Genomic DNA, 72,089 nt, shown 5'->3' with positions numbered 1-72,089 from the left:
TTTTATTGTGGTGCCCAGTGCCCACTCCTCTACGCAGTCCAGGTACATTTATTGGTGCGATTCATAAAAGTTCAGGGTTTTTAAGATATTGTGGTGACCCACTCCTCTACGCAGTCCAGGTACATTTATTGGTGCAATTCATAAAAGTTCAGGGTTTTTAATATATTGTGGTGACCCACTCCTCTACGCAGTCCAGGTACATTTATTGGTGCGATTCATAAAAGTTCAGGGTTTTTAATATATATTGTGGTGACCCACTCCTCTACGCAGTCCAGGTACATTTATTGGTGCGATTCATAAAAGTTCTGGGTTTTTAAGATATTGTGGTGACCCACTCCTCTACGCAGTCCAGGTACATTTATTGGTGCGAATCATAAAAGTTCAGGGTTTTTAATATATATTGTGGTGACCCACTCCTCTACGCAGTCCAGGTACATTTATTGGTGCGATTCATAAAAGTTCTGGGTTTTTAAGATATTGTGGTGACCCACTCCTCTACGCAGTCCAGGTACATTTATTGGTGCGAATCATAAAAGTTCAGGGTTTTTAATATATATTGTGGTGACCCACTCCTCTACGCAGTCCAGGTACATTTATTGGTGCGATTCATAAAAGTTCAGGGTTTTTAAGATATTGTGGTGACCCACTCCTCTACGCAGTCCAGGTACATTTATTGGTGCGATTCATAAAAGTTCTGGGTTTTTAAGATATTGTGGTGACCCACTCCTCTACGCAGTCCAGGTACATTTATTGGTGCGAATCATAAAAGTTCAGGGTTTTTAATATATATTGTGGTGACCCACTCCTCTACGCAGTCCAGGTACATTTATTGGTGCGATTCATAAAAGTTCTGGGTTTTTAAGATATTGTGGTGACCCACTCCTCTACGCAGTCCAGGTACATTTATTGGTGCGAATCATAAAAGTTCAGGGTTTTTAATATATATTGTGGTGACCCACTCCTCTACGCAGTCCAGGTACATTTATTGGTGCGATTCATAAAAGTTCAGGGTTTTTAAGATATTGTGGTGACCCACTCCTCTACGCAGTCCAGGTACATTTATTGGTGCGATTCATAAAAGTTCAGGGTTTTTAATATATTGTGGTGACCCACTCCTCTACGCAGTCCAGGTACATTTATTGGTGCGATTCATAAAAGTTCAGGGTTTTTAATATATATTGTGGTGACCCACTCCTCTACGCAGTCCAGGTACATTTATTGGTGCGATTCATAAAAGTTCTGGGTTTTTAAGATATTGTGGTGACCCACTCCTCTACGCAGTCCAGGTACATTTATTGGTGCGATTCATAAAAGTTCAGGGTTTTTAATATATTGTGGTGACCCACTCCTCTACGCAGTCCAGGTACATTTATTGGTGCGAATCAAACAAGTTGATGGTTTTCTTATTATATATATTGTGGTGACCCACTCCTCTACGCAGTCCAGGTACATTTATTGGTGCGATTCATAAAAGTTCAGGGTTTTTAATATATATTGTGGTGACCCACTCCTCTACGCAGTCCAGGTACATTTATTGGTGCGATTCATAAAAGTTCAGCATTTTTAATATATATTGTGGTGACCCACTCCTCTACGCAGTCCAGAAAGATACCTTGTTGCAACGTTTTGGACTAATAACTATATTGTGAGGTGTTCAGAATACACTGTAAATTAGTGGAAATGCTTGTTATTGAATGTTATTGAGGTTAATAATAGCCTAGGAGTGAAAATAAGCCCAAAAACTTGATTTTTAAACTTTTTATGTTTTTTTGCAAAAAAATCCGAATCCAAAACCTTAAATCCGAACCGAGACCTTTCGTCAAGTGTTTTGCGAGACAAATCCGAACCTCAAAAATAACAAAAATCCGGATCCAAAACACAAAACACGAGACCTCAAAAGTCGCCGGTGCACATCCCTACATTACACTACACATACGGCTGCTCCTCCATCCTCTCCATCATATACATGTTGGAGTTTTAGCGTGTGACAACCTCTTGTTTTTGATAATGTCAGTGCATTTTGAATATTTTTCAATTTGCCCCACACCACTGAATGTACTTTATCTATGATACGCATCTATCTATCTTGACTGCGTAGTGTGGTGGCCCCGGTACACAATTTGGTACCGAGGCCACAATATAATTAAAAAACCCTCCACGTGTCAGAATTCCACCAAACAAGTATCTGGACTGCATAGTGGGGTGGCCCCGGTACCCAATTTGATACCGGGGCCACAATACCTCCTCCAAACATGGTACAGACAATTCGTCATTGAGATCCCAGACAGACAGGGTCAAAGTGTTATTGTTTGACTTTGTAAACCCAAAAAACTGTCCCTGTTGCACATAGTCGTGCAATGAAGACTGACTTTTTCATTTAAAGGCACGATCTTTCAAGTGTAGTGTTTGTAAGTCTAAGTCATATTATACTTTTGGTAAAATTGGTTTATTTTGTTCCTCTTTATGGTAATTAGTAATAGAATTAAAGTATGAAATAGAATTAAAGTATGAAATAGAATTAAAGTATTAAATAGAATTAAAGTATGAAATAGAATTAAAGTATGAAATAGAGTGGTATATAGAGTTGTAGTGTGGTATAGATAGAGTGGTCCACACAATATAATAATAATAAAACCCTCAACTGGTCTGAATTCCACCAAACAAGTATCTGGACTGCGTAGTGTGGTGGCCCCGGTACACAATTTGGTACCGAGGCCACAATATAATTAAAAAATTGGGCATCAACTGTCACCGTTGTTTAATATCTGATACACCTAAATATGGACTGCACAGTGGAGTGGCCCCGGTAGTAAATTTGGTGCCGGGGCCACAATACCTCCTCCAACTTCCAAGTGTAGTGTTTATAAAGACAGACAGCGTCGAAGTGTTATTAGTTGACTTTCTTAACCCTAAAATTGTCCCTGTTGCAAATATTCGTGCAATGGACAGTTACTTTTTTATTGAAAGACTCAAGCTTTCAAGTGTAGTGTTTATAAAATATAAACAACAATACAGTAGTTTTAGAGCACGTCAATACCTCTTGTTTTAAATTATGACACGGCATTTTACTTTTGGTTTAATTTCTTGTATTTTTTTAAATTTGGTTTTACTTTTTGAACATGGCAAACGACTGTTGATTGGTCATATAATGCAAAAAAAAAAGGTCCAAGATGGAATTGTCCTTGGGCCCTCACACCCACCCTTATGTTGTTGAAATAGGACATGCACACTTTAACAAACCAATCATTTCAGCGACAGGGCCTACCAAACAACTTTGGCTGAAATGATTGGTTTGTTTGGGCCCCCACACCAAAAAAGCTATTCATCTCTCCCTGTACAGACTAAACAGGCTCTACTGAGGCAAGATGTCGTCCTCATCCTCAACCTCTGATTCCTCTCCCCCTACAGTGTGTACTTCCTCCTCATCACACATTATCAATTCGTCCCCGCTGGACTCCACAACCACAGGTCCCTCTGTACTGTCTGGAGGGCAGTGCTGTACTTCATTGAGGAATTGATTATTCATTTTTATAAACATCATTTTTTCAACGTTCTGAGGAAGCAACCTCCTTCGCCGCTCACTGACCAGGTTCCCCGCTGCACTAAAAACTCTTTCCGAGTACACACTGGAGGGGGGACAACTCAGGTAAAATAGAGCCAGTTTGTACAGGGGCTTCCAAACTGCCTTTTTTTCCTGCCAGTAACAATATGGACTGTCTGACATGTCTACTTGGATGGTGTCAGCAAAGTAATCATCCACAATTTTTTCTATTGTGACAGCATCCAATGCAGCGAGAGTAGACATGTCTGCAATGGTTGGCAGGTCCTTCAGTCCGGACCAGATGTTATCAGCATCCCCGCCAGTGCCTCTTTTGGGAAAACTGAGCTTTTTCCTCGCAGCCATAGATGTGGAAGAAAATGAGGGTGGAGCTGTTGGCATGTCACGGTCCTCTTCAGAGGACAATCTCCTGACCAGCAGGTCTTTGCACCGCTGTAGACTTGTGTCCGCCGGAAACAGAGACACAACATACGCTTTAAACCGAGGATCGAGCACGGTGGCCAGAATGTATTCCTCTGACTTTAAAAGAGTGACCACCCTCGGATCCTGGCAAAGCGTACGAAGGGCTACATCCACAAGAGCTACATGCTTGGTGTAATCGCAATGGCTTACCAGCTCCTCCCTCACTTTCTCCAGCTGCTTCTGCAACAGCCTGATCAGGGGAATGACCTGACTCAAGCTGGCAGTGTCGGAACTGACTTCTCGTGTGGCAAGTTCAAATGGCTGCAGAACCTTGCACAACACGGAAATCAGTCTCCACTGCGCTTGACTGAGGCGCATCCCCACTCCTTTGCCTATGTCGTAGGTGGCTGTGTAGGCCTGAATGGCCTTTTGCTGCTCCTCCATCCTCTGCAGCATATAGAGGGTGGAGTTCCAGCGCGTCACAACCTCTTGTTTGAGGTGATGGCAGGGCAGGTTCATGCTTTTTTGATGTGCCTCTAGTCTGCGGTAGGCACTGGCTGAATGCCGAAAGTGTCCAGCAATTTTGCGCGCCACCGCAAGCATCTCCTGCACACCCCTGTCACTCTTGAGGTAATGCTGCACCACCAAATTAATGGTGTGGGCAAAACATGGGACGTGCTGGAAATTGCCCATATTTAATGCCCGCACAATGTTACTGGCATTGTCTGACACCACAAATCCCCATGAGAGTCTAAGTGGGGTAAGCCACTGGGAGATAATTTCCCTCATTTTCTCTAATATGTTGTCAGCATTGTGCCTCTTATTAAAGCCTGTAATGCACAATGTTGCCTGCCTTTGCACGAGCCGCCATTTTGTAGTTGCTGCTACTGATGCAGCTGTTGCTGTTGCTGCGGAAGGGGATGCATCTACCCAGTGGGCTGTCACAGTCATATAGTCCTTCGTTTGCCCAGAACCACTTGTCCACATGTCCGTGGTTAAGTGGACAGTGGGTACAACCGCATTTTTTAGAGCACTGAGGACACTTGATCGTACTTCTCTGTACATTTTTGGTATCGCCTGCCTAGTGAAGTGGAATCTCGACGGGATTTGGTACCGGGGACACAATACCTCCATCAACCCTCTAAATCCCACTCCACTGATGGCGGACACCGGGCGCACGTCTAACACCAACATTGCAGTTACAGCCGCAGTTATACGCTTTGCAATAGGGTGACTACTATCGTATTTTGTGGTCATGGCAAACGACTGTTGGACGGTCAATTGTTTTGTGAAAGACTTAGCGGTCTTACGACTTCCCCTCTGGGAAGATGACCGACTAACAGCAGCAACAGCAGCAGTGGCAGTAGTAGGCGTACCGCTGCAGGATTCCTCGGATGAATCCCGTATTGAGGAGGACTCAGTCTGGCTGCTGACTTGGGCTGCAGGACTGAATCTGATGGAGATTGTGGAGGAAGTTGACGAGGAGGGTGTTGCTGGTGTGTATCCAACTGGACCACGGGATTTAGGTGTCCCTGTACCGATGAGGGTCCTAGCCCCAGTTCCTGAACTAACCACTGAACTATGAAGGTTATTCAGGTGACGTATAAGGGAGGATGTTCCTAGGTGGGCAAGATCCTTACCCCTGCTTATTTGAGCTTTACATAAGCTACATATGGCCATACATTGGTTGTCTGGATTTGGATAAAAATAACTCCAGACCGAAGAGGTGCATTTTTTGGTCTTCTGACCAGTCATGACGATGGGCTTTTTCATCCCATGGACATCAGCTGTTTCCCCCCCTGGTGCCTCATTTACAATAACCACATCACCATCCTCATCATCAAGTTCCTCCACAGCGCCAGCTACATCATCAATAGGCTCCTCCCGAGCCACCTCTTCCCGTACAGTGATGGGAAGGTCAGGCTTGACAACCACCAACACCCTTGGACTCGTCTTGAGGATTTGTGATAATTTCTCTTTAGAAGGCAGAGTTGTTTGCTGTTTTGTTGCTGACAGCATAACTCTCTTCAATTTTTTGTAGGGGGGGGGAGGAGGAGGAGGGCTAAGATCCGTGGGTGAAGCTGAACCACTAGTCATGAACACGGGCCAGGGCCTAAGCCGTTCCTTGCCACTCCGTGTCGTAAATGGCATATTGGCAACTTTACGTTTCTCCTCAGATGATTTTAAGTTTCTCTTTTTGCTACTTTTTCTTAACTTGGGCTTTTTGGATTTTACATGCCCGGTACTACGAGATTGGGCATCGGGCTTGGAAGACGACGTTGATGGCATTTCATCGTCTATGTCATGACTAGTGGCAGCAGCTTCAGCATTAGGAGGAAGTGGGTCTTGATCTTTCCCTACTTTATCCTCCAAATTTTTGGTCTCCATTATATGTAGCACAAGATACTGCAGAATGTGTGAACTTGGTAATATTGCAGTACCAATGGACTTATACTGCTGTATTGGTTTTGCAAATTTGGTTATAATAATTATTATATATTTATTTTTTTTTAAATTTTTTATTTTTTTTAACTTTTTTTTTATTTTTTAAAAACTTGGGAATAATTGGGAAATAACTATGCCCTTAGAAGCACAGAGCACAGGACACAGCACCACTGGACTGAACAGGACACGGCACAGGACCCAGCAGCACTACGGAACTCAGCAGGACAGAGCACAGGACACAGCACCACTGGACTGATACTGCAGAATGTGTGAACCTTGTAATATTGCAGTACCAATGGACTTATACTGCTGGATTGGTTTTGCAAATTTGGTTATAATTATATATTTTTTTTTTTTAATTTTTAATTGTAATTTTTTTTTTACTTTTTTTTTAATTTTTTAAAAACTTGGGAATAATGGGGAAATAACTATGCCCTTAGAAGCACAGAGCACAGGACACAGCACCACTGGACTGAACAGGACACGGCACAGGACCCAGCAGCACCACTGACCTCAGAAGGACAGAGCACAGCACACAGCACCACTGGACTGATACTGCAGAATGTGTAAACTTTGTAATATTGCAGTACCACTGGACTTTTACTGCTGAATGTGTGAACTTGGTAATATTGCAGTACCAATGGGCTTATACTGCAGGATTGGTTGTGCAAATTTTGTGGTAATTAAAAAAAATTAAATTAGTTTTTGGTATTTTTTTAAATAACTTTTTTTTAATTTTTTAAACACAGGGGAATATTGGGGAAATAACTATGCCCTTAGAAGCACAGAGCACGGGACACAGCACCACTGGACTGAACAGGACACAGCACTGGACCCAGCAGCACCACTGACCTCAGAAGGACAGAGCACAGCACACAGCACCACTGGACTGATACTGCAGAGCACAGCACAGCACAGCACAGCACAGCACAGCACAGAACTAAACAGCACAGCACAGAACTAAACAGCACAGCACGAGATCTACCAGGACAGAGGACCACCTAACACACCCTCCCTCTACCCTGATCAATGCCCGAGTGAAGATGGCGGCGGCTAGCGGGGAATTTATAGGATCCGAGTATCGCGAGATCCGACAACGGGATTATGAGTCAGAGCCTCAGTTTCAGATTTGAATTTGGCGCCAATACCCGCATCTGTCTCGGATCCGACTCGGATCGGCAATGTTCGGGTGGGCTCGGATTTCAGATATCCGAGCCCGCTCATCTCTAGTGTAATGCAGACCTGTTGAAGGTTTTTTATATATTTTATTGTGGTGCCCAGTGCCCACTCCTCTACGCAGTCCAGGTACATTTATTGGTGCGATTCATAAAAGTTCAGGGTTTTTAAGATATTGTGGTGACCCACTCCTCTACGCAGTCCAGGTACATTTATTGGTGCAATTCATAAAAGTTCAGGGTTTTTAATATATTGTGGTGACCCACTCCTCTACGCAGTCCAGGTACATTTATTGGTGCGATTCATAAAAGTTCAGGGTTTTTAATATATATTGTGGTGACCCACTCCTCTACGCAGTCCAGGTACATTTATTGGTGCGATTCATAAAAGTTCTGGGTTTTTAAGATATTGTGGTGACCCACTCCTCTACGCAGTCCAGGTACATTTATTGGTGCGAATCATAAAAGTTCAGGGTTTTTAATATATATTGTGGTGACCCACTCCTCTACGCAGTCCAGGTACATTTATTGGTGCGATTCATAAAAGTTCTGGGTTTTTAAGATATTGTGGTGACCCACTCCTCTACGCAGTCCAGGTACATTTATTGGTGCGAATCATAAAAGTTCAGGGTTTTTAATATATATTGTGGTGACCCACTCCTCTACGCAGTCCAGGTACATTTATTGGTGCGATTCATAAAAGTTCAGGGTTTTTAAGATATTGTGGTGACCCACTCCTCTACGCAGTCCAGGTACATTTATTGGTGCGATTCATAAAAGTTCTGGGTTTTTAAGATATTGTGGTGACCCACTCCTCTACGCAGTCCAGGTACATTTATTGGTGCGAATCATAAAAGTTCAGGGTTTTTAATATATATTGTGGTGACCCACTCCTCTACGCAGTCCAGGTACATTTATTGGTGCGATTCATAAAAGTTCTGGGTTTTTAAGATATTGTGGTGACCCACTCCTCTACGCAGTCCAGGTACATTTATTAGTGCGAATCATAAAAGTTCAGGGTTTTTAATATATATTGTGGTGACCCACTCCTCTACGCAGTCCAGGTACATTTATTGGTGCGATTCATAAAAGTTCAGGGTTTTTAAGATATTGTGGTGACCCACTCCTCTACGCAGTCCAGGTACATTTATTGGTGCGATTCATAAAAGTTCAGGGTTTTTAATATATTGTGGTGACCCACTCCTCTACGCAGTCCAGGTACATTTATTGGTGCGATTCATAAAAGTTCAGGGTTTTTAATATATATTGTGGTGACCCACTCCTCTACGCAGTCCAGGTACATTTATTGGTGCGATTCATAAAAGTTCTGGGTTTTTAAGATATTGTGGTGACCCACTCCTCTACGCAGTCCAGGTACATTTATTGGTGCGATTCATAAAAGTTCAGGGTTTTTAATATATTGTGGTGACCCACTCCTCTACGCAGTCCAGGTACATTTATTGGTGCGAATCAAACAAGTTGATGGTTTTCTTATTATATATATTGTGGTGACCCACTCCTCTACGCAGTCCAGGTACATTTATTGGTGCGATTCATAAAAGTTCAGGGTTTTTAATATATATTGTGGTGACCCACTCCTCTACGCAGTCCAGGTACATTTATTGGTGCGATTCATAAAAGTTCAGCATTTTTAATATATATTGTGGTGACCCACTCCTCTACGCAGTCCAGAAAGATACCTTGTTGCAACGTTTTGGACTAATAACTATATTGTGAGGTGTTCAGAATACACTGTAAATTAGTGGAAATGCTTGTTATTGAATGTTATTGAGGTTAATAATAGCCTAGGAGTGAAAATAAGCCCAAAAACTTGATTTTTAAACTTTTTATGTTTTTTTGCAAAAAAATCCGAATCCAAAACCTTAAATCCGAACCGAGACCTTTCGTCAAGTGTTTTGCGAGACAAATCCGAACCTCAAAAATAACGAAAATCCGGATCCAAAACACAAAACACGAGACCTCAAAAGTCGCCGGTGCACATCCCTACATTACACTACACATACGGCTGCTCCTCCATCCTCTCCATCATATACATGTTGGAGTTTTAGCGTGTGACAACCTCTTGTTTTTGATAATGTCAGTGCATTTTGAATATTTTTCAATTTGCCCCACACCACTGAATGTACTTTATCTATGATACGCATCTATCTATCTTGACTGCGTAGTGTGGTGGCCCCGGTACACAATTTGGTACCGAGGCCACAATATAATTAAAAAACCCTCCACGTGTCAGAATTCCACCAAACAAGTATCTGGACTGCATAGTGGGGTGGCCCCGGTACCCAATTTGATACCGGGGCCACAATACCTCCTCCAAACATGGTACAGACAATTCGTCATTGAGATCCCAGACAGACAGGGTCAAAGTGTTATTGTTTGACTTTGTAAACCCAAAAAACTGTCCCTGTTGCACATAGTCGTGCAATGAAGACTGACTTTTTCATTTAAAGGCACGATCTTTCAAGTGTAGTGTTTGTAAGTCTAAGTCATATTATACTTTTGGTAAAATTGGTTTATTTTGTTCCTCTTTATGGTAATTAGTAATAGAATTAAAGTATGAAATAGAATTAAAGTATGAAATAGAATTAAAGTATTAAATAGAATTAAAGTATGAAATAGAATTAAAGTATGAAATAGAGTGGTATATAGAGTTGTAGTGTGGTATAGATAGAGTGGTCCACACAATATAATAATAATAAAACCCTCAACTGGTCTGAATTCCACCAAACAAGTATCTGGACTGCGTAGTGTGGTGGCCCCGGTACACAATTTGGTACCGAGGCCACAATATAATTAAAAAATTGGGCATCAACTGTCACCGTTGTTTAATATCTGATACACCTAAATATGGACTGCACAGTGGAGTGGCCCCGGTAGTAAATTTGGTGCCGGGGCCACAATACCTCCTCCAACTTCCAAGTGTAGTGTTTATAAAGACAGACAGCGTCGAAGTGTTATTAGTTGACTTTCTTAACCCTAAAATTGTCCCTGTTGCAAATATTCGTGCAATGGACAGTTACTTTTTTATTGAAAGACTCAAGCTTTCAAGTGTAGTGTTTATAAAATATAAACAACAATACAGTAGTTTTAGAGCACGTCAATACCTCTTGTTTTAAATTATGACACGGCATTTTACTTTTGGTTTAATTTCTTGTATTTTTTTAAATTTGGTTTTACTTTTTGAACATGGCAAACGACTGTTGATTGGTCATATAATGCAAAAAAAAAAGGTCCAAGATGGAATTGTCCTTGGGCCCTCACACCCACCCTTATGTTGTTGAAATAGGACATGCACACTTTAACAAACCAATCATTTCAGCGACAGGGCCTACCAAACAACTTTGGCTGAAATGATTGGTTTGTTTGGGCCCCCACACCAAAAAAGCTATTCATCTCTCCCTGTACAGACTAAACAGGCTCTACTGAGGCAAGATGTCGTCCTCATCCTCAACCTCTGATTCCTCTCCCCCTACAGTGTGTACTTCCTCCTCATCACACATTATCAATTCGTCCCCGCTGGACTCCACAACCACAGGTCCCTCTGTACTGTCTGGAGGGCAGTGCTGTACTTCATTGAGGAATTGATTATTCATTTTTATAAACATCATTTTTTCAACGTTCTGAGGAAGCAACCTCCTTCGCCGCTCACTGACCAGGTTCCCCGCTGCACTAAAAACTCTTTCCGAGTACACACTGGAGGGGGGACAACTCAGGTAAAATAGAGCCAGTTTGTACAGGGGCTTCCAAACTGCCTTTTTTTCCTGCCAGTAACAATATGGACTGTCTGACATGTCTACTTGGATGGTGTCAGCAAAGTAATCATCCACAATTTTTTCTATTGTGACAGCATCCAATGCAGCGAGAGTAGACATGTCTGCAATGGTTGGCAGGTCCTTCAGTCCGGACCAGATGTTATCAGCATCCCCGCCAGTGCCTCTTTTGGGAAAACTGAGCTTTTTCCTCGCAGCCATAGATGTGGAAGAAAATGAGGGTGGAGCTGTTGGCATGTCACAGTCCTCTTCAGAGGACAATCTCCTGACCAGCAGGTCTTTGCACCGCTGTAGACTTGTGTCCGCCGGAAACAGAGACACAACATACGCTTTAAACCGAGGATCGAGCACGGTGGCCAGAATGTATTCCTCTGACTTTAAAAGAGTGACCACCCTCGGATCCTGGCAAAGCGTACAAAGGGCTACATCCACAAGAGCTACATGCTTGGTGTAATCGCAATGGCTTACCAGCTCCTCCCTCACTTTCTCCAGCTGCTTCTGCAACAGCCTGATCAGGGGAATGACCTGACTCAAGCTGGCAGTGTCGGAACTGACTTCTCGTGTGGCAAGTTCAAATGGCTGCAGAACCTTGCACAACACGGAAATCAGTCTCCACTGCGCTTGACTGAGGCGCATCCCCACTCCTTTGCCTATGTCGTAGGTGGCTGTGTAGGCCTGAATGGCCTTTTGCTGCTCCTCCATCCTCTGCAGCATATAGAGGGTGGAGTTCCAGCGCGTCACAACCTCTTGTTTGAGGTGATGGCAGGGCAGGTTCATGCTTTTTTGATGTGCCTCTAGTCTGCGGTAGGCACTGGCTGAATGCCGAAAGTGTCCAGCAATTTTGCGCGCCACCGCAAGCATCTCCTGCACACCCCTGTCACTCTTGAGGTAATGCTGCACCACCAAATTAATGGTGTGGGCAAAACATGGGACGTGCTGGAAATTGCCCATATTTAATGCCCGCACAATGTTACTGGCATTGTCTGACACCACAAATCCCCATGAGAGTCTAAGTGGGGTAAGCCACTGGGAGATAATTTCCCTCATTTTCTCTAATATGTTGTCAGCATTGTGCCTCTTATTAAAGCCTGTAATGCACAATGTTGCCTGCCTTTGCACGAGCCGCCATTTTGTAGTTGCTGCTACTGATGCAGCTGTTGCTGTTGCTGCGGAAGGGGATGCATCTACCCAGTGGGCTGTCACAGTCATATAGTCCTTCGTTTGCCCAGAACCACTTGTCCACATGTCCGTGGTTAAGTGGACAGTGGGTACAACCGCATTTTTTAGAGCACTGAGGACACTTGATCCTACTTCTCTGTACATTTTTGGTATCGCCTGCCTAGTGAAGTGGAATCTCGACGGGATTTGGTACCGGGGACACAATACCTCCATCAACCCTCTAAATCCCACTCCACTGATGGCGGACACCGGGCGCACGTCTAACACCAACATTGCAGTTACAGCCGCAGTTATACGCTTTGCAATAGGGTGACTACTATCGTATTTTGTGGTCATGGCAAACGACTGTTGGACGGTCAATTGTTTTGTGAAAGACTTAGCGGTCTTACGACTTCCCCTCTGGGAAGATGACCGACTAACAGCAGCAACAGCAGCAGTGGCAGTAGTAGGCGTACCGCTGCAGGATTCCTCGGATGAATCCCGTATTGAGGAGGACTCAGTCTGGCTGCTGACTTGGGCTGCAGGACTGAATCTGATGGAGATTGTGGAGGAAGTTGACGAGGAGGGTGTTGCTGGTGTGTATCCAACTGGACCACGGGATTTAGGTGTCCCTGTACCGATGAGGGTCCTAGCCCCAGTTCCTGAACTAACCACTGAACTATGAAGGTTATTCAGGTGACGTATAAGGGAGGATGTTCCTAGGTGGGCAAGATCCTTACCCCTGCTTATTTGAGCTTTACATAAGCTACATATGGCCATACATTGGTTGTCTGGATTTGGATAAAAATAACTCCAGACCGAAAAGGTGCATTTTTTGGTCTTCTGACCAGGCATGACGATGGGCTTTTTCATCCCATGGACATCAGCTGTTTCCCCCCCTGGTGCCTCATTTACAATAACCACATCACCATCCTCATCATCAAGTTCCTCCACAGCGCCAGCTACATCATCAATAGGCTCCTCCCGAGCCACCTCTTCCCGTACAGTGATGGGAAGGTCAGGCTTGACAACCACCAACACCCTTGGACTCGTCTTGAGGATTTGTGATAATTTCTCTTTAGAAGGCAGAGTTGTTTGCTGTTTTGTTGCTGACAGCATAACTCTCTTCAATTTTTTGTAGGGGGGGGGAGGAGGAGGAGGGCTAAGATCCGTGGGTGAAGCTGAACCACTAGTCATGAACACGGGCCAGGGCCTAAGCCGTTCCTTGCCACTCCGTGTCGTAAATGGCATATTGGCAACTTTACGTTTCTCCTCAGATGATTTTAAGTTTCTCTTTTTGCTACTTTTTCTTAACTTGGGCTTTTTGGATTTTACATGCCCGGTACTACGAGATTGGGCATCGGGCTTGGAAGACGACGTTGATGGCATTTCATCGTCTATGTCATGACTAGTGGCAGCAGCTTCAGCATTAGGAGGAAGTGGGTCTTGATCTTTCCCTACTTTATCCTCCAAATTTTTGGTCTCCATTATATGTAGCACAAGATACTGCAGAATGTGTGAACTTGGTAATATTGCAGTACCAATGGACTTATACTGCTGTATTGGTTTTGCAAATTTGGTTATAATAATTATTATATATTATTTTTTTTTTAAATTTTTTATTTTTTTTAACTTTTTTTTTATTTTTTAAAAACTTGGGAATAATGGGGAAATAACTATGCCCTTAGAAGCACAGAGCACAGGACACAGCACCACTGGACTGAACAGGACACGGCACAGGACCCAGCAGCACTACGGAACTCAGCAGGACAGAGCACAGCACACAGCACCACTGGACTGATACTGCAGAATGTGTAAACTTTGTAATATTGCAGTACCACTGGACTTTTACTGCTGAATGTGTGAACTTGGTAATATTGCAGTACCAATGGGCTTATACTGCAGGATTGGTTGTGCAAATTTTGTGGTAATTAAAAAAAATTAAATTCGTTTTTGGTATTTTTTTAAATAACTTTTTTTTAATTTTTTAAACACAGGGGAATATTGGGGAAATAACTATGCCCTTAGAAGCACAGAGCACAGGACACAGCACCACTGGACTGAGCAGGACACAGCACTGGACCCAGCAGCACCACTGACCTCAGAAGGACAGAGCACAGCACACAGCACCACTGGACTGATACTGCAGAGCACAGCACAGCACAGCACAGCACAGCACAGCACAGCACAGCACAGAACTAAACAGCACAGCACAGAACTAAACAGCACAGCACGAGATCTACCAGGACAGAGGACCACCTAACACACCCTCCCTCTACCCTGATCAATGCCCGAGTGAAGATGGCAGCGACTAGCGGGGAATTTATAGGATCCGAGTATCGCGAGATCCGACAACGGGATTATGAGTCAGAGCCTCAGTTTCAGATTTGAATTTGGCGCCAATACCCGGATCTGTCTCGGATCCGACTCGGATCGGCAATGTTCGGGTGGGCTCGGATTTCAGATATCCGAGCCCGCTCATCTCTAATAATAACACAGTGAGGTAGAAGAAAACGTCAATGCGTCCAGTCCTATTTTATGATAAAACTGATTAATAATAATACCAGTCACCCACTTAACTGCCCTCCTTCCAATCTCCCACTTACCTCCCTCCTCGTCGTTCTCCTCTCCCTCCCTCTCCCCCTTTCCTCCTCCTACCCTTGCGCCTCTGTCCGTCCTACCCTCTCCTTAGATTGTACGCTCCTTCGAGCAGGGCCTCCTCTCCTCCTGTTCTCCACCAGTTTAACTCTGCTCTCCAGCTACTTGCCTCTTCCGTGAGGTCCTTCTACCCTTCTACCCCTCTCTCTACCCCGCTGGGGCTCTCACCTGTCATCTAGCTGTACTTCGAGCTTCCTGAGTTACTGTGCTTTTTGTTAACTGTACCGTGCTGTCTCGCCCTGTACCGTGATTCTGTCTGTCCCTGTACGGCGCTACGGAGACCTAGTGGCGCCCTATAAATAAAATATAAACAAAATTATTCATAATAATAATAAAACTGTACTGTAAAAACATTTGGGGTCACTGCGTTTTGTTTTTTTTAAATTGGCTATCATTTTTTTTAAATGAAAACCATTGTTATAACCTTTGCTCCTGGCTATCCCCTACTGCCAGAGAAATGATCATAACTGCACTAGAATTGGATATTAATCTATCCTTCCTACTGCCCTCTACTGGTCAGCGGTGAATGGTGCTCCCAGCTACAAAGTGGAATGCAGAAGTGATCTCTGTCCACATCCAAAACGGGATCTTTCCTACTATACTCACACCCACTCCCTAACTCCTGTCACAACTTGCAGAATGTCTACATCCCTCTGCAACCCCCTTCAGCTCTGAGCTCTCTAACATTAGCGCTTCCCAGCCCCAGCATAATCCTGCACACACACCGTCTGCCATCCGAGTGTTTCATGCATTGATGCCAGCACCAGGATAATTATTCCACTTACACAACAAAGCCAGTGTCGTGGGGGCGAATGCTGCAGGAGCAATCACAGCAATCTGTGGGATACATGAACCTGGCGGGGTTGAAGCTAATTCCGACAGACAGCCCTGGGCGCATCCAGACTCCAGCCAAATGATTATCCCTCCTCGGGGGGAACCGGTTTAATAGCTCGGTGCTGAGCGCAGCATCTGGTCCAGCTGTGACGACAGAGGACGCGTCTCCATCTCTAGATGAACACAGAACGCACATTTAGTATTTCTGCTTAGGCAGTGTTTTCTGGATGACGGCTTTGGGATGTCAAAATCCCATTTTATGTCTAGGAATGAGCCAAACAGGTGTCCTGCGGGGACATAAAACAGAAGAAGCAGGTGAAAGCAGATGTCAGCACTTTCAGCTGTACTACATAAAACATATAACGTTATTATATCGATTGTAAGCTCATATGTGCAGTCTCCAGTTGGTATTGTGTCTTCAGGTTGTGTAATTGTTATAACACAATAATTATAGTCACTAAACCTTTAGTGCTTACTGAGAGAGCAGGTTTAGTTTTTTAAACATTCATTCTAATTTTATTTGTGAAGATGATACTTATAAAGAGTGCTGTGAATTGCAGCTACTGTATTTTTGTACAGAAACATTACTTACTTACTTATATCAGATATTCAATTTAATGAAATGTCTTTAATGAAATAGTGATACGACGCTATTGACACATTCACCTTTCTGCACACAACTCGAATAAAGAGACAAAAATGTGGAAGCTGTTTATAAACAGGGGGGGGGGGGTAGTGGTTAAGGTCAGAAAAAGGCGCTATTTTCCTGTAAAAATTGTCATCTATCAATTAAGTCTCATGAACATAAAATACCATAATAATAAACAGCGCTAGAAGTGGTTCCTTATGCTAAATATTATAATGTCTGTATTTTAATGAGGCAGGGTTATCATGTATAAACATGGAACTGGTTCAAAAATATTACATGAATTAAAAATGAATAAGTAAGACGTAAACGAGGAGGGGGAAGATATATAAAGGGAAAATATATAAAGCGTTTTTTTAATACAAAGGCATCACATGGATATTCCAAGGCACATATAATAACACAAATAATAACCTCTAAATTAGGAACAGATCAGTACAATCTCGGATTGCAGAGGAGCTCATATCCGTAGACATATAAGCCTCTTTAGCTGTACACACTGACAATTTGTATTTGCAACAGTGTGGTGGTCTTAGTGGTAAGCACATCTTATGTTCAACCTTGTTTTTCCCAAACCCATACCCATACTTGCCAACATTACTCCTCTCCCCTCTTGTGCAGCGAATCCCCCCCCCCTCCCCCCATGGCGCAATGTCACAATCACACCATGATGTTGTGGGAACGGGGTCAAAATTTGCAGCAAATCGCATCATCAAGGCCCCTGTTCCGTTCCCTTTATTAGAAAGTAAGGAGAATGTGGCAGGGTTTCCTGTTCTCCCAGGATTCCGAGAGAATTTCCCAAAATTCCAGAGTCCTCTCTGGACATTCCGGGAGACTAGGTAAGAATTCCCAATATTTGTTGCTAAAATATTCTTCAAGTTATTGCTCTTTTTGCCAGTTACAGCAGGATTATTGCTCAAGATGGATTTCAAGACCAGATTTTGTTGAAGAATACGGAAACTTTTATACATCACCATTTTAATTTGATGTAACTTTTTATTACATGTAGAAATATATCTTATTTTCGTAATGTTTTCATTTATCTTTTTTGGGGGATTTCACTTTTATGATTTAAAAGCATTGTTCTATTTGTCTCCTTGATTTGTCCACAAGCATTGTCAATCAGAGGGTGTAGGTAGTCTCTTTCGGTAAAACTATCCTTCATCGAGGAGGTCTATATTTCAAAGTCAGCTCCTGTAGTACAATGTCTCCTTATTCTATTGATTGATTCAAATTAAGATACAAATTTTATCCCACTCACTGTAAGAGCTCATCTATTATGAGCTTTTACAAAGTTACTATAGATGATTTTAGATCTTTTTGTTCACAGAATTTCCGTGAGGGATAATCTAATGAGAATTTAGAGTTGGAAGAATAGCTTTAGGAGAATTTAGGAAGGATAAATCCATCATAATTAAATCTGTAGACAAAGGAGGAGGTGTGGTTATACACAATACAGAAGATTACTTACAAGAGGTTGCATAGACAGAGATAAGGCCTTTTATAAGGTTTTAATAAATACTAAATTATTTCAGGGTCAGCTCAAAGAATGTTCGATAAGCTCCTAACAGATAAGGTGATGTCCAAACAGGAGTGGCCTTTTATTCATGCTAAATATCCTATCCCCCCCCCCTCCCACCTTCCCAAAATACACAAACCCTCTCACCTCCTGGGCATCCAATTATTTTGGAAATTGGGCCACCTCTACTTTCTCATTTTACATTGATTGATTTTGTCACGTTGCCTCTCTGAGTTCCCATGTCAAAAACACAAAATGTATACTAAATGTGGGTAAAAATCTGGAATGGAAAGATTCTTATGAATTTATAACACGATGTTCAGGCTTTAAACATCTATATTACACACTCAGCAGCGGTTTTGGCGGTTGACACTGATTTTATCAAAGATAGAGGAAAAGTGAATTTTTACTGGATTATATCACGTTTCTTTTGTCGCACAATTATTTCATTTTCAATAGCATTTTTTTTTTTCACAGACACTCGGGACAGCGATGGGCACCAAGTTCGCTCCGAGTTTCGCCAATCTGTACATGGGCAATATGAAGAACAGTTCATTTGACGTATCTCATTCAGTGCAAACCCGATCCTTTAAGTATGCTATATAGATGATTTGTCTATAATTTGGGAAGGGGATTCTGACTCAGCACTGAATTTTGTTTTGCACCTTAATTCTCATAATTTTAACCTTGAGTTGAAGCACAATTATCAAATGGTAGCGCTGACCCTGATGATTACTTCATAATTAGTTTCAGGTTATTAATATGTTTAATTTTTGTGCTTTGACATGACAGTTTTATATAAAATGCTTTATATATTTTCTCTCTCCCCATTTGGTGTTTGAATTTTAATTGTCCATTATTAATAAATGGAATATTTTTAACCCATTCTATGCATTATAACTCTGTGTTATATAGAGATATAATATATAGGATAAGGAACTAGCACTGTTTATTATTGGTGTTTTATGTGCTTGCTTTTTGTAATAGAGTTATGGCCACCCTGTATTAAACAGCTGCTTTTTGTAGTGTGATACTAAAACAAATTCATTTCTAATTATTTTTTTGAGAGTGCCAATAGGATTTCATTTCTGTTTTTTCATACATATAAAATGGCTTTGAGGCTTAAAGTTCACATATTCCTAAGTCCACACTATTGGGGAATCCCTGATTTGTCAAATAATAATCATGGGGGAACTAAATCTTAAGGTGTTCACAGAGGAAAAAGTTGTGAGTGCTGGTGCTGAGAGTAGAGAGTTGTGAGTGCTGGTACGGAGAAGAGAGGAGAGAGTTGTGAGTGCTGGCAGTAAGAGTAGAGAGTTGTGAGTGCTGGCGGTGAGAGTAGAGAGTTGTGAGTGCTGGCGTTGAGAAGAGAGGAGAGAGTTGTGAGTACTGGCGGTGAGAAGAGAGGAGAGAGTTGTGAGTGCTGGCGGTGAGTGTAGAGAGTTTTGAGTACTGGCGGTGAGTGTAGAGAGTTGTGAGTGCTGGCGCGGAGAAGAGAGGAGAGAGTTGTAAGTGCTGGCGGTGAGAGTAGAGAGTTGTAAGTGCTGGCGGTGAAGAGAGGAGAGAGTTGTGAGTGCTAACGGTGAGAGTAGAGAGTTGTGAGTGCTGGCGCGGAGAAGAGAGGAGAGAGTTGTAAGTGCTGGCGGTGAGAGTAGAGAGTTGTAATTGCTGGCCGTGAAGAGAGGAGAGAGTTGTGAGTGCACACAGTGAAGAGAGGAGAGGAGAGACTTGTGAGTGCACACAGTGAAGAGAGGAGAGAGTTGTGAGCGCTCGTGGTGAAGAGAGGAGAGAGTTGTGAGTGCACGCACTGAAGAGAGGAGAGAGTTGTGAGTGCTGGCGGTGAAGAGAGGTGAGAGTTGTGAGTGCTCACAGTGAAGAGAGGAGAGAGTTGTGAGTGCTGGCGGTGAAGAGAGGTGAGAGTTGTGAGTGCACGCACTGAAGAGAGGAGAGAGTTGTGAGTGCTGGCAGTGAAGAGAGGAGAGAGTTGTGAGTGCTGGCAGTGAAGAGAGGAGAGATTTGTGAGTGCTGGCAGTGAAGAGAGGAGAGAGTTATCAGTACCGGCAATGAGAGTAGAGAGAGTTGTGAGTGCTGGTGGTGAAGAGAGGAGAGAGTTGTGAGTGCTGGCCGTGACGAGAGGAGAGAGTTGTTAGCACTGGTGGTGGAGAGGAGAGAGTTGTGAGTGCTGGTGGTGAAGAGAGGAGAGAGTTGTGAGTGCTGGCGGTGAAGAGAGGAGAGAGTTGTGAGTGCTGGCGGTGAAGAGAAGAGTTAGTTGTGAGTGCTGGCAGTGAAGAGAGGAGAGAGTTGTGAGTGCTGGTGGTGGAAAGGAGAGAGTTGTGAGTGCTCACAGTGAAGAGAGGAGAGAGTTGTGAGTGCTGGCCGTGAAGAGAGGAGAGAGTTCTTAGCACTGGTGGTGGAGAGGAGAGAGTTGTGAGTGCTGGTGGTGAAGAGAGGAGAGAGTTGTCAGTGCTGGCGGTGAAGAGAAGAGTGAGTTGTGAGTGCTGGCAGTGAAGAGAGGAGAGAGTTCTTAGCACTGGTGGTGGAAAGGAGAGAGTTGTGAGTGCTGGCAGTGAAAAGAGGAGAGAGTTGTCAGTACTGGCGGTGAGAGTAGAGAGAGTTGTGAGTGCTGGTGGTAAAGAGAGGAGAGAGTTGTGAGTGCTGGCGGTGAAGAGAGGAGAGAGTTGTGAGTGCTGGCGGTGAAGAGAGGAGAGAGTTGTGAGTGCTGGCAGTGAAGAGAGGATAGAGTTGTCAGTACTGGCGGTGAGAGTAGAGAGAGTTGTGAGTGCTGGTGGTAAAGAGAGGAGAGAGTTGTGAGTGCTGGCGGTGAAGAGAGGAGAGAGTTGTGAGTGCTGGTGGTGAAGAGAGGAGAGAGTTGTGAGTGCTGGTGGTGAAGAGAGGAGAGAGTTCTTAGCACTGGTGGTGGAGAGGAGAGAGTTGTGAGTGCTGGTGGTGAAGAGAGGAGAGAGTTGTGAGTGCTGGCCGTGAAGAGAGGAGAGAGTTCTTAGCACTGGTGGTGGAGAGGAGAGAGTTGTGAGTGCTGGTGGTGAAGAGAGGAGAGAGTTGTCAGTACTGGCGGTGAGAGTAGAGAGAGTTGTGAGTGCTGGCGGTGAAGAGAGGAGAGAGTTGTGAGTGCTGGCGGTGAAGAGAGGAAAGAGTTGTGAGTGCTGGTGGTGAAGAGAGGAGAGAGTTGTCAGTACTGGCGGTGAGAGTAGAGAGAGTTGTGAGTGCTGGTGGTAAAGAGAGGAGAGAGTTGTGAGTGCTGGCGGTGAAGAGAGGAGAGAGTTGTGAGTGCTGGTGGTGAAGAGAGGAGAGAGTTGTGAGTGCTGGTGGTGAAGAGAGAAGAGAGTTGTGAGTGCTGGCGGTGAAGAGAGGAGAGAGTTGTGAGTGATGTCAATGATACTTTACTGTGATTCAAACAGCCAGTATGTAAATGAGTAGAAAGTGTCGCCATTTAAATGTTCACGGAAATAACAGCTCCTGCAATGTTTTGTCTTCTTTACATGCATATATTTGGGAAGACTCATTAATCTTGTTCACTGGTCGCCGAAGTTTACATCCTGAACATGAATAAACCCTACCCTGCACTGATGAGTACTAAACCAGTGAAAACAGCTGTCTGTAGGTTAACTCTGACTCTGCAATGTCTTAAAGGTCTTCTGTTTAAATGTTTTGTCAAAAGTGACAGTGTCTACAATAGAGACATTTATATCTTAACTGGGAGGAGCTTAAATTCTTCATAATCCTTTTTACTTTTTTAAGTTAAAAAGAAAAATGGAAAAAGAGCTACCTCCTGACGTCCTGCCAGTAACCTGCATATAGCTTAAGTCAGGCGGGTGCTAGTAGGGGACGAGGAGGGCAATTAATCTGGACCACTCTACTTTTTAGCCTATATGGCTGTCATTGGTGTATACCAACACACAGAAGAGATTTCAGGAGCTGTAATAGTTACAGATACATTTATCCTCTGGGAGGCCATGACTGACGATTTATCCCGAATTTTCGTCCTCTGCACTCCTTCTCATAGTTGCATGTTACTGATGGGTCCCTTTTCTTGTGCTTTCCACTAGACCAGTGGTTCCCAAACTCTGAGCCTAGGCTCCCTGGGGTGCCTCTGCGATCTCACAGGGGTGCCTCGGCCAGGGCCAGTGGTAAGCAAGACGGGGGACTACTTGGTAATTATTTTGGCTTAGGGGTGCCTTGAAAAAATGATGGAGACCCTAAGGGTACCTTGAACTGAAAAAGGGATCCACTGCACTAGACTAATAGCAGCCATCCCTCTCCTGTAAGTGTAGGTAATAGATAAATCATTTATTTTGCCCGGTAATACGCACTTCTACAAGGTATAAAGGGGCCGATGCAGAGTTTTCAGGAAAATGGGAGTAAATAACTGTTAAAAAAACAAAACAAAACAGAAAGCAGCATATTTCAGCCTATATGCAGAACTTTACACATCTCAAAATGCATCCACCTCTGCAAGAGCAGCACATGCACCTGATTTGCGCTAAGTCATCATCAGGGCATATGTGTACCTGCCCTCTAGCAGGTGTAAACGATATGCCTCCTAAAAGGTGTGTATGTGTGTTTCTGCAGGTCTGCATGAGCAGCATTTGCATCTGACAGCCCGTTCCCTCCCCCACCTGTATCAGAATCGTACAAGTCTGCTTAGGTGCATATGTGAACGGCAATTTTCGCAGAGAGATTCCATGCAGGATACACTACACAAACTGACGTATGTTCCACTTCGCATCAGCCCCAAGATCTTCAGCCTCAGTGGTGAATGGAAAAGTTAATCTGTCTGAAAGTAAATTTCCCTGTAGGGATAATCAGACAAGAACACGGGAAACATCAAAGGCAGCCCCAAAGGATTATTTCTGACACTGTTGTCATTTTAGCAGAAAATTGTTGGCCTCGAGAGGCCCCGACTTCTGTTTGTTGGCTGGTAGCACATCACCCGGGAACACACACAGGTGTAATCCTTCTGTCTTTTATTGTCTGTTTCTGCCCCTCAGCTGCTCCATGGCCAAAACTTCACGCTCCCTGATAAATTATCGGCTTATAAAACGCTGATGTCTTTCCGCAGCTCTCACCCTCTACACGGAGACCTGTATGTGCTCCGAGGCCCAAGGGAGATCTGACAATATAAGCCAAGGCTGGCACTGAGCAGGCTGGCAGCGCCTGGTACATTAATTGGATTACTGAGCATCCTATGAATGATTGCCTTTTATACAGAGACGCCAGTGTCTACGGAGAATCCAGTTCCCAAATGCTTGCAGACTAAATATTCTATAGGTTGTATATTATTCCATCAACTAAAATAGATTTTTTTAAAGCTTGCTACGATCAATTTGAGCAGCAAAACTTTGCCCACCAAAATAACTCCCCTCCTAAGAAACAACAAATTGAGGAAGACAGGTGACATATTTTCAGTCTCCCTACTGGGCGAGCCTTGTCCAGCAGCTGCTAAGTTATTATTGCTGATTGATCACCCTTAAGAACTAAAACTAAAGAACTAGCTTGAGAGTTTAGACAACACAACTTGCATCACTGCTCCTCTCCCTAAACAGTCATTGATGACACTCCATAGAATCTTCCCATTGTCCTCATCCAAGGGGTCATACCCCGCCAATCATTTTCTCATGTTTTTGTTCACGTTGTCTATGTCATGCTGCCCTGTTCTATTTCACACTCTGTTTAATTATGTTGCGTTCCATTCGGAGCTCCGTGTAATAACTTGCTTGCTTTAACAAGTCTTGAGGATATATAACCTGTTTTGTATGTAGTTGTTTTGTTTCATTATGCTTATTTATGTTAAGCTAAGTGACAATGTCTTATTGTCAATGCATGAACTAAACAGAATTAAAAAAATAACCTTCAAGGCACATTAAGTAACCAATGGCAGCCTTTTGCCAGAAGAGCACTTCAGGAATGGTTTACTCTGGTTATCCTTTCAGTTTTGATCAGTGATTTTTTTTAAACTAGGCGTAAGATGACTTCTAACTGTTTAGTAACTAGGATTCCTGTCCATAAAATGCTTAACGGCTGATATCATTTCTTCCCTTAAACTCTTAACTCCATTTAACTAATCATAAATTAAATGACACAACTTAATGGTATGGTGGTAGAGAAAGAGAGCTGTCAGTTCGAAATCAGCCATGCAAACCAGGATGTCCCAGAATTTACGATGGGACATCCGCAAGTGGGGGACAACCAACACACCCCGGGCGCACATATCTAGCTTAAATGGGGCTGCCACGATAGAACCCGCCCCCCTTCTAGGCTAACGAAAGCAACCACAGACCGATACGCCTGGGGGGTACTTGGACCGAGACTATAGCCAATTCCATCGAAAAGAGGTGGGTTAAATGTGCCCGCTACCGTAATGTGCCCTCGCCACTGGCCGTCGACTGCACTATGATTTCCGGCCTTGCCCCACATGTGATGTCCAGCAGACATGTGATGTCCAGCAGACACGTGATGTCCAGCAGACACTCTTGCATACCGAGACTGCCTTCAAAACGACACATAACCAAACCATCTACCTACGGTCTCCAAACAACATCCAACAACAGGGAGGGTGGGTGGGCAACGTCCAGCAGCACAAGAGACTGCTTATCCTCCGCCCATCCAATATATCACCACCACCTAACTCTCCACCGTGACATCAGAGGGGCGTACTCCCTTGGTCAAATTATTAACCCCAGAGTATCACTACAGCCCACAGATCCAGCCTTAGCTTTCAAAATCCCTCAAGCTTATGTTCCTAGTCTCTTCTCAAGAGGTGAATTTCCAATATGAAATGTAATTAGGTATCTATTAATAATTACATATAAAACCCAGTTTACATTTGTCACTTCAGCAGTTTAGTAAAGTGCTGGCTCCAATGCTTTATATGGTTTTCATACATCTGCAGGAATACACTGTTTAAATGATCCCTAAAGAACTAGCTCGAGGGTGCATATTGTCCTCAGATATAATTAAGCAGCTAATACCTGTTTGGGAATGGATAGGATGAATCACTTTAACCAATTACCAACATACTGCGAATAATAAGACAAAACAACTGAAGAAACTGATCCAAGAATACGGATATTTAATATATTTTGGAATCGTTCTTGTTGGCCTCAGGAACGTACAGGTGTAACACACATTACGATACATATAAAATGTTAGATAAGGACAAGATGAAACATGGATTACCTGTTATATCACTCCAGCGGGCAGCATGATACAATATAATCTGGGTTAATACTTCCACATAGCGGTGTCTGTTAGCTGCTGGCAGACATCTGTAGTCTGAGTGCCAGCTGAAGACGGAACATCTGCGATCTAGTGTTGGAAATCCAGACATCGGGAAGTGGGAATGTGTCTGAAACTGCACCAGGTGCTAGAAACACACACGAATAACACCTTATTAAATAAGACATTTGGCCTCAACTCTGCAGCGTTAATAATCTTCCACGAGGGCTGTAATATCCCATAAGGAAACTCTATAGAAATCAAGTTGCAATCTGTGTTACTGTAGAATAGAATATAATCATTACAGTTTTTCGTTTGGCTGAAATCACTCTTTTGTGTTAAAGATCAGGAGCTGTGTACAATGGAACAGAGAGTCCTGTGTCTGTGGATCAATCAGAATGAACCGTGTTACTTTTATGTTCTGCAAATTTTGTACCAAGATTCTATCACCGAGATTGGTTCCTGATAGCCGCCCCCATTGGCCCTGTCTGAAGATTGAGGTCTTCCTGAAGTCTCCAAACTGTTTCAACTCTTTCAGTACTTAATTAACATTCTGGTGTAAATGTGCACTACAGGCGCTAATCAGTGCATAAAAAGCATATTAACAATTTTTTCATTCGTTTCAATGGTTTCCTTTGCAGCAATATGTGTTAGGAGCAGCTCTAATATCAGAGCAAACACTTTAATTACGTTAGTTCGGCTAAACTATTTTTCAGTATTTACACTTTTATTTTATTCCTTCTGGGGTATCAACCCTGTTTCAAATCTTTTTGTCATCTGCATATCTTTCCCGACCACATCCCTGAATACGAGCATCTCCCTGCACTACAGAAAATATATATATATATATATATATATATATATATATATATATATATATATAATATATATAAAAGCCTAGCGGCATGTGTTAGTGTGTGTGTGTGTGTGTGTGTAAAAAACTACCGGGTGCCAGAGTGCTCAAGCTGCAGCGCCACCTGCTGGGCGGAGTTATATACTACACTGACCTACTAAATTCTTAGCATTATCTAATATATAAAAGCCTAGCAGCGTGTGTGTGTGGCGATGAAGATGACAAGAACCTTTTTAACACCTTAAGTAGCTTGATTTGACTAGAATGCATGAGTATCATGCACGGGTTAACTTGTATATATATAAAATTATAAATACTGCTAATAAAATTATTATAACTACCTTTTATCCATGTTCCTGTGTATTGACCAGGGTTTATTTGATCTCTATTGTTAGCTGCCGGCCATTCTGACACTGTTGTTCGTTCTGATCACCATTGACCTATTGCTGGCCATTGCCGAGTGTAACATGCTGGACACTGCTCAGTATAATGTTCTGGTCATTGCTGAGTATAACATGCTCGCCATTGCTGAAAATAACATGCTGGGCACTGCTGAGTATGACATGCTGGACACTGCTGAGTATAACATGCTGGTCACTAGTGAGTGTAACAAGCTGGCCATTGCTGAATATGACATGCTGGACATTTCTGAGTATGACATGCTGTACATTGCTGAGTATAATGTGCTGGACACTGCTGAGTATAATGTGCTGGGCATTGCTGAGTACAATATGCTGGACACTGTCGAGTATAACATGCTGGACATTGCCGAGTATAATATGCTGGACACTGCTGAGTATATATAACATGCTGGACATTACCGAGTATAATATGCTGGACACTGCTGAGTATAACATGCTGAACACTGCTGAGTATAACATGCTGGACATTGCTGAGTATAAAATGCTGGCCATTGCTGAGTATAACATACTGGCCATTGCCGAGTGTAACATGCTGGACACTGCTAAGTATAATGTGCTGGCCATTGCTGAGTATAATGTGCTGGTCATTGCTGAGTATAATATGCTGGACACTTGTAAGTATAACATGCTGAACAGTTCTGAGTATAACATGCTGGATACTTCTGAGTATACCATGGTGGTCACTGCTGAGTATAACATGCTGGTTGCTGCTGTTATATGCTGGTCACTGCAGGATGTAATATGTTGGAAGTATTTTATTATGTCCAAGTGATAGGAACAAAAGTGCAAGAGCTTCAAACAATGGAGTTTACGTGGAGCGGGGTCTACAAAGCTCCTGCCATGATAGAAGCAGAAGTCAGGATCATTTCTTTCCGAGTATCTCTGTTCCAAGATCCAGAAGTTGTACCTACCACCTACTTGTCTGCTGTCCAAAGTCCCACAAGCATCCTGGACCCCCAGCTCTGCTTAGAAGGAACACTGGTCAATTCTAAATAACTTAAACTTATATATAACTTAACGTTATAGTATATATATATATATATATATTATATATATATATATATATATATATATACAAGTTAACCCGTGCATGATACTCATGCTTTCTAGTCAAATCAAGCTACTTAAGGTGTTAAAAAGGTTCTTGTCATGCATTTGGGCCTAGCCCAGGCCTCCTCAGGGGAAGAGCGTTACTTCCCGATGCAAGCGCCCTTTTTTAACGTGGTTTTGTCCACATGTCACCACCTCATAATTTTTCTCCATCACCTCATCCTTCATCTTCATCGCCACATCCTTCATCAAGCTACTTAAGGTGTTAAAAACTCCCCACTGTCACCCCCGGCAACCACCAACCACTCCCAACTGTCACTTCTCCTTCAAGAAATATATAGGTCAGTGTATAACTCTGCCCAGCAGGTGGCGCTGCAGCTTGGTTTTTTTTCCCACACACGCCACTAGGCATTTATATAGTAGATACTATAACATATATGTTATACACAGGGTGTATATGTACTGTTACAATATGTCTTCATATAAGGATACGTTTCTAATTCTAGTATAGTGACTCTTGTGAAGGTAGAATATATTTTACAAGTGGGAATTACTGAGAAATTGGCCAATTAATGCAGCTCGGAGAGATGAAACAGCAGAGATAATATATGTCGTAATTCTTTTCCCAAATCACCACATCCTGTATAACTTCATATGGAAAGTTAAAAGTAGCTCTTTACTAGTCAGTGATCTGGTAATCGCACAGGATTCACTAGTCCTAATGGTCAAGAAAGCAAAAGATGATTAGAGATCTAAAGAGAAAAAACAGAGCTCAGATAATCCTGGACTGAGGCTCCAAATACCCCAGAATTACCCAGTCCTGTATGTACTCCGCTGGTCCTGCCTCTCCCATTATAGAAAACTGCAAGTGTCTCACACAAGGTCCGTAGAGCATGTTGTACACCCTGCAGTAGCTGTATGGATGGTGGGTAGGCTATAGCTGATGAGCTGTTTAATATATATATATATATATATATATATATATATATATATATATATATATATCGACAAAATGGACAAAATGTCCAAGGCACGGGCAGCTGACATATTAGGATAATGTGAGAACGTTTACAACCGGTGCAATCATGTGAAACAAATGAAGAGCAGTGATATCATTTTTTGCATTTAATATTGTGAAAATGTATTTAATTAAAATACAATTTTCATTACATTGGTTGTTTTTTATTCAAGTTCTTTGTTAGTTTTTTGTATTCAGGATAAGAAGCCAGAATATAATATACCACAGTTGCCTGCCTCTCCCAGAAATATTATTATTATTACCATTTATTTATATAGCACCACTAATTCTGTGGCGCTGTACAGAGAACTCACTCACATCAGTCCCTGCCCCAATGGAACTTACAGTCTAAATTCCTTAACACACAGACAGACACACAGACTAGGGTCAATTTGTTAGCAGCTAATTAACCTACCAGTATGTTTTTTGGAATATGGGAGGAAACTGGAGCACCCGGAGGAAACCCACACAAACACGGGGAGAACATACAAACTCCCACACAGATAAGGCCATGGTCGGAAATTGAACTCATGACCCCAGTGCTGTAAGGCAGAAGTGCTAACCACTGAGCCACCGTGCCGCCCGGACACTCTCGAATTAAGGTAGGCGGAGATGTGCTCTGATGGCGCAAATCGCACCAGCATCAATCCCATTATTCCTCGATATTTGGCCCATACCTGTAACACAAAGACTGACACCGCTGCGTGATATGGATGCATATTGGGTGCAGCATTAAACTTAAAAACAGAGAAGCTGTGAGTTACCCAAACCTTTAATCCCGTCGTAACTACATCCCTAAACTTAAACAAAATGCCCATTAACTACCCATTAGATGCCCCTTCTCTCTACGTAACTGTGCCACTTTGTGGAGTGCCCATTGGTCACTGACCCTCTTCCGTCACAAAGCCCCACCAAACCACATTCCTCCCTGGAAGACCCTGACCTCGGGGGAACTTTTCCAATCACGCCGGGTCTCTCTACCTAGCAAGGGGTGAGCTCGTATCCATTATTGAATTCAACCAATCTCTGGGCTCCAAACTTCAAAATCCTTAGTTTAAACCCTTTAACCCCGGTTTACTCCTAACACAGGCCATGTCTCCGATACACCAATCTCTACTTGTTCCTGTTTCTTTATCTGCTTTGGGTTTAGTTATTGTAACCTACAAGAAAAAGGATTTAATACGGGGGGGATCTGCAGAGATCGCTGGCTCAGCAGTACAAGCATATAGTCCTCAGTGTGAACATTATGGAGGGAATTCAGTTAGCCAGGAAGTGTAGCAGTATCAGGTGTTAGCTGGGCCTTGTAAACAGATCTTGTACAGTGTTAAGACGTGGATGATAATGCAGATAAATCTCTTCTGATCTACAGCCTGTCTATAAATAGTCTCCTATTACTGTGCTTATTAGTGGCCTGGGAGTGACAGGACAATGCTGTAATCTCACCTGTACCTGAATCACAGACCCAGCGTTATCTACACCATTCAGGGCAGTAATATTTCCTAACCTTACCCCTGAGTTTTACCCACAACAGGGGCATGATCCAAGGCCCCTGGGTCATGCCCCTGAATACCTGAATTTCATTTTTGTTGTTTTTTCCAGTGTTTATTCAATGTCCAATTCATTGACTGTGAAAAACACAGGAACACGCATACAGCGTGACAAATACTCACAGCTAAACAAACATGGTATCAGTGTCAAAGTGAATCTTTAATGTTATGGTTTAATGAGTTTAATGCACTGAATAAATATTACTACTCAAAGCTGCATCACCACCTAATCGCTAAATTTTACTCACCTACTCCTTCCCTTTGTCGGTCGGGGGCTGCTCCGGGCAGCCGTGTTATCCAGGTACTGTAATTCACATTATAGCCCCAGACGAAAATCAGCTCCGAGAGGGAGAACCAATGAGGAGAGATACAGAGATTGAGGCTTCTGATTTGCCCTCCCACTCAGACCCCCAGCGCAGCCATTATACTGTGGTGGGCTTAAAGGTTTTGCCAGATATCTATTACAGAAACAGAAAATCCACCTGCTACTACCCCTGCCCGGAGCCACAGTGGCTGCTCAATGCAGTTGTTTTGCCTATGGCACCAGAGAGGGGAGGTAGCAGGTGAGTAGCATTTAATAATTAGATGGTCATGCTGCTTTTAGGGGCAAACACTAAGGGTCTGATTCATCAAGGAACGCAAAACGAACGTATTGTGCATTTGTTTAAGAAGCAAATGTATCAGGTATATGCACATCTGTATTTAACAAGGAGCGGATGTAAAGATACATCTGTTGATGAATACGGGTCTAGGGACGCTCTGCTCTAACAGACAATACACTGCAGGATACGTCCAGTACATATGTGGGATATAAAGTCCCAAAAGAAGGCAAAGAAAAAAACAACTATCCAATTAATGTCACCTGATAATAATATAGACATTAATGATAAAACATTATACAATAACATTAAGATTTTATTCATGTACTTAAAATGCATTTTTAGTTCTCCAGATTGCAAACACATGTTCTAGCTGCATACACAGCCGTCATCACGAGTAATCGGCACTTACACCTGACCTTAGAGATGCTCAGAGCTTGAATCGGACGCTGCTGCATGCGCTGAGCTTGGCGCGCCCTTACTGTATAATGACTATGTGCATACGCCCATTCTCTGGCGTATGGTTAGTTTCTGAGCATGCGGCAGATTTTACGCAAAATACAGCACGCATCAGCATTTTAGTGCCTTAATGGATCAAGCCCTAAAAGTTCAGAGTGACTGCAGAGCGGAGGCCGCCATTTTATATATATATATATATTGATCACAATGAACCATTTTAATTTACTTGGAACTATTGACAAACCCGGACCCCGTTTCCAGCATCGAACGCTTTGATTTTGCCTCCTGTTTTATTTGGCTCACCTGGCAACCAGAATTCCTGATCTTATCCATCCATAAACATGTGTGAGCACAATCATGAAGTAGTGGGAATTAATGTATTATGGTCCCTGCAATGAAAGCGTATTCGTTATATTAACCTCTTACTTACCAGTGGATCGCTGTACGCCACAGAGGTCAGCGGAACAGGTCACTGTAACAAAAACGTAACCTTTCAAGACAAAAATATTCAGTCTTGGTTTATGATACAGCCCTGCCGAATATGGTATAAAATAATAATAATAATAATAATAATAATAATAATAATAATAATAATGTTATGCATAAGAAAACAATACACAGTTTAGTGCAATTGTCTCTAAATATAACAGCATCAGAATTATTATAAAATATTATTTATCAATACATCATCTTTTGTGAAACTACAAGTCCCAGCAGGGCACCTCTGAGCTTATTGCATCAGACTGGTAGGGCATGCATGCACTTGTAGTTCCACTGGCTGGTTAAGCCTTGTCTATGTCTTGCACACAGATTACACACTGCAGATAATTCCCTGGGGTCCTAGTTTACACAACAAGTGTGACTGGATGCTGCTGGCCTTCTGGAACAGACCAGAGCCGCGCGCTGCATCATGGGACTTGTAGTCTGTCAGCTGACACACTCTGGCTTCCTTCAGCTGCCGGGACCAGGCTTGTGGACTGCAACTCCCACAATGCACCGCTTAATCCTACCTGTGCTTTATATGTCCTGAGCACAGCACAGAGAAGTTACACAGGGGACAGGTATCTGCAGGATAAAGGTAGGGACTGCTGTGTGTGATGGTGTCCCGACATACAACCCCCTGTGTTACTGTGGGGAGCTGGGGATTGTGTTTGTTATCCTTATTATGGCATAGTATAATTTTATAGACAACCTGTGGCTCTTCAGCTGTTGTGTAACTACAAGTCCCAGCATGTCCTGGCAGGATACACTGGGGCTTGTAGTTGTTCATAGGCTGCCTTACCTCTGTGTCTGTTATTGTGCAATATTATTAAGAGGAAGTTCCAAGTTGTCACTTTGTATCCTGTGATAAAGTGAGATGTATATTTGGAATATATATTTATTGCACCTATATTAGTAATAAGTGTTACCAGTGTTCCTACAGCCATTGCAATACTAATTTACTAAGAGAAGCGCACGTTCTGCAGTTTGACATGAAACTGTCTCCGCATTAACCTGTTATTGCTGTTACACTTTATTCATATACAGTAGTTTTGTGAAGAAAGAAATATATAATATGCTCATTGCAGAGTAATATCTTTACTTTTAAATGTGTACTTAATTTAACCGCTTAGTCGCTGTTAGATTTCCAAGTGTGCTGTTTAGTACAAGTGTTGTGAATGGACCTTTCTCCTTAAAAAGTTTTCACTTCCTAGGCCAGGTCTGGTGAGTTAGTTTAAAGTTCCACAGTAAACTGAATACTATAAATTGTATACTGTCTGTAATTTGCAAATGCTATATTGGTGTGTTCGAACTCCCCCCCCCCCCCCTTTCCCCCCCCCCCCTTTTTTTTTCTTCTGTACCCCCCATTTACTTAAAATTTTTTTCAATAAAAACGATTGATGATAAAAAAGTTTTCACTCTCCCTCGAGACAATATATATAGTATATATATATATATATATATATATATATATATATATATATATAATATATTTCTGTGTTATGTTTTGATTAATAAGTACATATATCACTGTAGGGTATGTCTGTACCCTGTTAGAAATCCTAAACACTACATAATGTGTACACTAGAATATACATTAATTAATGGATATATGAATAATTATAAACAAACTTCTCTAAGGTTCTTCCCATGTTAGATCACATAAAATCTTATTCTGAAAAGATCTGTTCATTAAGCCTACAATGGCTCTTACGTGTCATTGTAGCTGGTCTATCACAGTGACCCTATATGTGGAATATTGTCTTAATTTTATTGTCTCTAAACAATGTCACAATCATAACTATATGTTATATTATTCTGTACTTGGAGTAAAATATCTGTACATCAACAGTGGCCCCTGTATTCATGCTCTAGTTCAGAGATGTTAAATTTGTTGGTCTTATTACCAGCTGGGATAACAGAATTTTGGGGATTGACAGATACTCAATATATTTATTGGGAACTTCCTCTTTCGGGTTCCTAGAACAACGTCACATTGACATTTGGGGTTACAGCTACAAGAAAATGTGATGTAATATAAAGGGTTATATAAGGAAGAAAATATTAATAAAACAGATATCATCTGTGCAACAATAGTGCATCAGTAACTTACTGCACGAAGGAAGACATCAGTCAGACAATCCGTTCAGATCCCGGTCTCTCAGGAAGGGATTAAGTTGTGTTATGACCGAAGCAAACATTCAGTGTACTGTAGGATTTCATATTTTCCAACCTTCTACGGACAATGGATTATTACCACGCGGAGATATACTATTTAGTAAATGTCAATTACGGAAGTATAAATATGTGTCACCCATATACCATTTTGCACCTATATTTGCACTAATTATTATGAACAGGAAAGTTGGTAGATTTGTGGGTCAGATCCTTCCGACTCCACCTGAATTTGTCAGGTACTATATTACGGATGCCGTTTGCACCCTCCAGAGGTACTTTATGCAGGAAAATGTTTTTAGAGTTTTGTAGTATTTTCAACAATGTAAATAAAACATTCAACACATAGAAGAGCTACGTATAATAAATACTAATGTCCCCTCACCTTTATGTTTATTTAAGATATAAAGGAACAGTATTTTAGGACCAGTAAGTAGGAATGAATAGAGGAGGCGGCACTAGAGAGATATTGGGCTGGAAGGTGACATTTTCTTTGATATGCGGATTCTTGGTCAGATCCACAGTCCCAGAGTAGCAGGAGGCAGAGCGCCGCTGTGTGACCGTGCAGACGCGGTTTCCGTTCACTACAGCTGAATGCAGCATTTTCGATAAAGGCAGCGTTATGAAACACGATTCTGAGATCAGTTTCACATTAAAATATATTTACTTTTAATACATTTGTGGTATTCTACCAACACGTAAAAAAGTATGATGGCTTGAAAATTGTAGATATAATAATATTAAAATGTGACTAAAAGTTAGTTTGTAGTAAATAAAAGGTTTGTAGTAGGTTTGCAAATTTACGACCCCGTTGACCGATTTCACATGACATTGCCACATCGTCTTTGGGTCCTGACCCGTAGTTTGAGGGTGCCCGCTGTAATCCAGTACTTGTGCAATATAGACGATGAAGGTATAGAAAGTGGGCAATGTGGATCAGTCACAAGGACAGATCCCTGTATTCCCCCACCCCCTCCATAAACATTCCAATGGACCAGATCACAATAAACGAGTGGATTACTAGAATCCGGTAATGCATAAATAAAGTGTGTCAGCCAATATTCTCTATTTAAAAATCAGGGCGTGCTTGACCATGCCAGTAAGATACTTAACCCTACCCCAGATCTTCTCAGCCAACCCCATAATGCACCCAGGCCCCTCCCTTTCCAATTCATCTGACTAGGCCTTTAGGATAAACCAGAATGTCGTTCTAAAAAGAAGATATAAATACTAATAATACATATAATAGTGACTGTAGATTATCAATCCGGTCTTGGCCCGGGAGAGGTTCATGGCTGGTAAATTCAGGTCCTGGATGGAATGTAATCTACGTCATAATTGCCAATGTTTCCTCATTGGCTTCAGGGAGATCCCGGGAGAGGTGGGGGCGGGGCTTGACGAATGACATAATTTTAGACTAAATTGACGAAATATTTGAATAATTAAGCCCCGCCACTTATCTCTTGCGGGGTCGAGAATCGAGAGGTTGCCCTGCTCTCCCGGGAGGTCTCCCAGAAATGCGGGAGTCTCCCGGACATTTCGGGAGAGTTGGCAACTATGCGTTAAAGAAAAGCAGCTAATGAATCTCTAGAGACTGAAGTGTCTTTTACATTTCTGTGTCACAAATCGGGATCTTAGCTGCACTTACCTCATCCGCCGCTGTCATACCACGGCTACCTGGGTCCCTTCTGGTCATCTGCAGCATTCCCGTTCTCCACACCTTCATTTGTAAACAAACACATACTGTCTGTCCTGCTGCATGGGCGCGGCCATCTTGGATGCGGTCCGTCAGGTGATCATTCCAAACCAACCAGATTCAGAAGCTGTGATCACATGAACTGATCAGCCAATAGTTGTTTGGGACATCCTATTTAAACCTGCTGCTGTGATCTGTTCATTGCCAGAACAACACACTTCTCTCCAGAGGATAGTTCTTGGCTCCAGTGTTCCTGACTGCATTACAAGTGCAGTGTTCCTGTCTGCATTACAAGTGCAGTAATCCTGTCTGCACTCCTAAGTGCAGTGTTCCTGACTGCATTACAAGTGCAGTGTTCCTGACTGCATTACAAGTGCAGTAATCCTGTCTGCACTCCTAAGTGCAGTGTTCCTGACTGCATTACAAGTGCAGTGTTCCTGACTGCATTACAAGTGCAGTGTTCCTGACTGCATTACAAGTGCAGTGTTCCTGACTGCATTACAAGTGCAGTGTTCCTGACTGCATTACAAGTGCAGTGTTCCTGTCTACATTTCCAGACTGCTAATTCCCCTGCTATATTCTACAATCAGCACGAACATGAGCAAGAAGTTCATCCAGGCTGCTAAGTTCTGTTTCACTCCTGCTCCAGCTAGTCCCAAGGGTCCCGAATCGGATCAAGAAATTCAGACGACCGTGACAGTTTGTTCTGGCCCAATGGATCCGCTAGGGGAACATACCCCGAGGGAGGACTCTGTCCAAATATTAGCTGAACGCATTGAGAGACAAGAAACTAACCAGGGGCAAATTTTGAGATTGCTGCAGGATGTTTCTACACGTATGGATACCTTGCAGTTATTCCGCAGTCAACCATCCCATACTCCGCCTGAGCCAGTAATACCTGCCTCACTACCCACTTCATCCAGACTCCATCTTCCCACGCCAGCTAAATACAATGGCGATCCGAAGAATTGCCGCGGGTTTCTCAACCAGTGTAGTATACACTTTGAATTACAACCCGGAAATTTCCCCACTGCACGTACCAAAACTGCTTATATTGTTTCGCTACTATCAGGGCAAGCTCTGGCATGGGCATCACCGCTCTGGGAAAAATCTGACCCAATTTTATTTGACATTGATAGCTTCCTGTCTACCTTCCGCAGAATATTCGACGAGCCTGGAAGAACAACGTCAGCCGCTTTAGATATTCTGCGCCTTCGGCAAGGGCAGCAGTCTGTGGGCCAATATGCCGTTCAATTTCAAACACTTTCCTCTGAACTATCTTGGAATAACGATGCTCTTGTTGCGGTTTTCTGGCAGGGCCTGTCTGACCACATTAAGGATGTATTAGCGTCTCGGGACTTACCTACAACGCTAGACCAATTGATTACCACCTGCAATCGGGTTGATCTTCGGTTCAGAGAAAGAGCTCTAGAAAAGAGGAAGCTGAAACAGCCCAAGTTCCACCCTATTCAACGGGTCCGTGTACCGTCTCCTTTCCCTGAAGGACCCATGCAATTAGGCAAAGCACGTCTTTTACCCACCGAGCGAGAACGGCGAGTTAGAGAGAAACTTTGCTTATACTGTGCCAGTTCCGGACATCTGTTACATCATTGTTCTCGTAAGCCGGTTAAACACAACCTACTAGCTGACGATGAGGAAGTGAGCCTAGGAGTGGCTCTTCGCTCCCCACAAGGCAAGGACTGTATTATCCCAGTCACTCTGAAACACGCTCAAGGCTCCCAATACATTTCAGCCCTGCTGGATTCTGGAGCAGCTGGGAATTTCATGTCTGCCAGATTAGCTGCTGAACTAGCCATTCCACTAGAGAAAATTCCAGTGACCATCTTTCTCTCTGCGGTTGACGGTAGCCGTATTCCAGGGGGTACCATTACGCATCAGACTTCTCCAGTGACGCTCCAAATAGGAGTTCTGCATTCCGAGTCTCTTACCTTTTTGGTCATCCCAGAAGCCACTAGCCCTGTGGTTCTCGGGTTTCCATGGCTTTAAACGCATAACCCCCATATTGACTGGTCGACTCCACAAATCCTGGCGTGGGCTCCAACTTGTTTCGGGTCCTGTTTACAACGTGTTCTTCCACATTGCTCCACCTCTGATAAGGAAGTTTTGCCAGTTCCTTCTGCCTACCAAGAGTTCACAGATGTTTTCAGTAAGCAGGCCGCTGAAACTCTACCACCTCATCGGGATTGGGACTGTCCCATTAATCTTGTTCCGGGTAAAACCCCACCGCGTGGCAGAGTCTACCCTCTTTCTATCCCTGAGACAAAATCTATGTCTGAATATGTAAAAGAGAACTTGGAAAGGGGCTTTATTCGCCCATCCTCTTCACCGGCAGGAGCCGGGTTCTTTTTTGTAAAAAAAAAAGATGGTGGATTACGTCCCTGCATCGATTACCGAGGTCTCAACGACATTACCATCAAGAACCGGTATCCTCTGCCCCTCATCACAGAGTTATTTGACAGAGTCAAAGGTGCGCAAATATTTACGAAGTTGGATCTCCGCGGGGCCTACAATTTGATCCGTATCAGGCGTGGCGATGAATGGAAAACCGCCTTTAACACCAGGGATGGGCACTACGAATATCTTGTCATGCCATTCGGTCTGAGCAATGCCCCAGCGGTTTTTCAGAATTTCATAAACGAAATCTTTCGGGACTTACTGTACCATACTATTGTGGTATATTTGGACGATATCCTCGTTTTCTCCTCTGATATCCAGTCCCATCGCAGACATGTTAAAGAGGTCCTCAGCCGTCTCAGAAGGAATAAACTGTATTGCAAGCTTGAAAAATGCACCTTCGAAGTTGAATCCATTCCATTCTTGGGGTATATCATCTCGGGCACTGGTCTCCGTATGGACCCAGAGAAGGTGCAAGCTATTCTTAACTGGCCTCAACCATCTACACTAAAGGCAGTACAGCGATTTCTGGGATTTGCTAACTACTATCGAAAATTTATTCGTGGCTACTCTACTGTAGTAGCACCACTCACCGCCCTCACCAGAAAAGGAGCTAATCCTGCCAAGTGGTCTGAAGAAGCCCAATCTGCTTTTCAACTTCTGAAACAAGCATTTATTTCTGCTCCCATACTCAGACAACCAGATTTAACCTGTCCATTCTACTTGGAAGTTGATGCCTCATCTGTCGGAGTAGGGGCAGTTCTCTCCCAAAAACCAGCTGATTAGCAATGGCATCCCTGCGGGTTCTTCTCCCGAAAATTTTTACCAGCTGAAGGAAATTATGCCATAGGGGACAAAGAGCTGCTTGCCATCAAATTGGCGCTTGAAGAGTGGAGACATTTACTTGAGGGAGCTCGTTATCCTGTCACAATATACACGGATCACAAGAATCTGCTCTACCTTAAAACTGCACAGTGCATGAATCCACGTCAGGCCCGATGGGCACTATTCTTTTCTCGATTTGATATCCATGTCACCTTCCTTCCCGGTTCCAAAAATCGCAAGGCCGATGCTCTGTCACGTTCTATGGTAAAAGAAGAAGATTCCATCATTGTGGATCCACGGCCTATTATCAGCCCACTCAGCATCGCAGTCAGTAGACCCGACAATACACCTCCCCAGGGGAAAACTTTTGTTCCTGAGAATCTGCGTAAAAAATTACTCCAATGGGCACATTGTTCCAGATTTGCCGGTCATGCTGGCATCCGCAAAACTCAATCTTTCATATTGAGAAGCTACTGGTGGCCTACGCTTCATCAGGATGTTCAGCAATTTGTTTCCGCATGTGGCAGCTGTGCCCAACATAAAAGTTCAAGACAATCTTCAGCTGGTCAACTTTTGCCTCTGCCTATTCCCACCAAACCCTGGACCCATATTTCTATGGACTTTGTTTCCGATTTGCCCAATTCTAATAATTTCAATACCATCTGGGTCATCGTTGACCGATTCTCTAAAATGGCGCATTTTGTTCCTCTCCGTGGACTCCCATCAGCACCTATCCTGGCTCAGCAATTTATAAAGGAGATCTTCCGTTTGCATGGGTGTCCTGAAGAAATCGTCTCAGATAGAGGAGTTCAGTTTGTGGCGAAATTCTGGAGATCCTTGTGCCAAGCACTACAGATCAAACTAAACTTCTCTTCGGCCTATCATCCCCAATCCAACGGGCAAACGGAAAGAGTTAATCAAGACCTAGAAACATTTCTCCGTTTGTACATATCCTCTTCTCAAGACGACTGGGTAGATCTGCTTCCTTGGGCAGAATTTGCTCATAATAATCATTATCACAAATCCTCTGCTTCCACTCCATTTCATACGGTCTATGGCCTACACCCCAGGGTACCCTTGTTTACTCCACTTCCTACAGCCTCAGTACCTGCCTCTGAAGTTTTCCTAAAGAATTTTTCAGGCCACTGGCGCCAGGTACGGGAATCTCTACTTAAAGCGTCCCAACGCTACAAAATTCAGGCCGACAAAAAGCGACGAGCCATTCCAAGCTTGAAACCCGGAGACAGAGTCTGGCTGTCTACTCGCAATCTACGCCTCAGAGTTCAATCTATGAAATTCGCTCCTCGCTTTATTGGACCGTTTAACATCTCCCGAGTCATCAATCCAGTGTCCTACAAATTACATCTACCATCTTACCTCAGGGTACCCAACTCCTTCCATATCTCTCTCTTGAAACCACTGGTGCTAAATCGGTTTTATACACCCAAACTGGTTTCTACTGAAGTGCAGACTGAACATGGTGACGAATATGAAATTAAAGAGATCTTGGACTCTCGGTTTCGACATAAAACCTTACAATATCTAGTCGACTGGAAAGGCTATGGTCCAGAAGAGAGGGCCTGGATCAAAGCTTCTGATGTTCACGCTCCATCTCTCATCAAAAAATTTCACCGCAAGTTTCCAACTAAGCCCCAATCTAAGTGTCCAGTGGCCACTCGTAAGGGAGGGGGTACTGTCACAAATCGGGATCTTAGCTGCACTTACCTCATCCGCCGCTGTCATACCACGGCTACCTGGGTCCCTTCTGGTGATCTGCAGCATTCCCGTTCTCCACACCTTCATTTGTAAACAAACACATAATGTCTGTCCTGCTGCATGGGCGCGGCCATCTTGGATGCGGTCAGGTGATCATTCCAAACCAACCAGATTCAGAAGCTGTGATCACATGAACTGATCAGCCAATAGTTGTTTGGGACATCCTATTTAAACCTGCTGCTGTGATCTGTTCATTGCCAGAACACCACACTTCTCTCCAGAGGATAGTTCTTGGCTCCAGTGTTCCTGACTGCATTACAAGTGCAGTGTTCCTGACTGCATTACAAGTGCAGTGTTCCTGTCTACATTTCCAGACTGCTAATTCCCCTGCTATATTCTACAATCAGCACGAACATGAGCAAGAAGTTCATCCAGGCTGCTAAGTTCTATTTCACTCCTGCTCCAGCTAGTCCCAAGGGTCCCGAATCGGATCAAGAAATTCAGACGACCGTGACATTCTGTCTCCATTACTGAAGTCATGTTGTCTTACCTGTCAGTCTTTGATTAAATCTTGGTCTCCATGAAAATGGCCACCTCCATAGGCATCAATACATGGACATAGGACACAATTTCTGAACTGTGTCATCATGCCACAGATGGAGAATCCAACCATGACTTGTACTGGCTCAGCATCAGGGAGAATGCCAGACTCTTCAGGGAGTGAGGGAGATCACCCCTAGTTCAGGGAGTCTCCCTGACATTCAGGGAGAGTCGACAGGTATGATCTACGTGTACCCCTGTTTACTCCAGCACAGAGACCCATAACAGTTGGCCCCAGGATTGGACCTTTAGTAATCGGGGCCTCAGAGCTCCATCCCTGATATATCTCAGATTGTAGTCAGTGCAGACATTCCCCCGGTGACATTGGTATATGAGTCTGAGGAGAACGTTTACCCCAGCGACGGCCATGTAACCGGCGATGGGGGGATCTATAGAGAACAAACGACAGTTGCACATCTGCTATATTAAATAACTCGCCCTTTTTATCAAAGCTAATAACATCATATTTTAATTATAAATCCACTGAGAGCGAGTTAATAATGCAGCTGCTAACGCTGAGCCTGGTCCTGCTGACCTGTAAGTGAATTAACCTCTCTGCAGATACAGCATCAGACATATAATTTGGTGGAAATTAAATAATGATCCGAGTGCTGATCTTTATGTTGCACTAGATGAGATAAAAGAATTTTATTTTGTACAGTCTGATGAATAAGGTGTCCGGGTACTGACAGGACTATAGGCAGCTGCATCTGTCTGTAGATGTCAGGTCTGGAGGACATAAATCTTTATTTCCCAACCAGAGCTTCTTGATAGCTCACTGTTACTGTAATATGTTATAATGTTATCTCATGCTGTATACAAAACAATGGCACATACTGGGAGTTACAGGCAGCAGACAGAACAATGGAAATGGTACTGTGCTCTTCTCCATACATACAGAATAGGAACATATACTGAGAATTGCATCCAGCATACAGAACAGGAGAGGTTGTACTATGCAGTTCTCAATACATACGGAATAAGAACATACACTGAGAATTACAGCCAACATACAGAACAGGAGAAGTGGCACTGTGCAGCTCTCTGTACATACAGAATAGGAACATATACTGAGAATTACAGCCAACATACAGAACAGGAGAGGTTGTACTATGCAGTACTCAATACATACGGAATAAGAACATATACTGAGACTTATATTCAGCATCTAAAGGAAGAGAAGTGTTACTGTGCAGTTCTCCATACATACAGTATAGGAACATATACTGAGAATTACATCTAGCATAGAGAACAATAGAAGTGGTACTGTGCCGTTCTCCATATGTTCAAAATAGGAATGTATACTGAGAATTACAGTCATGGGCAAAAGTTTTGAGAATGACACAAATATTATTTTTTACAAAGTCTGCTGCCTCAGTTTTTATGATGGCAATTTGCATATACTCCAGAATGTCATGAAGAGTGATCAGCAATTAATTTAAAAGTCCCTCTTTGCCATGTCAATGAACTTTATCCCTAAAACATTTCTACTGCATTTCAACCCTGCCACAAAAGGACCAGCTGACATCAGGTCAGTGATTCTCTCGTTAACACAGATGAGAGTGTTGATGAGGACAAGGCTGGAGATCACTCTGTCATGCTGATTGAGTAAGAATAACAGACTGGAAGCTTTAAAAGGAGGGTGGTTCTTGAAATCATTGTTCTTCCTCCGTTAACCATGGTTATTTGCACATAAACATGTTCAGTAATCATTGCTTTGCATAAAAAGGACTTCACAGGGAAGAATATTGCTGCTAGTAAGTGCATCTAAATCAACCATTTATCGGATCATCAAGAACTTTAAGGAGAGAGGTTCAATAGTTGTGAAGAAGGCTTCAGGGCACCCAAGAACATCCAGCAAGCGCAAGGACCGTCTCCTAAAGTTGATTCAGCTGCAGGATTGGGACACCACCAGTGCAGAGCTTGCTCAGGAATAGCAGCAGGGAGCATCTGCACGCACAGTGAAGCAAAGACTTTTTTGGGGGATGGTCTGGTGTCAAGAAGACCAGCAAAGAAGCCACTTTTTTACAGGAAAAACATCAGGGACAGACTGATATTCTGCAAAAGGTACAGGGATTGGACTGCTGAGGACTGGGGTAAAGTCATTTTCTCTGATGAATCCCCTTTCAGATTGTTTGGCGTGTCTAGAAAAACGCTTGTCCGGAGAAGGAAAGTTGAGAGCTACCATCAGTCCTGTGTCATGCCAACAGTAAAGCATCCTGAGACCATTAATGTGTGGGGTTACTTCGCAGCCAAGGAGTGGGCTCACTCACAAGTTTGCGTACGAACACAACCATGAATAAAGAATGGTACCAAAACATCCTCCAAGAGCAACTTCTCCCAACCATCCAAGAATAGTTTGGTGGTGAACAATGCCTTTTCAAGCATGATGGAGCAACTTGCCATAAGGCAAAAGTGATAACTAAGTGGCTCGGGGATCAAAACATCAAATTTTTGGGTCGATAGCCAGGAAACTCCCCAGACCTTAATCCCATTGAGAACATGTGGTCAATCCTCAAGAGACGAGTGGACAAACAACAACCCACAAATTCTGACAAACTCCAAGCATTGATTAGACAAGAATGGGCGGCCATCAGTCAGTATGTGGCCCAGAAGATGATTGACAGCATGCCAGGGCGTATTGCAGAGGTCTTCAAAAAGAAGGGTCAACAATGCAAATATTGACTTTTTGCATAAACTTAATGTAATTGTCAATAAAGGCCTTCGACACTTATGAAATGCTTGTAATGTTACTTCAGGATACTATAGCAACATCTGACAAAAAGGTCTAAAAACACTGAAGCAGCAAACTTAGTGAAAAACAATACTTGTGTCATTCTCAAAACTTTTGGCCCTGACTGTATATCTACCTCACAGAACAAGAGAAGGGCCACTGTGCTGTTACACATGTTTCTGGGTATATTCTGAACCTACATCATTATGTTGCTCTGACCCCTGTGTCTCTTGCAGGGTAAATCCCGGAGATGGCAGTGGTGAAGAGCGGGTGGCTTTGGAGGCAAAGTAAGTGACCTCCTTGTATTTCTTAATCTCTGGTTACTCTAAACTCTTGATCTTGTGTGCCTCCATACATTTGTCCGTGTGAGAGCCGTAGAGCCGAAACGGGGAGTCACGTTATGAAAAGATCTGCAATACATGTGATGACGTAGGAATGAGGGTGTAGGTTAGTAGGTGCAAATAATTCGAGAATTATTGGGTGATATATCTGTTGCAAGCGTCAAAAATCATTGATCGCCATTTTCAGAATAAATGGATCAGACAGAGAAGGTACCACACACGTGGCCAGATCTAGTGCTCAGATCCGATCAGCCAGTGACGGGCAGGATGAGCAATTTGGCAAAACACACGGATGACCAAATATGAGAATCCTATAGGGGTCAGGCCGATTGGATAGATCACATGGGGTGTAAGCATTTTCCTTAGCCAATGATTGCACATATTTATGCAGTGATTGGCCAATTCCATTTTCCAACCTGTCTGATGAAAATCTGACCAATTAGAAGATTGTTAGCGGTAGTTGGGAGCTGACACACATGGCGATATTGGATGAGTTTGCCCTTTCTTGACTAATAAGTTACCTAAATGATCATGTGTCTTCCCCGAAGAGCCACAGATGTGGATGGTTAGGGATGCATCATTGACGTTAGTATATTTATATTACTATATATTGTCTTTAGAGATTGGTCCCCACGAGTAACCCCTGGTCTGCTATGTTTCTGATGCATAATCTGAATTCCTGTAATACTGACACACTTCGCAGGCTCCGTCTTGCGCCGTTGGAAGAAACACTGGTTTGACCTGTGGTTGGATGGCGGTCTGGTCTACTACCCCGATGATAGTCGGCAGAACATGGAGAAACGGATCCTCCTGAAACATAACTGCGTGGATGTGAAGTCTGGTCGGGAGTGCGGAGGTGAGTTGTGATATGTTCTCTGGTACTCCCAGCCCTGAGGATGCCCATTGTCGACCTCTTCACTTTAAGACAGGTCCTTTCTACCACAATGGGCAGAATCTATGATGTGCGGGTAAACTAAAAGTGGCTGATCTGGCCATACACAGGAAGAACAACTGGGTCAGGGTCAATGTTCATATTAAATGACTAATAAAGACGTTTTTGGAGGTGTTCCTATAGCAACCAATCGGATTCTCGCTATCATTTATATGGTACCTTCCAGAGAATGATAACTACAATCTGATTGGTTGCTATGGGTTTAGCAAAATCTAGCCCACAGAAATAGACTCATTTCCACTGTGCTTGTGCCTTACACAGAAGAAAACCGTCTGCTTATCATGCGTGCAATGAAAGTGACATTACTGGATAATTAACCGTGTTGGACAATACAGCGTTTCCTCCTCTGTACCGTGTACGACACCATCAGATGTATTACATGTCTATCTCCTACTGTCTCGCAGATATCCTGCCGCCTGAGGCCAGTGTCCAGGAGTCGTTGCTGAGTGTACACATGAGAGATCGCAGCCGACTGTTACTGTGCGCGGAGAATGAGGACGATGCTGTGTGAGTATCTAGGAGCACGCGGCCAATTAGAGTGACCCGAAAACTGGGCCATTCCGGAACAACCCATCACGTGATACGACATCTTTACCATACTCTCTACCCTGATTCAGATTGGGCGGGTCTGCGGACTGCGCTCCCGTTCAGCGTTCTCACCTCTCCAATACTAATTTGCTAGAATGTTATATAACATAACGGCACTGTAGTGCTCTATCAATTCTAGCACATAAAAGCCTATGAGAGATACCTGGACACAAATATGTATGTCACCTCCTTATCACTCCATCCGGGATTAGGGAGATTAGCAGTGTGCAGAGCGTCTCAGGAAATAAACTTAAAATAAAACATTCAGGGGCTTCTAGGAGGTAAATCCGATATATCCTACACTTTATTATTATTATTATTATTATTATTAATTTTTATTTATAGGGCGCCACAAGGTGTCCGTGGCTTTAGATTCTGTTGAGCACAAAGTTAATGTAGTAATATGTTTAAAGGGGATGTTGATTTCAGACTCCCCCTTATTCCTATCTAGGGCCCCATTGATGTCTGGGAGTCCCATCGTTTCCATAGTATAACAGTGGCCACTATCTATAAAATGCCGGATGACCTGAGACTAGAGCAGCCAGGAAACATTGAAACAGGTCTGGACAGGAGGTGTGTAGGGAAAGCATCGCCTGATTGGATGCCCTCAGCTACCGTCCAATCAGGTTCCACATTCACTGCACACACCTCCAGCTGTTTCCTGGCTGCTCTAGACCGTTTCTAGTTAAAGGATAACTTCAGCCATCAAACAATTATTGGGTGGAGTGAAGTCTTGGGTCCTCCATCGTTCTCTGTATACAATGAGCACCATCTGTAATAGATGGGGGACAGAAATAACTTTTTAAATCCCCTTAATGGGGACTGCAGCTTGTTTTGTTAAGTCTACAGCAATCAACACTTCACTAGTCCATGTGTTGGTGCAAATTGTCTGGATCTTCACCCACGGACCCCTGTACAGTGTATCTGGAATACATCCCTTCTCCAAATAACGTTCTCATTTTTATTTTCTTTACTGCAGTATTTAATTGTTGTAATATAGTTTTCAGTGGTCAGCACTGCAGTAAAATTAGGGCAGGTGAGGGGGATTATGGGTAGATCCTGCCAGTTGGCCGGTTTGCAGATTAGAGAGATCTCTTGGCACAAACTTGGTGATATCAGCCACCTCGGACTGACCTCTGTCTCCTGAGCCACCCTACTCTTACTGCTTATGTGTGTTTGTATAACTAGGCTTATCGATGGGATAACGTCCCTGTACTGTACATTATAAGGATATTACAAGTTACACCGAGTTCCATAACCAAATAAAGGCACAAGACCCGAGAGCTTCTACACAGGTCATAAATGTCCAAGATCACTTTAATACCTGTAATATTTTACTGTAGCGGTCTGTTACTCCTTATAATACACAAGTTTCCTTAATGACCTGAAACGACATCAGAAGTCACAGATTTATAAGCGATGAAATCAGAGCTCACCCTTTATACAGATATTATTTATATTAGTATTATATTAGTTTATTCATATATATTAGCATCAAAAGGAACTTGGCAAAAATTATACCAAACCAGCCTGGTTTTCTTTAATCTACATTTCACCGATGGACACAAAACAAACCACTAGGTAGGCGTATCAAACCTTCTATAAAAGAAAAACTGGAGGTGTTGCTATGGGCAACACCTCCATTTTTCCTTTTTAGAAAGGTTGATAAATCTACCCCCTACATTTGTCCAAGCCACATCCCTTTTTAGGTTAGAACGGGTCCTTTTTTTTGCCACAAATCTCTGCTTTCCCATTTCCTCGACATAATTGGAAGTAAATACAATATAGTGTGTAATGTTCTGTGTAGTTGATAGTAATCCGTGAAATTAAATATATAAATGCTCACCAAGGCCTTTCAATCAAAGAATATCTGTGCTGTGATTACTGTTGCTTAGATGTCTTTTATACACTATGCAACTCAGTTGAATATTTTTAATTTGCAAATGGACAATATAGTGCACTCCGTGTAGCAAATATGAATATTAACGATAAATCTGGAATTGAGTTATGTAATGAGGAGGTGATTTATTTAAGCCCCTGGGTGCTGCTGCAGTGTTTTTTTTGCTATTATTTTAATATAATTGTGATCAGGGCCGGTGCTAGCCTCCATGGCGCCCTAGGCATTTTTACAAAATCGGCGCCCCAGCCCCTCCCCCCCCCCCCTCAACAATCGGCGCCCTCCTCCCTCCTCCCCCCTCACCCCGTCTTTCCTTACCTTACCACCGCCGCCTCTCTGCTCCGTCTCCTCCCCTCCACTCACTGACACTAGTGAATGGAGGGGAGGAGACGGAGCAGAGAGGCGGCGGTGGTGAGCAATAGCCTCTTCCCTCCCCTCCCCCATGCATCTGAATGCTGTGCGGCGGCCGTGACAGGCGCCCTCCAGAGCCCGGCGCCCTATGCAAGTGCCTAACCTTGTCTAATGGGAGCGCCGGGCCTGATTGTGATTGTTTTAACCACTGATGTTTGGAGAAAGTAATTTACCTGTGCACACCTGACTTCCTGTTCTTACAAGGTTAATAGTACAAAGAAAAGTTTCTTGCATGTTGCTGGATCATTCGTGTATATACAGATTGACATCTATTAAATCCTGATCTAGCATAGAACGTTCCCCAAATACTTGACAGCTATTAGATTCAGGATAGCAGCATGAACCTGGATTTCAGTTTTTCTTTAAGCAGAGTAGAAGTTCTCTCTAATTGTCCTGTCTCTTTTCAGGGCATGGAAGATGGCGCTACAGGATGCACGATCCTACCCGGTAAGTGTGAAACACAACTGAGAAAACCCTACTTTACATGGCAGCTGTTTTTGGGCTAGATTTACTAAACTGCGGGTTTGAAAAAGTGGAGATGTTGCCTATAGCAACCAATCAGATTCTAGCTGTCATTTATTTAGTACATTCTACAAAATAACAGCTAGTATCTGATTGGCTGCTATAGGCAACATCTCTACTTTGTCAAACCCGCAGCTTAGTATATATACCCCTTTGTGTGCCTTATATAAGTAGCACTCAGGGGCGGATCTACTGTGGTAGCAGGAGGTGCCGCTGCTACGGGAGCCAATGCTCTGAGGGGCCCGGCTCCCCTGTGAAGGGTCCATGTTTATATATTTTGGGGTTTTTTTTAGGTTTACTTTCCAGCAGCAGCAGTGGAGCATCAGACAATCTCTGGCCTCGTTGATCTCTCTAACGTGTCATAGTTATCTCTTTATCTCCAGTGGAACTTTGTAATTTCAAACTTTTTAGTATTTTTATATTGCTTTTTATTTTTGCACTAAGCTTTGGATATAAATTACAGATATGACATTACAAACGTTATCAGGCTTCCAGGAAATATATTGAGAAGAACAGAAAAAAGCAGGAAAAAAAGGCACTAAAAATTTAAAGAAATGATGGACAGCACGGTGGCTTAGTGGTTAGCACTTCTGCCTCACAGCACTGGGGTAATGAGTTCAATTCCCGACCATGGCGGGAATTGTGAGGAATTTGTATGTTCTCCCCGTGTTTGCGTGGGTTTCCTCTGGGTGCTCCGGTTTCCTCCCACACTCCAAAAACATACTGGTAGGTTAATTGGCTGCTAACAAATTGACCCTAGTCTGTATGTGTGTGTGTGTATATTAGGGAATTTAGACTGTAAGCTCCAATGGGGCAGAGACTGATGTGAGTGAGTTCTCTGTACAGCGCTGCGGAATTAGTGGCGCTATATAAATAAATGATGATGATAATCCCCAAAAAAACACAGAAAAATTCACTGTGCAATTGTTTTTTCTGACGGTCTGTGTGCCCCTCCCCGTTGCAGCCTGAGTTTAATTATTGTAGTAGGTGAGGTTCACCATTAATGTAGAAGTGACTTTACACAGGAATACTGCAAACCTCCCCTGCTGCTTAAATACCAATAAAAAACACCCAAAACTGTGCTATAAATTTACATTGCAGCTTCTTTATGACCAGAAAACAAGTAGTCAGTATAGTAAATAGTCCCTTTCCTGGTGGCAAGTATATAAAACAGACTCCTGTGCAGTAAATACAGGTCTTGTGGCTAGTGTATAGCCTAGGTTACAAATAGATCTGTTACAATAACCATTCATATGTTTATTACAACAACTAGCGTAGTGTATGTGCATTTGTTAAGTCGTTAATAGCGTTTTTATAGCAGTGAGACAGAAGACAGGAAACTAGAAGCTGACAGTTGATGTGATGAGTGTTGCTGCCGTGTAAGAAGCAGCTTATAATATTATATTTAACTTCAACGCAACTGGACAATATCCTAAATTATCTACTGTTAACAATAGTCCTTCCTAGGGGGTAGAGCCCACACCGGTAGCTGATATACAAAGCTGAACCATTTCATATATATAATAATGATGATACTTTCGTTCCTTCTTCTAGATGTACGCGTACAATCCTTATGATGACAACTACCAGACTGTTCCAATAAACGCCCATGAGGCCGTCTATGTCAATCCTGGGTACTACGGACATGGCTATGGTATGTGCCAAAATTATATATTATATATATATATATATATATATATATATATATATATATGAGATGTTCACTGACCCCCCTGTTCTGGTTTGGATCTGGATTAACTTTGTGTTTTGATTTTGGTTTTTGCAAAACCGCCCTTGCGTGTGTTTTTTTTTTTTATGCTAAAATCACATATTTTTACTTCTTTTTTTTTTCCCAAAAAATTATTATTAACCTCAATAACACAAATTTCAAGTAATTCGCAGTCAATTTTGACCACCTCACAGGTCACAATATTATTTTCATACACTTTCAAGCAAAGACTGCAGATCTAGAAGACCAAGCCTGCCAGACCTATTATTTCTATTTCAGCAATGACAATTAGCAATGGAGCAATGGAGCTCTCCTGAATGTCACTGTAGACTGTGAAGAACACTGCTACCCCTCCTCTTTCTATACTACCTATGACGCTGCCCAACTGCACTAGAGACTGCACTAATCATTGATGACGCGACCGCATTGTGTGTCATGTGATGCGGCCGCTGGTAATATTAAGATAATATTGCATCCACAGGGCGGCCGGCCCAAACAGCAGTCAGACTGATGCCCCCCTGCCCCCCGCCCCAGCCCGCCCCTGCCCATAGCAGTTTGTAGAGGAAAGTCCCCTGCACCATTTTTATAGAGGTCTCAATTGTCAGATAGTCCGACCATTCAGTGAACACTGTGTATCTATCTCATCACTCTGGAGATATTATCGGTTAGTGTCACACAAGCTTCTTTAGTGGTACAAAGCACTTAGTGGGAATCTCTGTTTCCCTGTCGCTCGATGTCAGCAGACGATGTAAAACTTGTGTATGGAGAACTTGTATGATAGGAAACATCACATCCCACTGAATATTATGTGCCACTGAACACGCTTACAGCAGCTTCGGGTCACCGTGTTTTGTATCCAGAACACTGATTCTGATAGATCCTTTCTGTACTTGGTGCTAGTAAGAGATGGTCCCAGTCCCCTCCATCTAAACTCCCCCTCTCCTCTAGTGTCGTTTGCCTTTCCGTTTCTTAGTCTTACTCTGTGCAGCTGTAATACCCTCAGCATAAAGCATTGACGGGCTGTTTTACATCGGCATCTCGGCGTTGTCCTGCTCTGCAGTCGCAAGATGCGCACGGCATCAGCTGGTCTCGGTGATAAATGTCGTTCCTACATTCAGCTCAGGTTTAACAAACACCAGAAATGCAACAGGCTGGAATCACGGTGCATCCCGCATTTGTTGGTGCGGCTGTAGGAGGCTTATTGTGGTTAATAATTGATGAGTGTTACGGTGAACGTAGGGTAACGTACCACACAACGATGCAAAGCGTCCATAAGAGCTTGTTTCAAAGTCTGCTTTACTAGTTGCATAAACATATTTATTGTCCCCATATATACAGCTGCTTAGACTGTTACCATTTTTACTAATTTATCTAACAGTCTGGTTATTGCTGATCATTCACAGTGGAACCCGCATTAAACTTCCAACCTCTAAGACGGCTTTCCAGTGATAGGCAGGGCATGCTGGGACTTGTAGTTCCACACCTGGAGAACCACAGGTTGGCTTTGTTTGCTATAAGAGAACCACCTGCAGTGGCTGTGTTTAGGACCAGATCTGTTCCTGTGTAATCATCTCTATATACTGCCTTCCTGGTCTTCTATGGGAATGTGCTGTAACCATGCAACTCTGGAAGTGTTACACTGCCATCTACTGGTCACAGAACATATTGCACAGCTATTGTTACACTCTTCCGGCAGCTTACAATGAATTATAGTCTTACAATTTAGAAACATCACAATATGAGAAGCTAAACGCAGTCCCCGCTTTTCATGGAACTCATAGGCTGAAATTTTCCTGTATTTAAGTTCAGGCTTCAGAGTATCCGTCTCATTGTTTGTAGACCATAGCTAGACCTTAGGATGGCGATCAGCAAATATATCTCTTTATCAATTCTGGATGAGCAAACGGAGAGGGGAAGGGTTTAATAGCGGCAAATGTCATTTGAAGGGATGCATACCTGTACAACATAATAACAACAATGGCCACCACAGACTTGTGTGGTGCAATGAAAAGGACATATTTACTATCACACACACAACACGGAGCACAGTACTGTGTCCACCTCACCTTCCCCACAATACACAGAATACAATAAGAATTCCCCACGGACTTCTGAGGACATGATACCAGCAACATCGTATCTCTGTATTCCAAAGTTCCGAAACACATTCTTTGAGCAGTGTAAGGGCCACACAAAGTCATGTGTCTGTAGGACAGTGATGTCACAGTCATGATAGCCCCTCCCACTTCTCCATTAGCTCCACCCATTTGTAGATAAATTATTCAACCATTGCAACAGCAGAGGTATCTCTCTCCCAGTATTAATGGCGGCGTTAATCTGTACCTTATTCACACTTATTCCGGGCCTCCGCTTTGTGTACATGTATATATTATATTTGTTTGGACAGAGCTGACCACTTACCTGCCCCGGAGTCAGCACATACAACATGTCCTGTGATTGGTATAACACTCGGGCAATAATGATTCTCAGCTAGAATTATTACAGGATCACATTATATTCATTGTTGCTGTTTGCTCCTCATCTTGTGCTGTTCTTTCCTCCAGCCCCTGGGTTCATCATCAGAGAAAACCGCGACACGTTTGGCGAACAGATGACGCTGGGCCTTCTGGCCGGGGCACTCACCACCTCCGCGCTCAGTTCTCTCATGTGGCTGCCTTGCTGGTTTTAGTGATCGGCTCCAGAGGAGGAGAGAGCAGGGACGAAGGGGGTCCGAAGAGGTGCCAGGTACCGACCTGGCAGACGTGTGGTTAATTGTCTTGCGGTATCTCTCTAGGTTCTATATGTATAAATATAGCGTATACATTTCACGATCATGTAATGCCGGTAATCCTTCTAGGATCTCTGGGTCATTCCGGCCAAACTTCAGATAAATATCTTTCACTTTTTTTTTTAACAAAATTGGCATTGTTTCCACAAATTAATGCTGCGCTGCTTTATTATAATATATTTGCCCTATTAATTCCCCTTTGATGTCTTTCATTTGGTAAAAGATGAAAATAAAAACATATTGCCTGACGGAGTTGAGTTTTCTGTGTCCCTGGCAGAATTCACGATGGGTTGAAGTTGAAACTTGAAATCTCCTGCAGCTCCTGCGTTATTTTAAGGATTTGTTTTAAAAGCAATATATATAGATGTTTAATTGCTGAATAAAACAGGAGTACTCCCATATAGCAGATGATCTTTTGTTCAGCAGTTATTATTTGGTAAAGCCATGCGAGATCATAAAGTGTTTCACAAATATTTAGCCACTGGGGGGCAGAGTTTATCGCTGATGTTTCAGTTATGAGTCAGGATGGCTCCTCCCACTAGCGTTATATATGTTAGATTTATTTTACTGAACATTTATAGAAAAATAATGACTTTCTTTTTCAGAGATCCCACTGAAATAGTGATTAGCACATAAGGGTAACTGCTGGGCATCTCTCCGTCTCCCTCCTACAATGCACCACTCTCAGAATTCTCTACCGGTACCAAACGATCGGAGGGGTGGTGATGTTTTGGGGAGATAGAGCGCCGGACAGTTTTGTTGCAATTATTGGTGCACTTATTTCAGGACCCTCTTCTGGGGGAGGTGGGAAAGTCATCAGTATCTTCATAGAAGTAAGAAGCGTCTGTCAGGCTGGACGTCTGATAGTTGAGCCTTGAAGAAGACATTGGCTTCCAGCATTTCCTGCACAGCGCAGAAAGTGCAGAAGAATAACTGGCCAGGCCTCCCGACGTCAGTATCAGAGCAGGCTGAGCCTGTGTAATAAATCACAGGCCGTGATAGATTTCCTAGAGCTGTACATCCAATTATTTCCCACTGTGCACCTCCCCCCCCCCCCTGCCCCCCTGCCCTTGTCACAGTATAGGACTAAAAATAAATATCTTTATTACTGCTGCAGAGTCTGTGTGAAGAGCACATTTCTCCACCCTGGGTGAGGTCTCCTTTCCTTCTGTAATTCCCAGGAGTGAAAATAACAGAATTGATTTAAAATACTGGCTGGCTGGGCCCCCCCATCAGAGGATACCAACAGATTGTGATAAATTACATTGTAAATGTCCTGAACAACACAATAGAATTTAAAGTAACCTCACAGCACAGTTCATATCATAATAAAGAGTGATAAATCTCTTAATAAGAAGGATCCGTCTCATAATCAATAAAAAAAAACTGTCAGGCTGAGAGTACAACTTTCCTCTGTTCAGAGTTTAATTTAATAAAAGGATTGTGACGGGATGGACCGCCTATGCCACCCTGTCTGTTGCTGCTGAGAACTGCCCGGGCTTACTCTGCCACCGTTCCCTTTCGTTATCCCAAATGCGCCGCAGTAGGAGGGGCTTACTAATGCTGCCACCACTGGACTCCTTATTGGCATCCAGTACCGGGTTTCTTCTGGGTAACTGACGCTGCTAGTGTACCCCGTTACTGGCGTACCTGGGCTGGTACTCCTGACCTCTTACTATGGATCAGGGTTGCTGTGGTTGGATCCCCCCTGGCCTATCACACTGACCAGAGCTGCAGGGTAGTGGGCAGAGCGGTGGTACTGGAAAAGCTGGGTCCAACCTCAGAAACAGCTGGGGACGGATTAGATTTAGGGTCTAATCTGCAGGTCACAGGAATACAGCAATATTGAAGATGTTTCCAAGCAGGTCTTTGAAGCAAGTGATGTTTATTTGCTCTCACACTGGTTGAAGGTACCAGTGATCAGGTCAGATGAAACAAGAAGAACATTTCAGTGTACAAGACAGTGCTTTTTATGCTGATTTGGACACGGGCTATTTTTAGAATCAGCAATGTGTTTACATAAAAATGGATTTATATGCATTGCAAAGCCAACAATATTTACACTTTTACACTCTATGAAATTTTAGAGTTGCTGTGATGTCCTGCATGTGGTTTTCAGATACAGAGAATCTAGGAGCCAGTCTTAATTAAAAGTTCCTGCCTTCAATGTTGGACCTTCACACATCAAAATATCTAATTAGCATGAGGCCTACTCTTCAGATAGTCCAGAATACACATTCCCAAAGAAAGGTACAGACCCCAAACAAGCCACTTCCCCACATCACAACACACAAATGACTTCCATCCACAAAGGCTTATTGTATCAGATATATACCTTAAGAAATAATGCATCTCCTCTAGCAAGGTTAAAGAAGAAACAAATTTCATAGTGCATGTGCAATTATATAAATAAGCACCCTGCGCTATATCCTTTGAATACATTTATACCAGAAGTTATTTATCAGCGATCCAGTCACAAGAGTAATACTTTTTTAAACATACATTTTCAGTTTCTTACTCACTTGAGGTTACCGTCTAATTGTTTGTGTTTGAAATTCAAACCAGAGTCTAAAGATAGCGATAAGCTGACCATACACTCTCTTGGAATATAACGGGGGTCAGTTAGTGCAAGTGAAAAGTGATTTAATTCCACATAGAGGCCGAGATCCGTTACCTTCCTACTGGATGCCCGATAATGATCTCCGAGACGGATTTATAATCAGACATAGTCACGGTCATTCTGTGGCCTCACAGACTGTGATATTGTTGCAGATATGGCAGCGTGTCCAGCGTTTGTGTCACTGTTTATCGGCACGTTTGACTACTGAGCTACACTTTACTGAACAGTAGATGAAGCCGCCTTTTTTCCATAGCAAATGAAAAGGCGAAACAGTGTGACCTGGAGGCATGAGAAAAGTGAGTGGTTTTATCATTCTCTTCATATATAAGCTCCCATCATTTTTAAATGAAAAATCAGGACACCAGTATGACCTGGTGTTTGTATATGGCATAAAATGCTCCCTATACTGCAACTTGGTTCATAAATAAAGTACAAAAGTTCTAGAATCATATGCCCACCTTTCATGTTAATATGGGTGTATCATGAATTATAGGAAAACAAGATTATGAATTTAAGATTTCATATGGAAACTTTGAGTGCAAAGGACCTTTACTACAGTCTCATGGAGAGAGAACTGGGCGTATGCTTGTAGTCAATGTACAGTAAGGACGTGCAAGCTCAGCGCAGTCAATGTACAGTAAGGACGTGCAAGCTCAGCGCAGTCAATGTACAGTAAGGACGTGCAAGCTCAGCGCAGTCAATGTACAGTAAGGACGTGCCAAGCTCAGCGCAGTCAATGTACAGTAAGGACGTGCAAGCTCAGCGCAGTCAATGTACAGTAAGGACGTGCAAGCTCAGCGCAGTCAATGTACAGTAAGGACGTGCCAAGCTCAGCGCAGTCAATGTACAATAAGGACGTGCAAGCTCAGCGCAGTCAATGTACAGTAAGGACGTGCAAGCTCAGCGCAGTCAATGTACAGTAAGGACGTGCAAGCTCAGCGCAGTCAATGTACAGTAAGGACGTGCAAGCTCAGCGCAGTCAATGTACAGTAAGGACGTGCCAAGCTCAGCGCAGTCAATGTACAATAAGGACGTGCCAAGCTCAGCGCAGTCAATGTACAGTAAGGACGTGAAAGATCAGCGCAGTCAATGTACAGTAAGGACGTGCAAGCTCAGCGCAGTCAATGTACAGTAAGGACGTGCAAGCTCAGCGCAGTCAATGTACAGTAAGGACGTGAAAGCTCAGCGCAGTCAATGTACAGTAAGGACGTGCAAGCTCAGCGCAGTCAATGTACAGTAAGGACGTGCCAAGCTCAGCGCAGTCAATGTACAGTAAGGACGTGCCAAGCTCAGCGCAGTCAATGTACAGTAAGGACGTGCCAAGCTCAGCGCAGTCAATGTACAGTAAGGACGTGCAAGCTCAGCGCAGTCAATGTACAGTAAGGACGTGCAAGCTCAGCGCAGTCAATGTACAGTAAGGACGTGCAAGCTCAGCGCAGTCAATGTACAGTAAGGACGTGCCAAGCTCAGCGCAGTCAATGTACAGTAAGGTCGTGCCAAGCTCAGCGCAGTCAATGTACAGTAAGGACGTGCAAGCTCAGCGCAGTCAATGTACAGTAAGGACGTGCAAGCTCAGCGCAGTCAATGTACAGTAAGGACGTGCCAAGCTCAGCGCAGTCAATGTACAGTAAGGTCGTGCCAAGCTCAGCGCAGTCAATGTACAGTAAGGACGTGCCAAGCTCAGCGCAGTCAATGTACAGTAAGGACGTGCCAAGCTCAGCGCAGTCAATGTACAGTAAGGACGTGCAAGCTCAGCGCAGTCAATGTACAGTAAGGACGTGCCAAGCTCAGCGCAGTCAATGTACAGTAAGGTCGTGCCAAGCTCAGCGCAGTCAATGTACAGTAAGGACGTGCCAAGCTCAGCGCAGTCAATGTACAGTAAGGACGTGCCAAGCTCAGCGCAGTCAATGTACAGTAAGGACGTGCCAAGCTCAGCGCAGTCAATGTACAGTAAGGACGTGCCAAGCTCAGCGCAGTCAATGTACAGTAAGGACGTGCCAAGCTCAGCGCAGTCAATGTACAGTAAGGACGTGCAAGCTCAGCGCAGTCAATGTACAGTAAGGACGTGCCAAGCTCAGCGCAGTCAATGTACAGTAAGGACGTGCCAAGCTCAGCGCAGTCAATGTACAGTAAGGACGTGCCAAGCTCAGCGCAGTCAATGTACAGTAAGGACGTGCCAAGCTCAGCGTAGTCAATGTACAGTAAGGACGTGCAAGCTCAGTGCACACAGCAGCGTCCAATTCAAGCTCTGGGCATCTCTAAGCTTCGTGTTTTTCTGTCGTATCACTTGCACCAGTTACAGGTCTGGTGTAAATGCCAATCACTAGTGATGACGGCTGTGTATGCATGGTAGAACATGTGTTTGCAATCTGGAGAAATACAAATGCATTTTATGTACAGTACAGTCATGGCCAAAAGTTTTGAGAATGAAACAAATATTATTTTTAAGTCTGCTGCCTCTGTTTTTATGATGTCAATTTGCATATACTCCAGAATGTCATGAAGACTGATCAGATGGATTGCAATTCATTTCAAAGTTCCCTAATATAGACACGCACACACACACACACACACACACACAGACAGACAGGGAGAGACTAGGGTCAATTTTGATAGCAGCCAATTAACCTACCAGTATGTTTTTGGCGTGTGGGAGGAAACGGGAGCACCCGGAGGAAACCCACACAAACACAGGGAGAACATACAAACTCCACACAGATAAGGTCATGGTCGGGAATCGAACTCATGACCTCAGTGCTGTAAGGCAGAAGTGCTAACCACTAGGCCACTGTGCTTCCCAAGCTTATCTTTTCGCTTGGAACCAGTGACATCAACATGGGGACAATGAGGGATATTAGAGAATGGGCGAATTTTGTGGCTTCACCTTAATATAAACTTACGGCTTAAACGTTTATTAACACAACCCTAGAGAGGGAACAAGGTCCAAATCTTCATTGACCGCCGAGTGCTATTGTTTTGCCTTCATTCTCCTTTAAAATAAACCGCAGGTCCCTAACCCATTGCTGGAATATCTCCCAGAAGCCACGCAGAAGGAGATGAATTGGGTTTCCCCTGGGGGGGGTTCTGTTATTTCCTTCTTTAATGAACCACAAGCAGGTCAGGTCGGTGGGTGGTCTTCAGCCACAAGAATGTCATTCCGAGCGTTGGTGAATTGTCTTTAGATAGCTGAGAAGCAGCCGCACTGCAGCGCTATCCCCCATGTATCTGAGCCGTCCCCCCGCCGTGGTCTTGGTGATGTTATTCTCATCAGAACAAAGATCTTTAATCACCATTTACTGCAGCCGGACTCATTCCCTGGTACTGAGCACTTTGTGGTCTTTCTGCTTAGTCTAAATACACCAGAGCACTGCAGACGTATAATACAGACCCCCTCCCCCGGTCGCTCTAAGTCCCATTATACCCAGGCAGCTAAATACCCGCCAGGGGAGCTCGATCCAACAATTCCATTGTACGAGCAGTGAGGGGTCTCCTTTCCCCCTGCCGTGAAAATACTCAATATTTCAGAAGGGTCTGAGGGAATGTGCGCAACGCAGATGACGAAAAAGTCATGAATACGTAATAAACTCTACACAATATGTGCGCTATCAATACATTATGTTTGTAAAATGCTCACAGACTCTAAAGGTCAGTTACCTGGAACGTCTCTTCATGAGGATCCATCTTTCCATCTCTTGAGGGGATATGAGGACTTTATAACATCACTTTAAGATTCAAATGATTGTATCAGCAGGCCCGGCGCTCCCATTAGGCAACCTTAGTTGCCTAGGGCGCCGGGACCTGCAGGGCGCCGCTGACTAGATTTTCTAATCTAGTCAGCGGTTCAGCGGCTCGGGAACGTAGTGCAGCGGCGGCGGGGTGCCGCCACTGTTTTTCAATGTCTGCGGCGCATCTCACACATGACGTCAGTGATCATGTGATAGTCTGTCCGGCGGCGCCTCTGAAGTTGTTCCCGACGTCCCCCTCCCCTCCCCTCTCAGCATGCAGCTAGAGGAAGAAAAGGTAAGAAAATATCTAATTTTTTTTTATTTAGTGTGTTCGGGGGGGAGGGGAGGGCGGGGGTGCAGGCACGGGGGGCGCGGCGGCGAAATTTTGCCTAGGGCGCCGCAAACCCTAGCACCAGCCCTGTGTATCAGATGGGTGTTTGTGTGTTTAGAAATGTCCCCGGATGTTGAAGTGGAAGCTGATTGCTGCCACCTCCTTACTATCCATTCATAAGTGGAAGCGTAAGAGGCACAGAAGACGATCATCTAATCTTTTATAAATATGTTACCCGCAAAACAAAATTGCATTTCTGCATGTGTGCACAATTAAATCTGCATTCCTGCGCCCTCCTGCATCTGGTTAGGAATACCGGGATCTCACTGATGCCGGCGTCCTGCACTGCCCACAAGAACGGGCACCTTAATGTAAAACAGGCGAATGATGTCACTAAACAGCACATGCGCTGCTTGTCCGCAATTGTACGGACTTCTAAGTGGCCCTTACTGTCATGTGAGGCATAGACTGTAAGCTTGTGAGCAGGGCCCTCTTACCTCTCTGTCTGTATGTATTACCCAGTATTGTATTATTACTGTTTGTTCCCAATTGTAAGGCGCTACGGAATCTGCTGGCGCTATATAAATAAATGATGATGATGAAAGCGATATTTTAGTGTCCTCTACTGTTCAATATAGAGCCGTGTCCTGTATTTAATGTTACAAAGAAAAATGTGGTGTCCGAACTGCACCCACTTTGTTTTTGGCCGCTGCATCCAGGATAAGGAAACCCCAACGTTACGTTGTGAGAGGAGATCTTTACTGTCTGATTCAGGTGACGTTTATTTCTCTGTACAATGCAGGGTTCTAGAGAGTGTTGTGTTATTACTCAGACACAGGGAGAACGTACAACCTTCATGTAGATGGTGGCCTGGCTGGGAACTCACAGCGCTGGGGTCATGGGTTCACTTCTACCCTGGGCTCCATCTGTGTGTAGTTCATACTTGCCAACTTTTTCTTGTTGGCTTCATGGAGATCCTGGGGGAGGTGGGTGTCTGAGGGCGGGTCTTAATGAATCGCATCATTTTGACCCAGTCCCCAAAACGATTGTTACAATTTTGGCCAATTACAGCAGGGGACGGGGCTAAGATGACGCAATATTTGCATCATTAAGCTCCCCGCCACTTATCTATTGCGGGAGCGAGAACCGGGTGGTTGCCCTGCTCTCCCAGGAGGTCTCCCAGAAATGCGGGAGTCTCCCGGACATTCCGGGAGAGTAGGCAACTATGCGTTAAAGAAAAGCAGCTAACGAATCTCTAGAGACTGACGTGTCTTTTACATTTCTGTCTTTATTACTGAAGTCATGTTGTCTTACCTGTCAGTCTTTGATTAAATCTTGGTCTCCATGAAAATGGCCACCTCCATAGGCATCAATACATGGACATAGGACACAATTTCTGAACTGTGTCATCATGACACAGATGGCGAAGCCAACCACGTCTTGTACTGGCTCAGCATCAGGGAGAATGCCAGACTCTTCAGGGAGTGAGGGAGATCACCCCTATTTCAGGGAGTCTCCCTGACATTCAGGGAGAGTTGACAAGTATGATGTAGTTTGTATGTTCTCCCCGTGTTTGCGTATGTTAATACAGAAGTAAATGACATGTTATGTTACGTTTAGCCCTCAGGATGAGAACTAGTGGGGATGTATACATAGGTGATGATTTCTTTCCTTCAATATCTCAATCTCATTCTGTAAACCAGAGACAGGAATATAACTACTACATAAAGTCAGAAAATATATATATATATTAGTTTACTGAATAAGAAACAGTAAAATGTTTGACAACCTGTTGTCCATAGTTCTGACTCCTATATTAACCTGTGAGAATACATTTTGAATTGTGATTTATCAAACCTTCTAAAAAAGGAAAAGTTGAGGTGTTGCCCAGTGGAACCAATCAGATTCTAGCTCTCATGTTATAGACTGTACTAGATAAATGACAGCTGGAAACTGATTGTTTGCTATGGGCAACACCTCCACTTTTCCATTTCAGAAGTATTAATAAATCTACCCCATTCATCTCCACAATAAACATCCAAATATAATGTAGTCAGTTATAATGAAACAATTATTATATTTTATTTTGAGAGATAAAGACTGGGGGCCTGATTCACTGATTTTACTTTTCTTCCATTTCAAGGAAAGTAAAGCAAGGGAAAAAAAAAAAAGAGTAACTTTGCACCTTGGGAAAACCATGTTGCATTGGAGGGGTGGTAATTTTAAAGTGTGAGGACAGATTTATAGTTTGGGTAGGGGATATCCTAGATCAACTATAAATTTCAGTGTAAAATTAAAGCTATCAAGTATTTTTGTGCTACATGGAAAAACCAGCCAGTATTTAACTTATGTGCAAAATAATAAACTAATTTGCACCCCTTGCAGTGTAACATGGTTTGTCCAGGAGAAAACTTACTCAATTTTTTGCCTTACTTTCCTTAATGAATCAGGCCCTGAGTGTTGCTTATATCTGAAGAGGACTCCCATGTCGAAAACGTTATAGCCAGTTTATTCATAAATTGGCCACTGGGTGGCGCTTTTCTGTTATATTTCAGAAAAAAAGTTAATCACAGCAACTAATAGTAATTTAACGCAGCAATCCCAAACTGACTTTATTTTCTTAAAATAGTAAGTTAAGTACCTTTTAAGCATGCATCTGATAGACAGTTTCCTTAGCTGTCCTTTTACAAATCATTACATCTCTGGAGGTTACAAAGTATGGCTGCCAGTCACACACACACAGACTCACAGCTCTCAGCAGGTTATATGAGGCAGAGGGTAGGAGAGGAGGTAATGGTTTTTCATTACACACACAAAACAGAGCTCAGAGTATCGTTCCAAAGCTTTCCAAAGCCTCTCTGCTCACTACATCTTGTGCCATGTGACTGTGGTCGCCATGGTAATCCATAACACTGTGCAACATTATAAATTATTAATAGCAGCCTCAAGAGACAAACCAAAGGAAAATGGTAATATCAACATTCTTCTTATAGCTTGCCACAGTGATGCATGTTAAACACACTTCTCACATTTCAATGGGATTGCTGCTTTAAACTCCCACTCATATTAATTCATTCAAATAGGGCGAGAATAACTTTCTTTGTGTAAAATACAGTTTAATCAATAATAAAATAGTGTATGTCAATATGTGTTACTAAACAATTATAAAAATACAATATCCCTTGCTGTCATGTATGGAACATGTCATAATTCTGCAGTAAACTATTAATACCAGAAGGGGGCGACACAGGGTTGGAAATATATTTCTATAAATCCCAATCAATGTCTTTTACTATATGTATTATTATTATTATTATTATTGTTATTATCTTTGACTTATAAGGCGCCACAAAGGGTCCGCAGCGCCGTACATTACATATACAGAAAACAGAACCAAGACATAACATGATACAAAAATATATACAAACACAGGTGCATGGGTATATGTAATAATAGATTTCATGCTGCCTAATCACACCCGTTTAATGATAAAAGAACTTTACCTTGCTTTACACATGAAGAATTTGTTATTTTCTACCAAGAGAGAGTGAAGCGCTTTCAGTATAGCCAGAGGTGAGAGCAGAGCAGGAGCCAGTATCTATATTACATATATATCTATCTATGTCATAACTAGGCTGTAGACTCCGGTATATATATATATATATATATATATATATATATATATATATATATATATTGTATATAATACTGCATTGTGCACTACCTCCCCACATCGTTCTGACACATATAAAACAATGGCGATGAAGGTGTTGGAAAATTACAAGGAGATGCCGAGGAGTCCCCACACCAAGTACGGAGGACCTACTTATCTGTGATCATGGGACGCTGGTGTCTTGGTGCTGTGTACAGCAGTGAGCACCATGCAGACCAAAACATCGGTCAGATAGGAACTTTGATCTGACAGATAACCACAAGAGGCCACAGTAGCGCAGTGGTTAGCACTTCTGCCTCACAGCACTGGGGTGCTCCGGTTTCCTCCCACACTTCAAAAACATACTGGTAGGTTAATTGGCTGCTATTAAATTGACCCTAGTCTGTGTGTCTGTGTGTGTGTTAGGGAATTTAGACTGTAAGCTCCTATGGGGCAGGGACTGATGTGAGTGAGCGCTGTGGAATTAGTGGGGCTGTGGAATTAGTGGCGCTGTGGAATTAGTGGCGCTATATAAATAGCTGCTGATGATGAGGAAGAGGCCGGATTCATTAAAGCACACAAATCAAATGTATTGTGCATTTTTATTTCAAATCGCACATCCTTATTCAACAAGGAGCGATCCCTCCTGGTCCTCCCATGATATCGTAGGCTGTAGTCAGGGTCCATTGTGCTCAAAGATGAACTGGATGTAACTGTGCCCACTGGCGTATGGTGTGGGCGTGACAAATACGGTACATATTGCCATTTACGTTCCCTAATGAATGAGGCCCTCGGTGAGGGCGGAATAATGTATCGACAAGCCCAAGGCGGTCAGGGGCACCACGGCGGCCATGCCGCAGAATCACTCACCATTTCACACCAAATACAAGGCGGTCAGGGGCACCACGGCGGCCATGCCGCAGAATCACTCACCATTTCACACTCAATACAAGGAGGATCTGGGCACAGGTGGGCTCATGGCTTCCATGCCATTAACCTGCCACCTAAATCAAGTGCCCGGACAACACGAAACCAGATGCCTTCTCCAGAACCATAAAAGGACGGAGGCTGGTGAAGGACAGCTGGCAGCGGACTGTCTGGACATTTCTATAGTGACTGGTTCATGTCTTCACCATCCACTGTCTCCTCACTCCAACCGCACCACCAACCGGACCACACCTCCGGTAGCGGCACAGTGATGCCAACGGCTGCTTTATTATTGGTGGCTGACATGCTCCAAATGTTATTCTGCTGCATTATGTATCAAGTGTTCCCCGCACCTCTTCATTTACCTGTATCATGATCACTGCATTGTACAGCGCTGCGTAATATGTCAGCGCTTTATATAGGTTCTAAATAATAGTGTAGTGTTGGTGTTAGTATTGTATAGGGTGTCTTCTTATAGAGTATCTTCTGCATGTCTGTCAGTCACATACAGATCAATCTATGACATATCTAAATGTGACGTCTCTCTCGGTTTAGTTGGCAGTACCTCCACCTAGTTCAAGGTCAACATGCAGATACTGTCGGATTATTGAGCCTTTGAAGGGTCAACCTGGGGAAACGCTGCCTGTATTGCCCAGTAACCCATAGTAGGCCGGTGCATAAAAGCAAAAAAAAAAAGGGTACATACATGGATCTCCATGGGGCAGGTCTCGATCATATATCTCCACAAAGGGGGAAACCCAAGATAGATCAGAGCATCTCTGGTAGAAGCTCAGGATCTAAGCTAGCATCTCAAAGTAAGAAAACTCAGCCGTACCCAATGGAAAAATGCAGAGGGGTGAGAAGACTTTGTGGCGTCCCCAATATACTCAAACACCAGGTATAACTTTGGTCCTCCAACCTGCAGGATCTATCATCTTTACGGATCCTGTCCATGGCCTATCCTAGCTCACCAGGACCACCAAAGAGAGACCCTCTTATCTCTACTCATTCAGGAGAACCGATGATAACGCATTAAGACCATCCCCTTGGAGGATCCCCCAAAGAAGGTCAACTGAGCAGCTGATCTCCACTTATCTCTATTTATCACCTCATCCACTCTACTATATATGGGAACATTTGATGATCATAGTTCGACAGAATAGTGGCCAGCAAGATGAATAGGATTTTGTACCTCTACCCTCCTGGTTCAACCGTTTTTGTATGAAGGGTTGGATTCAAATTGTATTTGGGCAGCACAGTGGCTCAGTGGTTAGCACTTCTGCCTCACAGCGCTGGGGTCATGAGTTCAATTCCCAACCATGGCCTTATCTGTGTGGAGTTTGTATGTTCTCCCTGTGTTTGCGTGGGTTTCCCCCGGGTGCTCCGGTTTCCTCCCACACTCCAAAAAACATACTGGTAGGTTAATTGGCTGCTATCAAAATTGACCCTAGTCACTGTCTGTTTGTCTCCCTCTCTGTCTGTGTGTGAGTATGTGTGTCTATATTAGGGAATTTAGACTGTAAGCTCCAATGGGGCAGGGACTGATGTGTATGAGTTCTCTGTACAGCGCTGCGGAATTAGTGGCGCTATATAAATAAATGATGATGATGATATTACATTCATCAAACCTACTGAGTTTAGCTTTCCTCATGCCCCACAGCCTTCATGGGACAATAGACCTTACTCTTTTATAGTCTCCTTACCAGAGTGGACGCAGAGCTTAAACTCCCCAGATCTGAAGCTTATACAATTCTGCCAGATAAAACACCTCTATTCCTCAAACTTTTATGGCCATAATCCCCTACTCATTGTTCATGAACTTGCAAAGACTTCACTCTGATACTCACCTGAATCTTGCCAAGACTTATCTTGCCAGCAGAACATTACATTATTGCTTGTCCCACTTTGATATTTGGACTGCTATATACACAGCCTGCATGCTAGGCCTGTGTTTGGACTCTATCACTGACATTTCTGGGCACTGTTGTATAATGCACTGGATTTCCTGCACAACCAACAGCCCTGTAAGATTTGTCTAGCAGGCTACCTGGTAGTTATTATCAAAAATTCTGGATTATGCGATGAATTATTGTCTATGAGACTTTTCCCCCCTATATGTGCATTGTAGGTGCTTTCAACAAAATTAAAGACCACCGGACTAACAGTTTGTTGGAGTATGTTTTGATATTTTCTTTTCTTTTTATTTTTTTTCTTTATATATTAATGGTTGTACAAATAAATTTTATTATATATTTTAAATCTACGGTCTATTTATTAGATAGGACCTATTTGCGCTTGTTTTTGTTTTTTGGCTTTCTACCTGGTAGTGAATCTGTGCACCAGTCAGATGAATCTCGATCCCCAGAGCAGGCACTTATCACATACTGGGAGTATATTACTAACCATCCACAAAGACTTAATGCGGCCACTGGAGTATATTCTGTTGTAAAACCAAACCTTACATTGTGACACTGTCATGCAAACAAGTACCTAGTGGAACTCGCCAAACTTTCCTTGTTTAGTCATGAGATTAATGGACTATCCTCCGACGCAGTAGGCGGTGCCGTCTGACCCTTGATTCTGGCTCTTGAACCTCACGACCACCCCAATATCCACTACTTTTTCACTACTAAAACACGTGAATAAAGCAGATCAAGGTTTCATGCTGGCCTCCTGGAAACCTCCCATCCTCCTCTCTATCCCACAGTGGTTTATGAGAAGTGACTTTTATCAGATATCATACTTGTTGCACTGGTCTGAACTGTACAGGTTGACCTGATAATATTGGTTGTAACTTAATGAAACAATGACGTTTAAGTCATATCTAGACCCTCCAACTTACCCCCACATACTACCACCTACCAACGTATGAGTGATAAGATGGATATTACACAGCCAAAGATGATCAATCATAACAGTTATAGTTCTAAAAGCGACGCTGGAAAGGTATAATTCAGACAATACTGTGGATTCTGTCCCTTCCATCCTGTGTTCCCCTTTCCAAACCCTAGAGTCATAAGATTTTATATTTACATTGTAATTCCTATACAATTGTACTGAGGACATTGTATGTACTCTGTAATATGCAGGGGCAAACGCAGGATTTGTAGAGGGGGGTGTCCACACCACGCCGCCAGTGGGCGTGTCCAGCATGCATGGGGGCGTGGCTATAATATTAGACAGTGCTTGGCTGCTCTCCAACTCTTCCTATCCCTATAATATACATGGGCAATGCTGCGTGCACTACTGTTATGTGCACGGAGCTCTCCCTTTTCAAGCAGAGCCGTGTGAAGCGGGGGCAGGGTCCAGCCACCTCAATTATACAGTGTCCCAGGCTTGGAAGGGGGTTTCCAGGCACTAGGAACCCCCCGCCCCCCTAAGTTTGCCTATGATATGGAACTATCCGTGTCTCGTAATTTATCTGTTTGTAACCTAGAAACAAAAGATTACATTAAAAAAAATCCAATGTTGTATTTTTTATATTATATAAGGTCTTTTACCACTTGCATTTGTGCTGACACCCAGACCCGACTGATGGCAAATTCAAATAATATATTTCCTGACCGTAAGCACAGGCTGCAAGTACCTTCATCCGGCAACCATTGTGTGGCCACCCGACACAGCCAGCCCTGTCTTTGGAGAAGCAGGACCTGAAAGATTATATATAAATATATCTAATATATATAACTAAAGAGTAGAAAGTAAAGGGGACAGACCTTTAACGGTGCAGGATTATGTGCTTACACCCTAGACAACAGATGAATTTATTATTATAAACACGAGCCGTTAATAATGATGATTATTAGAAAGTGCAGGATAAAAGTTCCATATCAATGGAGCTTCCTAATGAAATGCTTCTTCTGCTATTAACCCTTTCCATGCTGATAAAAGACATCACAGGGATTTGTTAGCATTAGATTATCCTACGATCGATAAAGCTGTAAATTCAATTCTTTAATTAATGCTGACATCATCTCTGCTGTAATGACTCACTCTCCTGTCGCGTTATCATCAGTGACCTTGTAGATTTTTTTTATTAAAGACGCTCAGTGTTTCTCAGTCTGCTCAGCCTGATAAAAATTAAGAGGGTAATAGGGAGTAACAGAACTACAGCTGTTAATCAACTACAATTCCCAGCATGCTCTGCAATCCACTCTCAGGTAATTCACCAACTTGCAGGGAGGTTGCCCAAACTTGTACAAAAGGATTTAACTTTTCAATAAATTATAGATGAAAATAATCCATACTTAAATTCTTTGACGGAAAAAGTATGTGAACCCATGCGTTCAGTAACTGGTGTGACCCCCTTGGGCAGCAATTGCTTCAATCAGACACTTACGGTGATTGTTGATCCATCCCGCACATCGACTTGGTGGAATTATGGCCCATTCCTCCGTACAGAACTCCTTCACCTCATGGATGTTGGTCGGCTTTACTGCAGGAACACCCAGCTGAAGATCCTGACGCAACATTTTCATTGGACTAAGGTCTGGGCTTTGAATCGGCAATTCCGAATCGTGACATTTCTTCCCCTCCAAGTATTTTTTGGTAGACTGGCTTGTGTGTTTAGGGTCGTTGTCTTCCTGCAAAACCCACCTTTTGTTGAGTGCCAGTTTACAGATAGATGTCCTGAGATTCTCCTGTACAATTTGCTGGTACAATCCAGAATTGATGGTTCCATCAATGATGACAAGCCGATCTGGTTCTGTGGCAGCAAGACAGTCCCAAGCCATGATACAGCCACCACCTTGTTTCATGGTTGGGATGAGGTTTTTATAATAGAATGCACTGTTTGTTTTTTCCCCAGACATAAGCCAAAAATGTTGACATATCCTTCCACAGATCATCATCATCATCATTTATTTATTTATATAGCGCCACTAATTCCGCAGCGCTGTACAGAGAACTCACTCATATCAGTCCCTGCCCCATTGGAGCTTACAGTCTAAATTCCCTAATATACACACAGAGAGAGAGAGAGAGAGAGAGAGAGAGAGAGAGACACTAGGGTCAAGTTGCTAGCAGCCAATTATCCTACCAGTATGTTTTTGGAGTGTAGGAGGAAACCCATGCAAACACGGGGAGAACATACAAAGTCCACACAGATAAGACCATGGTCGGGAATCGAACTCATGACCCCAGTGCTGTGAGGCAGAAGTGCTAACCACTGAGCCACCGTGCTGCCCCAACCAGAAGTCTTCTGGCTCACCCAGGTGGTCTTTAGCAAACTTTAAGTGGGCAGCAACGTTCTTCTTGTAAAGTAGTGTATTCCTTCTTGCCATCCCCTGAAATATTATATTCATTGCTCTTGGAGTGAAATTTCTTGGATGACCACTGGGGAAAGTAACTATGGTGTTTAATTTTCTCCATCTGTACATTACCTGTCTGGGAGTGGATGGTGAAACCCAAAGTCTTTAGAAATCATCTTGTAACTTTTTTCCAGTCTGATGAGAATCAACAATTCTCTTCTGAGGTCCTCAGACATCTCCATTGGCATACCATGGCATGATTCCACAAACCTGTATGGTAAAGACAGTCTTTGGTAATGAAGACTCAGGTTTAGGTTTTTAAATAGAGCAGAGCCACCTAAACTTACACCTAATTGTCCCCCTAATTGAACTGATAATCCTAGAGGCTCAAAGAAAGAAATTTAATGTTGGATCATTTTGATCAATAAAATAATGCAAGGTATACCCTTTTGTGTGTAATTGTTTTATCTACTGTTATGACTTAGATGAGGATCTGAACACATTTAAGGTCACAATTATGCAGAACTTTTAAAATTATAAAATTGTAACCGGTTGATACATTTTCTAACACCACTGTAATTGCATTTGCCATGGACGACGGTGTAGCAAGCAGTAATGACTACACTAAAATCATACAAGTTCAACTTAAAACATAAAACAGGACATGACTTAGGACAGATAGAAACGAGCTAGATGAACACATGATGTCCTGTGTATATCTGTACACTTGCATGGGACTCTTTTACAACCAATCAGCTTTTTGATGCAAATTTATTCCCCGTTTTAATCCCTGTTTTAATGCTACTGTATTTATAAAGTGTTCTGTTTACAATCTTGTCCATTGTTTATATTTATATTCTTGTCCATTGAATAAATACCTTTTACAAAATATAATTATATTATAGGTTACATTAACACCTATCTCCAATATCATTCACATCTTAGGTTCTCCTGATCTCTCTCCCTCCCTCCTCTCTAGGGTGTGCGCCTGCCTCTCTGCCATCTCCTCCTGGATGTCCTCTCGATTCCTCAAACTTAACCTCGCCAAAACAGAACTCATCGTTTTTCCTCCCTCTCATACCCCATCCCCTTCTGACCTCGCTATCACTGTTGACAACACCTCTATCTCCCCTGTCCCCCAACCGCTGCCTCGGTGTCATCATCGACTCCTCTCTCTTCTTCGGCCCCCACATTCTCTCTCTTGCTAAATTCTGCCGCTTCCAGCTGCGTAACATCGCTCGCATCTGGCCCTTCCTCTCCCAAGATGCCACCAAATGTCTTATTCACTCTCTGATCATCACCCGCTTGGACTACTGTAACCTCCTCCTCACTGGCCTCCCCCACTCTCATCTCGCTCCCCTTCGATCTGTTCTTAACGCAGCCGCTAGGCTTATCTTCCTTTCTCGCCGCTCCTCTTCTGTCTCCCCCTCTACCTATCCCTTCACTGGCTCCCCTTCCCCTACAGAATCCTCTTCAAGCTCCACACACTCACCCACAAGGCCCTCGCCAACTCCACTGCACCCTACATCTCCTCCCTCCTCTCTATTCATGCTCCTTCCCGCCCTCTCAGATCAGCCAATGACCGTCGCCTCTCTTCCCCCCTGATCACCTCCTCCCATGCGCCTATCCAAGACTTCGCCCGCGCTACCCCCCTCCACTGGAACAAGCTCCCTCCCTCCATCAGAACTTCCCCTAATCTGTTTCAAACGGGCTTTAAAAACCCACCTTTTTCTTAAAGCCTTCCAGTCTCTCACATAATTTCCTACCTTTTCTTCTGCCTCTTCCCCTTCATTCCCTCTCCCCTATCCTCCGTTCCTCCCTCTCTCCCCCGTGGCTCTCTGTCTGTCTACCCCACCCCTTAGATTGTACGATCCTTTGAGCAGGGTCACCTCTCCTCCTGTCTTCACCACTGTTAACTCTGCTCTCCAGCTACCTTGCCCTCCTTCTCGAGGACCCTCTTCCTCCTGTCCCCTCTCGCTCCCTCCTCTCCCCTCTGGGGGTCTCCCTGTCATCCATGCCCTCCCTCTTGGGCTCCGTCGTATGCAGACCTTCCCCACTCCCCTCCCCCGCCCATAGCTGTGCTTTGAGCTTACGGAGTTACTGTGCTTATTGTTTACTGTACTGTGCTGCTGTCTCTCCTCGTATTGTAATTTCGTTTGTCCCTGTACGGCGCTACGGACACCTAGTGGCGCCCTATAAATAAAAAATAATAATAATAATAATAATAATCTTATGTAGGATCCGTTGAAGGCAATTGAGCGCATAGTTAATTTAATATATGTATAGTTGTCCAGGGAGGGATACCCTGAATTATACACGCTCTTGCACTCGGAGAGCCTTGACTATCT

General features: G+C 43.3%; 1 protein-coding gene across 2 annotated transcripts; it reads left to right on the top strand.

The window, feature by feature from the left end:
- The first annotated feature begins 15,767 nt into the window (after window positions 1-15,767).
- Window positions 15,768-53,485, top strand: PLEKHB1 (pleckstrin homology domain containing B1). Of its 2 annotated transcripts, none has more exons than XM_075198527.1 (7): window positions 15,768-16,337; window positions 44,246-44,296; window positions 45,054-45,206; window positions 45,707-45,809; window positions 48,606-48,645; window positions 50,275-50,374; window positions 53,014-53,485. In XM_075198527.1, exons 2-7 carry the CDS (start codon window positions 44,260-44,262, stop codon window positions 53,136-53,138), a joined length of 558 nt encoding a protein of 185 aa, XP_075054628.1. In that variant the 5' UTR covers window positions 15,768-16,337; window positions 44,246-44,259; the 3' UTR covers window positions 53,139-53,485. The 2 variants fall into 2 exon arrangements, with proteins under 2 accessions (XP_075054628.1, XP_075054627.1); XM_075198526.1 differs by lacking the exon at window positions 15,768-16,337 and adding an exon at window positions 32,349-32,446.
- Window positions 53,486-72,089: the final 18,604 nt, after the last annotated feature.

Source organism: Mixophyes fleayi, chromosome 2 (genome assembly GCF_038048845.1).
Source record: "Mixophyes fleayi isolate aMixFle1 chromosome 2, aMixFle1.hap1, whole genome shotgun sequence".
NCBI classification, from domain to species: domain Eukaryota; kingdom Metazoa; phylum Chordata; class Amphibia; order Anura; family Limnodynastidae; genus Mixophyes; species Mixophyes fleayi.
This window is presented reverse-complemented; position numbering and strand designations above follow the sequence as displayed.

Excerpts from the sequence above, each read along its gene's own strand:
- PLEKHB1 (XM_075198527.1), top strand. The coding sequence starts at position 44,260 with ATGGCAGTGGTGAAGAGCGGGTGGCTTTGGAGGCAAA. Across the intron at positions 45,810-48,605 it reads GAGAATGAGGACGATGCTGT|GGCATGGAAGATGGCGCTAC; the intron begins GTGAGTATCTAG and ends GTCTCTTTTCAG. Across the intron at positions 50,375-53,013 it reads GTACTACGGACATGGCTATG|CCCCTGGGTTCATCATCAGA; the intron begins GTATGTGCCAAA and ends TCTTTCCTCCAG.